Consider the following 60,948-nt stretch of genomic DNA (forward strand, 5'->3'; position numbering starts at 1 on the left):
ACTTCTGGAATGACCATATCTGGGTCTTCCTTAGAAGGATTTTGCCTTAGAAAGTCAAGCAGTGACTTGAAGTCTCCAGTCAGAACTGGATACTTAGGTCTCTAGACCACAATATCCCTGCAAGGATTATCCAGCAACTCATCAACAAACATCTTATCCTCAAAGCAATATCTCCCTCCAAGACGACTGAACCAGAAGTCCTCATGATGCCTCAGAATTCCACAAGGTCGTGGAGCCAATTCTACACAAATTTCCTGAAGTTCTTCAAAATAAGCATCTGCTCTTCTTCGGAAGATTCTCCAGAATTTTCGCATAGCAACATCATTCAATCCAGCATGTTGAACTATTCTAAGAGTATCAAAGACTCTTCTGATATTCCTCTTTACCAATTCATAAATTACACCAATAGGGTATGCTCGGCGGGATTTGATTTTGGTTATGGGAGAGTCTGGTTTCAGAACAAGGTAGGGTTGAGGGTCTCTATCAAAACGGAAGGATGATTCTACTTCATTCTCAGAATCTAACACTACCACTTCAGGTTCAGGATGAGGCTTGGGAGTGTAATTGCAGTCACGGAGCAATTGCTCATGTGATGCAGAATCTGGAAGATCAGATACTGAGGGATTGTTTTGAGAGGTGGAAGGAATGGGTTCATAGTGTGCATGAGGTGGTGGTTGAGAAGTGGACATATTTGTGTGAGGTGGAAAGAGAGTTTGAAGAGGTTGTATATCAAGAACATAGGTTTCAAGGGCCTGGTCAGAAGCAATGTTGGTTGTGGGTGCAGATGAAGGAATGGGAACATTTTTTATGGGTGAATGAGGAGGGGTGAGAGTTTTGGTTATGGGAGATGAAGGAGGTGTGAGAACATGGATGTTTATGGGTGATTCTGATGGGGCTTTTTCTGGTTGATTTACTGGTTCAGGGGTTTGAGCAGCATTTATTGGTGCAACTTCTGAATGTAAAGCAGGAACATAATTAGGTTCAGAGAGATGTATACCTTTGGACACCTTTTGAACAGCTTCAAACACAACCTCCAGCTTCCTCTGCTTCTTACTCTTCTGCTCTTCCACAATCTTTGCCTTCCCAAGAGAAATTTCTCTTCTTCTGGCAGATTCCAGTTTCTCCTTCTCACTATCAACAACCTTCTGACCTTCAACTTCTTGAGTTGTTAGTCCTTGAATGATTTCTTCTTGCTGATTCACAGCTTCTGCTTGCTGATTCACAGCTTCCTGAACTTCCTCATCTTCATTTGAGGCTTCAATGATCAATTTTCTTTTTCTTATCTTCTTCTTCTCAACAGCCTTTTCAACTTCCACATTTATGTTATTTATCTTTCTCTTCTTCTTCTCAGCAGTTTCATTTTTACTCTTTTTATTTTCAACTAAGACTTCCTGAACATTTTCAACAACAACTTCTTTTTGAACGACTTTCTCAATAACAGTAGCAGCAGCTACACTCTGGACTACCTTCTCCTGGTTATCAGAAGGATGATCAAATTTTTGCTTTGTCCTTCTTTCCTTCTTGACAACAGCTTCAGGAGCAGCTTCTGAAACATCTTCTGAAGCAGCAGGCCTGGAAGTAGAAGCTTTCTTGCGACCTCCTTTAGCAGGAGCACCTTTTTCTTTTTCTTTTTCTTCTTTTTCTTCCTTGAGTGAGTTCAGATATCTAGTTCTGACTCCTGGCAGCTCACTTTTGAAGAAGGATTCAAAGTCAGCAAGAATGGGATCTCTTCCGCTTCTTGCTCTAGGAAGAGGTTGAGGGGTTTGTCTGATAGCTTCAATAACATTCATCTTTCTCAAGGTGAGAGCATTCAAGCAGCTTCCAGTATCAACAACAAGATCTTTGATGATCCCTTGAGCTTCCAAGTCCTCAACAATCTTGGAATGAACCAAAAGGTTTGTAATGATTCTCCCAAAAGGAATAATAGTACACTTCTTTGTTCTGAAGGCATTTCTGGAATCCCTCACAGCAGTCCACATGTGGTTGAAGATTATGTAGATAACATCAACCTTCTTCTGAGTGGCAATGCAATACAGAATGTATTTCTGCTCATTGTTGACAAAATCTGCAGAGTGGGTTGATTTCCTGTGATAGAAACACCCCAGAAGAATCTAGGTCCAGATTTTGTAGAGGTCCCTCATGTCCTTGACACGCTTTGTCTTCTTTACGTCTGTATAAAGAGTAGCCAAAACCTCTTCCCAATCAGCCCTTTGATCAATTTCATGAGCACCCTCAGGGTTTCTTAGATCAAACATCATTCTCAGGATGTTTTCAGTAACAACCACAAACTTCCCATGGACAAAGGACAGAATAGATTTAGGGGCAACAAGAGCATGCACCCAAAATTCCTTTACTAGATCTGGGTAAACCGGTCCACAGAACTCAGCAAATAATGAAGTCCATCCTTGAAAAATGATATCTTCTTTAAGGTGAAATTCATGTTCTTCGAGACTATCAAAGTCTACCATGAGTTCACAGATAACTTCCAACTCCTTTTTGGGAATAGAGCAGGAGATAACCGGAACAATTTGCTGATCTTCTTCTTGAAGATGGAGAGGAACAGATGAGCCAGTGTTGAGAGACGACGAAGCAACCATTGAAACAGTACTGAGATTGCAAGAAATATTTCTGGGTTTGCGCTTAGGGTTTGAGAAAAGACCAAAAAGGTTGCAAAAATGCATGCAAGAAGAGAGAGAGAATGGGAGCGAAAAAGATAAACGTTATGATTTGAAATGTATTTATAGAGGCTGATTTGAAAAAGAATGCAATATATTTATGAGAATGAACAGTTACAGAATCAAATGAAATCAAATGCATTAAATGATGAGTGACGTTAGGTGAGAGAACATGGTAATTGAAATGATTTAACACAGTTACCTAGGGCGGCGTCCCATCAGATTCACTCACGCTTTTACCAACCGTACAGACACGTGTTCACCATCAGAATACACTTGATGACAGCTGTGTTGCACATAATAGAACTTTTCATCTTCTGATTCTTATCACTAATTCTGATTATTATTCTTTAGAAATGATCTAGTTCTGATAGGATCATCTTTCTTTCCAAGGATCACATCTTCTGAGTGAGCTGAGGTGAGTCTAGAAGATCTTCTGACTGTTGGCTCTTCAGAAATTTTGAGATTCTCTAAAGATGCAGCAACTTGATCTTCTAATCCTTTGATTCTGAGATTTTCAGCTTCTGAAACTTTGCTCCTTGGTTCTACAGCTTCTGATATATCAATATCTATATCTGCAAAATTCTCAACCTGCTTTGGCTTTTCAAGACCAAGCTTATCATCAAATCTGATATTGATTGATTCTTCTATAACCAATATTTCAGTATTGTATACTCTGTAGCCTTTAGAGCGTTCAGAATATCCAAGAAGGAAACATTTTTGTGCCTTAGAATCAAACTTACCAAGATGATCTTTAGTATTCAGAATAAAACACACACATCCAAAAGGATGAAAATATGAAATGTTGGGCTTTCTGTTCTTCCACACTTCATAAGGAGTCTTATTTAGAATAAGTCTTATAGAGATTCTATTCTGAATATAACATGCAGTGTTTATTGCTTCTGCCCAGAAGTGCTTAGCCATATTGGTTTCATTGATCATGGTTCTGGCCGTTTCTTGTAGAGTCCTATTCTTTCGCTCTACAACTCCATTTTGCTGTGGAGTTCTAGGGAAAGAGAAATCATGGGCAATACCATTTTCATTGAAGAACTTCTCAAAGAATCTGTTCTCAAATTCACCACCATGATCACTTCTGACCTTTATGATTTTACACTCCTTCTCAGATTGAATCTGAGTGCAGAATTCAAAGAACACTGAATGAGACTCATCCCTGTGTTTTAAGAACTTTACCCATGTCCAGTGGCTATAATCATCTACGATGACTAATCCATATTTCTTCCCTCTGACATATGCTGTTTTGACTGGGCCAAACAGAACAATGTGCAGAAGTTCTAACGGCCTTGAGGAAGAGACAACGTTCTTAGATTTGAATGCATGTTTGGAGAACTTGCCCTTCTGACATGCTTCACAAAGAGCATCTGATTTGTATTTCAGATTTGGGAGTCCTCTGACCAGATTTAGTTTGTTAATCTGAGAAATCTTTCTCAAACTAGCATGTCCTAATATTCTGTGCCAGACCCATTGCTCTTCAGAAACAGACATAAGACAAGTCACCTTCTGCTTCTCAAGATCAGAAAGATCAATCTTATAAATGTTGTTCTTTCTCTTGCCTGTAAATAGGATTGAGCCATCCTTATGACTTACAGCCTTGCAAGACTTTTGATTGAAGATTATATCATAACCATTGTCACTTAATTGACTTATGGACAATAAGTTATGCGTTAATCCTTCTACAAGAAGTACATTAGTTATGGAAGGAGAGTTACCAATACTTATGGTTCCAGAGCCAATAATCTTGCCCTTCTGATCTCCTCCAAACTTGACTTCTCCACCAGACTTAAGCACCAGGTCTTGGAACATAGACCTTCTTCCCGTCATGTGTCGCGAGCACCCAGAGTCCAGGTACCATGACATTTTGTGCTTTGTCTTCTTTGCTGCCAAGGATATCTGCAACATAAATTATCTTCTCCTTAGGTACCCACAATTTCTTGGGTCCTTTCTTGTTAGTTTTCCGCAAGTTCTGATTGAACTTGGGTTTAGCATAATAATTAACAGGAGGGACAGCATGATATTCTTTAGGTTTGGCAACATGATATCTTTTAGGTTGTGTCACATGCTTCTTGGTGTGTGTAGTATGAAAGCTTTGTGCATGTGAAGTGAGCCTAATATCATGTGAGTGGCCATATTTGAACTGCTCATACAATGGCTTGTATGTCATTTTCATATCATCAACAGGTTCAAATTTACGTTGGGTATCACCCTCATAGCCAACGCCAATCCTTTTGTTTCCAGAAACTCCATATATCATAGAAGCAAGGTGACTTCTACCAATACTTCTAGATAGAAACTTTCTGAAGCTCGAGTCATATTCTTTCAGAATATGATTGAGGCTATGAATGGATTTTTCTGATTCAGAAGGAGATCCAATGTCTTTGGATAATTTTAAAACTTTTTCCTTCAGTTCAGAATTTTCCACTTCCAGCTTCTTAGTTTCAGATTCAAATAGCTTTTTCAGCTTTTTGTATTTGATACTAAGACGAGCCTTGAGTTCCAGAAGTTCAGTTAAACTGGAAACTAACTCTTCTCTAGATAGTTCAGAAAATACCTCTTTAGAATCTGATTCTGATCCATCACCCACTGTGGCCATCAGTGCAAGGATTGCTTGCTCGCCTTTAGAGTCTGATTCTGATTCTTATTCAGAATCATCCCATGTTTCCATAAGACCCTTCTTCTTATGAAACTTCTTCTTAGGATTCTCCTTCTGAAGTTTTGGACATTCATTCTTGAAGTGTCCAGGCTCATTGCACTCATAGCAGATGACCTTCTTCTTGTCAGATCTTCTGCCTCCAAAAGATTCTCCTCTTTCAGGCTTCTTAGAACTTCTGAAGTTCTTGAACTTCCTTTGCTTGCTCTTTCAGAGTTGGTTAACCCTTCTGGAGATCATGGACAGTTCATCTTCTTCTTCTGATTCTGATTCTTCAGAATCTTCTTCTTCAGCCTGAAAAGCATTAGTGCATTTTTTATAATTAGATTTTAATGCAATAGACTTACCTTTCTTTTGAGGTTCATTTGCATCCAGCTCTATCTCATGGCTTCTCAAGGCACTGATTAGCTCTTCCAAAGAGACTTCATTCAAATTCTTTGCTATCTTAAATGCAGTCACCATTGGACCCCATCTTCTGGGCAAGCTTCTAATGATCTTCTTTACATGATCAGCCTTGGTGTAGCCTTTGTCCAGAACTCTTAATCCAGCAGTTAGCGTTTGAAATCTTGAGAACATCTTCTCAATATTTTCATCATCCTCCATCTTGAAGGCTTCATATTTCTGGATTAGGCAAGAGCTTTGGTCTCCTTGAGTTGAGCATTTCCTTCATGGGTTATTTTCAATGACTCATATATATCATAGGCAGTTTCCCTGTTAGACATCTTCTCATACTCAGCATGAGAGATAGCATTCAGCAAAACAGTCCTACATTTATGATGATTTTTGAATAGCTTCTTTTGATCATCATTCATTTCTTGTCTTGTAAGCCTTACGCCAGTAGCTTTCACTGGATGTTTGTAACCATCCATTAGAAGATCCCATAAGTCACCATCTAGACCAAGGAAGTAACTTTCAAGTTTAACTTTCCAGTATTCAAAGTTTTCACCATCAAATACTGGTGGTCTAGTATAACCATTGTTACCATTTCCATTGTGTTGCTCAGTAGAGCCAGATGTAGATGTATTTGTTGGATCTTCACCAGCCATCTTGACTTAAGCGTTTTTCTCTTCCTGAATCTTTTCTAAACTCGGTTAAGTGCTTGCACCTTAGAACCGGCGCTCTGATGCCAATTGAAGGATAGAAAAACACTTAGAAAGGGGGAGTTTGAATAAGTGTAGCTTTAAAACTTGTAAGATAAAAACAATTTGCACAATGATTTTTATCCTGGTTCGTTGTTAACTAAACTACTCCAGTCCACCCCCTTGGAGTGATTTACCTCACCTGAGGATTTAATCCACTAATCACACAAGATTACAATGGTTTTCCACTTAGACAACTTCTAAGTCTTCTAGAGTATACTGATCACAACCTGATCACTCTAGGAACAAACTGCTTAGATAACCTCTAAGACTTTCTAGAGTATACTGATCAACAACCTGATCACTCTAGTTCTTACAACTTAATGTAAACAAGTTCTTTTAAGAGTTACAAATGCTTCTTAATAAGCTATTATCACAACTGTGATTTTCTCTTAAGTTTAAGCTTAATCTCACTAATATATTACAACAGCAATGTAGTGAGGTTGAAGATGAAGTTTGAGAGCTTTTTGAATTTGACAGCGTTTCTGTATATTTGCGCAAGTGTTGTATTCAGCTTCTCATCAGAACTTCAATATATAGGCGTTTGAAAAGATGACCGTTGGGAGCATTTAATGCTTTGCGTAATCCGTACAACATTGCATTTAATGTTTCACTCTTTTGTCAACTACCTCGAGCCTTGCTTTTGCTGTGTCTACTGACGTTGCTTTTAATAGGTTCTAACGTTCCTTTTGTCAGTCAGCGTAGCCTGCCATCTTGTACTTGCTTCTGATCTGATGTTTGTGTAAACAACGTTTGAATATCATCAGAGTCAAACAGCTTGGTGCAGAGCATCTTCTTGTCTTCTGACCTTGAAGTGCTTCTTAGCGTGATACCATGAGAACTTCAGTGCTTCTGCTTTTGATCTCAAGTTCTTCTGATGCTTCCATAGACCATGTTCTGATTCTGCTTGACCATCTTCTGATGTCTTGCCAGACCATGTTCTGATGTTGCATGTTGAACCTTCTGAGTCAGTGCTTCTTGCGCTGATTTTGTGCATACTCTTTAAATAATTCCTGAAATGGAAATTGCATAGTATTAGAGTACCACATTATCTCATACAAAATTCATATAAATTGTTATCATCAAAACTAAGAATATTGATTAGAACAAATCTTGTTCTAACACATGACAACCACCTACAGTTCATCGCTGTACACTTGGATAGCCTCACAGGTTTGGTGAACCATGATGGTGAGGTTCATAGTATTTTATCTAGGTTGGTGGATGTTGCCAGTGGATGACCTATGTAGATTTATTTCATTATGATTATATCATTTGTATTATTTTTATATTTGTATATTTTGTACGAACATCTTTTTTATTGCATTATCTTTTTGGCTAGTACATGTTTCGAGTAGATAAAGAAAATAACATCAATAACAAATAAACATAGTTAACAAACATCAGATGAAAAACAACAAGCATAAACAATACTCTGAAAAATGGATTGTAAGTTTTAATATTAACATAAAAAACTTGAAAAATGACTCTCTGTTTATTTCGAGCTTTTAGAAGCTCAGGTATTTTTCGCGTTGCGACACATGGATGGTGTTAAAAGGATCGAACAACTTGCTAATCAATAGAATTTTGAAGTTCAAGTTCAGACCTAGTAACAATCAGACCGAATATCGAGCTCTCATTTCTGGCATGACATTCGCTCTTGAGGTGGGCGCGTCAAATTTGAAAGTTAAGAGCGAATCCTAATTGGTGGAAAGTCGAGTCACTTGGGAATATTAGACGAAATAGCACCAGCTTATAAAGTATCTAAAAAAGGTACGCGACTTGTTATAACGCTTCAAAACTTTCAAAATAATATATGTTCCCTGTGAGTAGAATTTTAGGGCGGACCTTCTATTTAAGCTCGCCAGCTCAAAGAAAACAGGGTACAACCGCACTATAATTTAGGAAACACTCGCTGCCTTAGCATCAAGATAGATGAGACCAACAATATCGACGTCACCCATACCACTAGTTGGATGATGCCCATAATACACTATTTGCAATAAGATGAACTACCACAAGATGATTTAGAAGCAAATAAGATTTACAAGCGTGCAACAAAATACAATTTGATGCCTGAAAGGCTTTACAAAATGGGAATACTCTTTGACATGCTAAGGTGCCTATGGAAATATGAAATTTCCCTATTCCTTGCTGAAGTACATTAAAGGGCTTATGGTAGTCTCATTTGTGGATGAGCCATGGCCCACAAGCTCCTAAGGGTGGGCTATTATTGGCCTACCCCATGATAAGGTGTATGTGGCAATATGAAATTTCCTTAGTCCTCGTTGAAGTACATTAAGGGGCTTATGGTAGTTTGATTGGTGGAAGATCCCTGACCCATAAGCTGCTAAGGGTGAGCTATTATTGGCCTACTCTAATGAAGGACAATATGGTGTTAGTTAGAAAATGCAAGAAATGCCAAAGACACGCTAATATAAAACATGAACTAGTTGAACTCCTGCATTCTGTCATGACGCCCTAACCATTTTACCAACGAGGCATGGACATTCCAGGTGTTACACGGTGGGAGAATTGACTTTAATTTCACAAACAATGTTGCGGTGAGCAAGAGTCGCCACCGACTTTTATTTTATCCAATTAGGAAAGGTATAAAAGAACAGGAAAGACATTAAAGAAAAGAGTTTGAGTTCGGGGGTAGGTTATACAAAGGGAAGGTGTAAGCACCATTTGCATCCATGGTTATCCACGGGCTCTTACTTGCTTAGCTCACTTGTTTGTTTGAAATGTTTGAAAGAGTGGTGTGTGTTTAGAAAAACATTTTGATTTTGAAAATGTCTAAAAAGACAATGTTAAAAAAGGGGTGTGAAAAGCATTTGATTTGTTGTGAGCAAGCACTTAAGAGTTATCTACCCTAATTTCATAAGGTCTTTCCTATTCTAAAGGCTTTCCTTGAGCGATAGTACTATCCCTACCATATGAGGGCAGGTAGTCCTATACATTGGATGTACGAGTCATCGAAGGGTCATCGAATCGTCATAGGGGCCATCCATACCATAAAGAGGGTAGGAAGTCCTATGAGATATGAATAGTCATAAAGGCAACCAGTAGAGATACCTTAGCATTCGAAGGGACGATCACCATTTAATCGAGGGACAAGATCATTTATACCAAAGGCGACATCGAAGGGACTATGATCTTTAAATCGGCGGGACATGGTGATTTTGAATCGAAGGCAACATGGGCTAAGGTATCCCTATGCTCGAAGGGACTTGACTATTATTCGAAGGCAACATAAGATGGGGAACCCTAGAGGTGAATGTGTGCAACAATCACGTGTTATGTTCAGATATTTAATCTTGATGTTAATGATCTAACGCTTGATTAATTATCTTGTCACTCCCTATTTTACTAACCACGCAGTTAATATACTTACAGGAAAATAAATTGCGGAAAATAAATACCCTACACTATTACAAAAATACCCATGCGAGCTATACATCGATTTCTAATATTTAAATATACATGAAATAATTTAAATAAATAAATACACAATCATGCGACAATCATTGAGAGTTTTGAGATTAGAAGAGAAACCAGGAGAGATTAGGGTTTAGTAAAAGACTTAAGTTAGTGATTAATTAACGTCTAATTACAAAATTATTTATTAAATGACCTAATTCTAAGTTAATTATCCTAAGTCTAAATAATTATTAAATCAAATTAAATTTAATCTAGCCTAATTAAATCTTGAATTGAAAATTAGTCTTAATTATTAAACTAAAAAAAAGGTTAATTATTAAATCAAATGGAATCAATTAGAATAAAATCTAAATATTTTTAGTGATTTTTTTATTAAAGTGAAATAAAAACCTAATTAACTAATTTAACCAAAAGTTAAAAAGAAAATTATTTTACTTGCCTAAACCTAATCCTAATGTTAATTAGATGTTAATTGATGAATGGTTGATTAAATGGTTAGTTTGTAAAGAAAAATATATAAAACAATATAAAAACAATAAGATAAAAAAATTAGAGAAAGAGGCGCTTGTTCCAATGTGACAGGGCTCTGAGACTCCATGGTAGACATGCACTATTGTGACCCTTGGATTAGGATCAAAGGAGATCCAGCCGCTGATAAGTGAGGGCGCATTATGAGTGCTTGTAGACCACAGGCATGGGATCTGTGAACAAAGTGTAACAAACAAATAAAATAAAAAGATAGACAATACCCAGGGATCGAACCCAGGTGCGTACGATTGCCAATATCCATGTGACGTCGTCCGTGCTACGCTTTTAACTTGTCAGTAAGTTAACCAAGAAAGAATAAATATGAAACGCGACACTTAAATATAAAAGTCAAACAAATTAGAAATTGGGGCCCACTATTGTGCATATCACCAATCGTGAATGGAGAGAGGAGAGAGACCCTTTGACCGACCAATCAGATTGTCACACGTGGGGAGAGAGGAAGCCCATGTTGACTGGCGAACAGATGCACGCCACGCACACAACCAAATGTTCCAGGTTCACTGTTCATCATCTTCTTCGCGTGGCCTGCGGATTTAGTTACGAAACTTGTTACGGATTTACCTGCGGATTTTTCCGCAGGTTTTGCGTCTTCATCCCTACAAAATTCAAACACGCAAAACACGATCCAAGCAATACTGCAAAGGACCCAAATCGACTAAAAAACATCTTTTGAACACGATAGTGGTATTGGTTTGGCCTGTAAGTGTCTGGAAATAGGAATACAAAGAACAAAGATAGCTTTTTCCTAACAATGGCAAAGCATTATATCTGCGCTAAAACTCAGAACAACCACGTCAATATGACTTTAAACACCAACATGATCATGAATGAATACTCAATAACATTTTATATCACATGAATCAAGAGTTTGAAGTCAGCAAATCATACCAAATTGGTGCAGTTGGATGGTGCGACTCATGGACGCTTTTGACTTGCCTTTGGGCCTGGGATCGATCCTTAACACCTCAGAAGTGAGTTGGGATTGTTGGAAAGCTTTGATACTTGCTGCAGGAAAAAATCTCACTTGCCCTAGTTTTTGAAGATTTTTCTCTTTTGGAACCCTTGTCTTTTAGCCATTTTTTTCGTCCTCCTTTGATGCTAAATAACTGAGCATATATATGGGAGTGAACTAGAGTTGAAAGATTTAGAAAGAAATCATGCCTTGATTAAAAAGAAATTTCATTTGATTTTTGCATACAAACTTTCCATTCTTGATTCCAATCTATTTCCATGCTCTTTTTCTCACGTGATCTTGGCCTTGTGGATTGATTTGGATCTAAAATATTTAAGGAATGATTCATCATAATCTTTTCCATTCAAGTTATAATTTTATTTGAATTAAAATTGAATAAATTCAAAAATAAAATAAATAAAACCAAAAAATAAAAAGGAGATGACTTATGGGCCTTTTAAGGGATCCTTATCACATTCATAAATAAAAAATATAGACCCGTTACCCAAAAAAATTAAAATTCCTTACTTAGGGTTTCATGCCTTTTCCAAAATTTATCCAACTTCTAACAATCATAACCCATTCAATTTTTATCACATGAGAGTGATCTTTTACTTTTTGAAAAGCCCAATATGTCCTCTACAACTCCCTTTGGAACATTTTTTGCATTTGGAGATTTTATTTTGAATATATGACTCATGACAAAAACCAGCTTTTTGCGAGCTTCTAGAAGGACCTGCAATGTTTTGGCTCATATCTCTCCAATGGTGAATTTCTTGACTTTGGACCCAACATCAAAGTTGTAAAGAATTGAATTTCCTTGAGAATGAGCTTTTGTTGGGGAATTTATGATAAAGTATGAGAGACTTATGGCCAGTCAAAGTTTAGTTGACTTTTAGTCCAAAACCCTAATTTAGAAACTTGAACATTTAGTGATTTTGGAGATTTCCTTGATGAATCATGATCAATCTTTGAAAAAATTATGAATTTAGATTCAAAATATTGATGTTGACCAAAAATCAGGAGTTTTGACTATGATTTGACCATGGTTGACTTTCAGGTCAAACTAGTCGACTATTGATCCTTTGAGTGGTTGAATGTGCAATCTTATGAATCAGGGCTTGAAATTTGGCATGAAGATCCTTTGAGGCATATGAGAAGCCATGAAGTCCATTTGAGGTATCAGAACCTGATTTTACATTGGAGAGAGAGAAAACCCTAGTTGAAGGTTTGTTGCTTAGGAGAAGTGTGAACATGCACAATTCTTGTGTAGCCTGGAGTATCTGATGATCATAGGAGCCAAATTATCTTGAATTATGATGGGAAATTTTTGGGGTATGACACCAGGCCTTTTCTCCTTGCACTCGACCAACTAAAATTTCTGATAGTTAGAACAGACTATTTCACAAAATGAATAAATGTTGAAGTCGTCGCCAAGATCACAACAAAAAAGGTCTGCCATTTTTATCGACATAAGATTATGTGTATGTTTGGCTTACCAGATATCTTCATTACGTATAATGGTTCTTAGTTCGCCAACACTACCATAGTTGATTTTTGTCACGACCTTGGATTGTAAACAAATTTTATTTATGTTGTTAATCCACGTGTGAATGGGCAAGCAGATTCAGCAAATAAGGTAATATTTAAGCGGATTAAGAAATAATTAGATGGTGCCAAGAGACTTTGGGATAAATAGCTTTACGAAGTGCTCTGGACATATCACACAACCCCACATTCGAATACTAGTGAGACTCCATTCACCATAGTATATGAATCAGATGCTATGTTGCATGTCGAAATCGACAAGCCTTCTTGGAGATGCTCACAATTTAATGCATAAGATAATTGGGCAGGGATAAGATGTTATGTTGACCTAATCGAAGAAGTAAAAGATGTTTCCCATATGCAAGAATTCACCACCAAGCAAAGGGATGCCAAAAGATATTACTCTAAAGTGGTTCGAAGGGAAATGCATAAGGGCTATTTAGTGCTGAGATGAGTCATCGTGACCACCCGACAGGGGAAACTATAACCCATTTGGGAGCCATTTGGGAAACTATAACCCATTTGCAAGTGTACTATTTTGCCTCTGTAGTAATAATAGGGAAATTCCCCGAATGTCGATCTCAAGGACTGCGTAGTAATATCGAGTTCAAATTATAGATCAATTAAACAAAAACTAATATTGGGGTTTTGTTTGCAAATTGTCACTAAACAATAATTAAAATAAGCAGAAAAGTAAATTGGCTTTTTGACAAATATGAGTATTATGCTAGGGGTATAGTGTGTGATTGTTCCTGTAATAACCTTGGATTTAGATCTCTTCAACAAGTTCATAACCTTTAATTACCGCCCTTTAGATTATTTTCCCCTAAGTCCTTAGTGGGAAAACCTTTGAACATTCATCCTAAATCCTAAGTCCTTAGAGAATTATGATGAAATCAAGCCTTTATGTTATCAAGAGTTAACCGGTAACTATAGGGTATCCCTAGTCCTAGGTGATATCTACTATAGTCTAATCGTACAAAAACCTTAACAACCGCTATCCAGCTGGTTGTTAACCGTAAATCAATCTTGTTGGTCCGACAAAGAAAGCATAAAAACCTTGTACAATTAAATCGAATAAGAAAACAAATCTATTGATGAACTCAGGAATTCAAAATCATTACAGAATCGAATCAGGGACACCCCCTAGCATTAGGGTTTAGTTACTCATATTGTTCAAAGAAAACAAAATATAAAATAGAGACATTACAAGAATTGAGATGAAAGTTGATCTTCAATCGCTTCCGATCTTGAAAACCTTCTTCTCTCCCAAACCCTTGTTTTCTCCAATCTTCAATAGTGTCTTCTCCTCACCAAAAAGTGCCTTCTCCTTGTCTCTCAAATCACTTTTAACTTCTCTAGGTTTTCAGATCCCAGCCAGAATACCAAAATTGCCCCTGGGTCTTTAAAATTGTAAAAACATCAAAATTCAGAAATTCTGTCCGCACAGGCTGACACGGCCGTGTCACTTGACACGGTCTGACCGTGTCTGTCTCTGCCTATTTTGGCTTTGACTTCAACATCAAAGTTGTAGCCCTTTTTGTTAGCGAAATTTTGCCACCGGAACCGCATCATTCCGAGTTACGAAGCTCCAGTTATGATCAAAATACTACACGCATGTCACGATTTTCAACTTCTTTTACACCAACACTTGTGCAATTTCCATCTGATCCAGAATTAACCTACAACCACCAAGTAGAGAGATCAAAAGCATCTAAAAAGACATGATAAAGGGCACAAAAACATAATGCAAGCAATTAACTAATATTAAAGGAATCAACGAAAAACTCTTGAAAACAACCACAAAGTGTTACCAAGTATGACGATCTTATGCCGAATTTATGACGAAATTAAGTAGAAATGGTGACCGATCACAACCCCAAACTTATCTCATTGCTTGTCCTCAAGTGATGCAAGAGATCAAACCGAGGTCACCTTAAACTTTTCTTTTCCACAACATAGTCGATGTCTATCGCAACTTACTTCCCTTTCTTGATTAAGCTTTTGGACTTATCGAACCTTGTTGTCCATCACACTTCACAACAGTGTATTTCACCTGCAAACTTTTCACACTTCTCACATTGTCTCTCGGGGTTAGAGTGCTTTTCGCTCAACATCACGATATGCAATATCAACCCTTGACTTTGCATACATCCTACTTTCACTACACAAAAAGAATTCACACACTTTTGAGGACTTTTTAGGTTGTAACGGGGCTGAGGTGGAAGGAAGGATAAACAAGAGATTGATATGCAAATGCTTTATGAACTAGCACTTATGTTATTTTTCTTGTCTTTGTGTTCGATTTTGTGTGAGGGGGTTTCTTCTTAGACTCTCCTTTTTACCTAATTACCGGGTAATCAACATCGTTCGAGTCTTTCAAATCTTTTTAGGCAAGTGTTTCAAACTATTTTTTTATTTTTTTTTTCTTGTGCTTTACACACTTTTTTTTTATATCACACTTGCCCTTTATTTTCTTAAGCACCACCCCAAACTTACAATTTCACACAAGTTCAAAAGAAACAATAATTACACAAGTGCCAAACAAAAATGATAGAATTATGGTTAAGGATGACATGTGTGGGTTTAACAAACAAGGGGGGATGGCTCAACGGGTTTAACGAGGTATAAAACAAAAATAAATGAAGGACGGAAAGGCTCTGGGGAGAACAAACAAGTGCCTCAGTGTGTGATTTCATAGTTGTACTGTGTCGGCAGGACAAACGCAAAATTAGAGAGATAAAGTCATACCTGATTTCACTCTCATGATGATCTTTACATGTGTTTGGATTTTTATGTTCCTCACCATGTAAGCTAAGTTTGCAGTTTCATCACACCCTTTATGTCGTGTGACTTCCTTTTCGGCTCGATTTCACCACTTACCTTCTCAGTCCAGTTCTTCAAGTTGCGTCCGACACTTTCGGCTATGTCCACTTCCAAAGTACCTCGAGAGATTAAGTTCGGGTTGCACCTTTCATCCACTAACTACCAATCATCATTCATTCGGCACCCATCACTCAATTTATAACACAATGTCAACACAACGCACAAACAAAAAACAAAAATGGAAAACAACTAAAAGCAAATGAAAAGAACCTCTCCCACACTTGAACTAAACATTGGCCTCAATGTTTTAGAACAAGCCTTGGAGAGGTTACTTACAGAGGGTATTGCACTCCAATGATCACTTCCGAGCTTTCACTAGAGATGCCCTCTTTTATTTCCTGAAAATAAAACAAACAAATAGAGAAATTAATTATTAAAACCGTGGGTTGCCTCCCACGGAGCGCTTCGTTTAACGTCGCATGGCTCGACGGTCCATTCCTCTTGTTAGGGTGGCATATATGACACAAAGAACACATCATCTTTTTTATTTCTTTTGTTTGGTAGCAATCCCATGAACTTAAAGTACTGATGATGTTGCTGCCAAATCCTTTTTAGCTGGACTTTATGAAACAGGGCACAAATGTCTTCCAATACTTTGTCAATTTCTTGTCTTTCATCTGCCTTGTTATAAAAATCGTTTTTGGGGATACTCTTTTGTTGAAGATTTTCTTGTGGGATGTCCACATCTTCAAAAATTGTTAAATTTGTGGTTTTATCCAAAACTCGATCATCTTCAAGTTTCCTTATTTCTTCTTCCACATATTTCTTTTTTACCTCAAATTCTTCTATTCTTACTGCATCCTCTTCATCTGATGTTATGCATTTTTCTCCTAGTTCAACATATTCTTCTTCAAACTCTAACTTTCTACAAATAAACCTATCTGGATAAAAGTTAGCTTCCTTACATTCATTCATAAGGATTCTTACCTCCTTCTTATATGCTTTAAAAATTTTAGTCGCCTCTTCCAAAGTGACTCCCGAATCAGGCGACCAACATGCAGGAGATATAGGTGGCAATGTATCAAAACAATACATAGCTACAAAACTCAGACAATTTGTTAGTAGCAAAGTATAGAAGAATTCATGAAGCAAAAATAATCAGATTTTTTTTCTTTTTTTTATTTTTTATAATAAAATCAAATTCAAATAAACAAAAACTGAAAACAAAATTTTAGTTGACGAGCAACAAAATTTTAATTGAACTAAAATTAAAACTCTATATTTTTGGCAGTCCCCGGCAACGGCGCCAAAAACTTGATCGGTAAAATAGCAAGTGTACTATTTTGCCTCTGTAGTAATAATAGGGAAATTCCCCGAATGTCGATCTCAAGGACTGCGTAGTAATATCGAGTTCAAATTATAGATCAATTAAACAAAAACTAATATTGGGGTTTTGTTTGCAAATTGTCACTAAACAATAATTAAAATAAGCAGAAAAGTAAATTGGCTTTTTGACAAATATGAGTATTATGCTAGGGGTATAGTGTGTGATTGTTCCTGTAATAACCTTGGATTTAGATCTCTTCAACAAGTTCATAACCTTTAATTACCGCCCTTTAGATTATTTTCCCCTAAGTCCTTAGTGGGAAAACCTTTGAACATTCATCCTAAATCCTAAGTCCTTAGAGAATTATGATGAAATCAAGCCTTTATGTTATCAAGAGTTAACCGGTAACTATAGGGTATCCCTAGTCCTAGGTGATATCTACTATAGTCTAATCGTACAAAAACCTTAACAACCGCTATCCAGCTGGTTGTTAACCGTAAATCAATCTTGTTGGTCCGACAAAGAAAGCATAAAAACCTTGTACAATTAAATCGAATAAGAAAACAAATCTATTGATGAACTCAGGAATTCAAAATCATTACAGAATCGAATCAGGGACACCCCCTAGCATTAGGGTTTAGTTACTCATATTGTTCAAAGAAAACAAAATATAAAATAGAGACATTACAAGAATTGAGATGAAAGTTGATCTTCAATCGCTTCCGATCTTGAAAACCTTCTTCTCTCCCAAACCCTTGTTTTCTCCAATCTTCAATAGTGTCTTCTCCTCACCAAAAAGTGCCTTCTCCTTGTCTCTCAAATCACTTTTAACTTCTCTAGGTTTTCAGATCCCAGCCAGAATACCAAAATTGCCCCTGGGTCTTTAAAATTGTAAAAACATCAAAATTCAGAAATTCTGTCCGCACAGGCTGACACGGCCGTGTCACTTGACACGGTCTGACCGTGTCTGTCTCTGCCTATTTTGGCTTTGACTTCAACATCAAAGTTGTAGCCCTTTTTGTTAGCGAAATTTTGCCACCGGAACCGCGTCATTCCGAGTTACGAAGCTCCAGTTATGATCAAAATACTACACGCATGTCACGATTTTCAACTTCTTTTACACCAACACTTGTGCAATTTCCATCTGATCCAGAATTAACCTACAACCACCAAGTAGAGAGATCAAAAGCATCTAAAAAGACATGATAAAGGGCACAAAAACATAATGCAAGCAATTAACTAATATTAAAGGAATCAACGAAAAACTCTTGAAAACAACCACAAAGTGTTACCAAGTATGACGATCTTATGCCGAATTTATGACGAAATTAAGTAGAAATGGTGACCGATCACATACACTAGAAGCTGCCTCACAGAGCCTACATGTTCGAAGAGTTAGATGGAAGATTCATTCCCAGAACTTAGAACCCAGTTGTCGCGGGGAAAAATCGTTATGTGGGACGAGACACCGGATGCCTTCTTTGGGCTCGAGTACTCAAGAAAAGGATTTTTCTTTGTTTTTGTCACGACCAAAATTTTTATTATTTCCAAAGTAGGAAAAGGAAAAAAGCTGCAATAACCTTAAAAGTGGGGGAGAGATCTTGGGTAAGAGGGTTGGTTATACGAAGGGAAGGTATTAGCACCTAACGTATCTATAGTACTCTATAGGCTTCTTTGTTATGTTTTTCATTCTATGCTATTGTGGAGGTTCTGTTGTGAAATAGGTGGGACCTAAGGTGTTTGTTTGATTATGCTCGCAAAGATCATCGCGATCCTCTGCATACATATCCCTTAGAGGGAATCAGAGCATCTGTAGCTCGGGGTCTATGGGTGCTAAGGTTTGAGTGGTTTGAGGGAGAAGTTTTGCTCGCCAAGGATACGACCTTGTGCCTACGTATTCTCAAAGGGATGTTGAGAAAGTCAGAGCAATCGTAGTTCCCACTTATGCTAGTGGGAGCAAAGGAAAAGAGACAAATGTCATCTCAATGTTCGATGTATCTAATCTATATCATCACATACATCTGTTTGTCTTTGTTTGAAATCTTTTCATTATAAGCCCTGGGCTGTGCCACTTATGGCGCTTAGAATGATAAAGATGATTTTTGTTTAGCCAGCCTTGTGGCAAAAACAAGTTTGATTAGCCAGCCTTGTGGCAAAAACTTTCAATGAAGTCAGCCTTGTGACAAAAAGTTTTGATTAATCAGCCAGCCTTGTGGCAAAAGTTTCGACGAAGCCAGCCTTGTGGCAAAAACTTTGATTAATCAGCCAGCCTGGTGGCAAAAGGTTTGATTGATTAGCCAGCCTTGTGGCAAAAGAGAAATTTGATTGATTGATTGTTTGTGATGATATAGATGAGATACTCCTATCTTAGAGATGATAAATGTCTAATCTCCTAGTTTTTTTTGATTTGGATATTGGGGATGCTTATAAGAAGCCCGTGGGTCCTTGTACGAAGCCCAAGAGGAGGCTATCCGAGGGTCCTTGCATTGTAAGCCCAAGAGGAGGCTATGGGAGGGACAATCGAGGGTCCTTGCATTGTAAGCCCAAGAGGAGGCTATGGGAGGGACAAGTCGTTTGTACGAAGCCCAAGAGGAGGCATGGTATAGTTGGTTTGAGCTCTTAGAGCGATTTCACCGGGAAACCATACTCTATGTCCTAACCTAAATTAAGGGAGATTCTTTGCACGAAGCCCAATAGGAGGCTATGGGGAACCTAGTGTTGTACTAAGTTGAACAAGTATATATAACACGATCACAAATATGAACAAGTACGAACAAATATGAATAAGTACATGAACAAATATGAACAAGTATGAACAGTTATGAACAATTATATATGACAAGGTGTGTGTATACAATGAAGTTTATGAAGGAAATATACTTGTAAGGATGATCCGTTTGTATACACGGGGCTCGGGACTTATACTCGGGGAGAGGCCCATTGAGTTTATTCAAAAGCTATGTAAACAAGTATTTACAAAAGGGCTCGGGACTTATACCTACATGGAGGCCCATGGTATTTTTGGGAAGATTTAAAGAAAACCTTCATTTTTGATTTGTTATTCGAGGTTAAAAATCAAATTGATCGAGGTATGTACAAAAAGTTGTATGTACAATGAAATACCTAATTTCATGTAAGGGAATGGGACTTATACCTATGTGGAGGCCCATGTTTCATTTTATAAAACATGGTTGATTGTTTTGTTAAAAGCGAGGTTTCGTCGTTTGAAAACAGTTTGAAAGTTTTGTTTTGAAAGAAGTTTTCTGTTTAAAGAAAAACTGTACAAAGAAAAAGGAATGGGACTTATACTCTCTAATATTCGAGAGGCCCACGAAGATTTTGAAGAAAACCCTAATTTTTGATTTGTTATTCGAGGGTTTAAATCAAATTGATCGTGGTATAAAAAGATAGGTGTATATACAATGAAAAAACCTAATTTTATACAAAGGAATGGGACTTATACTCTCTAATATTCGAGAGGCCCAATGTTTTGAAAATGAGTTGCATGATTTGAAAGTGAATTGATTACTGTTGTGAAAACAGTTGATTGAGTTTTAGGCTTACCTCGAAGAATGAGAAAATTGGATTTCTGAGTTTGAGGTGTTACCGTGATCCTCAAGTGATATGCTTGGAATAAATTAGGATTTCAACAGATATTAAGCATCCTCACCAGCTGAAAAGAATGTCGAATAAGCTCACAGCTTTCAGCATTCCATGATCATCCAGTAATTGTTTATGGAATTCTACAGCAAATGGAAGACCAAACAAAACAGACAAATCCAAAAGACAACAGAGAAATAATCTCGAAGTCTTGGATGAAGTTAGAAAATTCAAGTGATGTGTAACAGTAATCAAATAGAAATTTAAATGATTAACTACACAAAAATAACATGAAAATATCAAATTCAAATGAAATTTATCTAAGAAAAGATATTTTTTTTGTGTTTTTCCATGAAAGAAGAAAATAATTAGAAACATAAATAAAAATATGTATCTAATATATTTTTTGGGTATTTTAATAAAGATTAGCAAAAGAAACTAAAGATCCTATATTAAAATAAAATACTAAATCTCATGAAAATATTTATAGAAAAAGATTAAAAGAGAATTAGTTAAAAAAAACTTAATTGAATGGGCCAGGGGGTTTAAAACTCGGATGGAGGTGCAGGCCCAATTGCTGAAAACTGAATTAAAATTAAAAAGAAGCCGGGCCGGGCCGGGCCGGGCCGGGCCGGGTCGGGTCAGTGTGACCCGGATCCGCCTCTTAACAAGCAAGGATGGGTTGAAAGAAACCCTAAAAACAAAACATAGAGGCAGCGCCTCTTTCCCTTTCTTTTTCATCTTTCACGCTTCTGAAAAAGAAAAAAAACAAAAGGAGAACAACCAAGACCGATTTCTCAGCTCTCTCGATCGAACAACAACAACAAGCTTTAATCGGTTTCTTTCTCTCTCAGTAAAACAACAAAACAGCGAATCTCTCTCTCAAGCTCACAGTCTCTCTCGGTGAAACAGCAACAACAAAAGCGACCTTGCTCTCTGATTCGCGGTCTCTCTCTTCGCGAAGAACAACGATGAAGACAACTTCATCTTTCTCTCTATTGTCCTCTCTGTTCGTTCTGAACAACAGTGGAAGAGCACGAAATTCTTCCTCTCAAACACTCTCTTTGCTCTCGGTTCCTCATGACAACAACAACGGTTGAATAATCACAACTCTCGGATTTTCATGGCTTGAGGTAACACAATTTTGTTTCAATTTCGTTTTCCTCTTTTTACGACTTAGCAACAAATGTTATGCCCTCTGTATTTTCGTTTTTTCCAGATGATGTACAAGAAAGAAATATTTGTAGCAATGATTGAAGAGTAATATTGAGCGTGAGGTGCGAAGTATACTTACCTTCGGCGAGGAGATGTTCGCCGGATTTTGAATTTGAGGTAAGTTCTTGTTTACTCTGCTTCTGAAAGTTGCTGCAAGTTTGTTGTTATTGCAACTGAGTTGTGATTCTGAATTTTTGAACATGTATGTTGTTACTGCTACTTTGCTTTGAATTAGTTGATGTATGTATTGACTTCTTTTTGCTGGCTGCAAGTTATTATTGTTGCTTTGCTGAATTTTTGTTGCAAGTCTGAATTGTTGTTATGATGCTGAACCATGATTTTGTTGTTGCTGTCTCTGTGTTTTTTTACTTGCAGTTGCAGCAACAATAACTGCCTTCAAATTTTTTCCAGTGGCCTGATTTCTTTCATGAACAAAGGTAGAGACCCAAGTGTACTTTACTCAATTTTGTTCTTCATGACACAATTCTCTCTTATGATACAATAACATATGTTTTCTCTATTTTTTCTGGAAATTTCGTTTTAACAGGGAAATATGTTCATGGCAACCACAATATTGAGAGTAAGAGTGAAATTAGCTTACCTACGGCGAGGAGGTTTTCGCCGGATTATTGTTGAAGGTACGCCTTGAATTTCTTATTGTTACTAACAACCTTGAATTGTTACTAACAATTTCCCTAACAACTTTGCTTGTTGTTGTAGGATCCTTTGATGAAGATGACGTCACCTCTCTTTGGATTGTGGGAGACTTGAAGATGAACTTCAAGTGGTTGGAAGCTTGAAGATGAAGATCTTCAAGTGAGGTATGAAAAACTACCTCCTCCTTCTTTGTAACTAGAACACTCACAATATGAGCAATAGGGAGAAGAGAGAAAGCAAGTAGTTTTAAGTTGCTTTGGTGTGATTAATCCCAAGGAAAGAACTTCCTATTTATAGGCAAAATGAGGGATATGTTTGGAATTAATGAGCTTTGTTGGCAAGTTATAATCATTGCAAGAATAAGAATAAGAATAAGAATATTTTTTATGACATTATTTCTTATGACATAAGCCATGCAAGTGGACATAAAAAATATCTCTTTGATTCCTTTTTTGTCTTGACTTAGGCTTTTGAATTATTTTGTTGAACTTTTGCTAATCTCACCCCTTTTTGTTTCTTTTTTTTCATGTGACATGAGCATCATTGAGGAAAGCATGAAGAAAATTGAATTTGAAAAATGAAGACTTTGAAGATTGAAGAATTCAAGAAAGTCTTTGAAGCTTTTTTTTCTTTTTCTTGTGATTCCAATTCATTCCACTTTAGAATTGTATGAACTTGTATTCTTGAAAGTGAATAGAATTTGAAAGTTGTAATATCTTTGAACCTTGAATTAGACTTGAAATGTTGTAATCTTGAACTTTGGACAAAGTCTCTATTGTAATTCATTTGAAATTTGGAACTTGTTCATGTAAAGAAACTCCTCTTGAATTTCCTTTAGAATCTTGAATGAATTTGCTACTCAAAAATGAAGTTTGAATTTTTTTGAATGAACTTTGAATTTAAAAATTCAATTCCCTTTTATATAGAAAATGATGGGAAATCCTTGGAGTAGCATGAAACTTTAAGTCTTGAAACACATTCTTGCCATCATGAATTGTTTCAAACTTGTACCAACTTCCAAGTAATCAATATGAACCAACTTTCTTCAACATGATGAATCCATAAGCCAAGAGTCGCGAAATAAATTCCAAACAAATCTCTTGAATCACACAAATGGCAATGGCGCATAAAAAGTGGAAAACCGCCATGAACACAAAATTATCTTGCAAAGAATGAGTGAATGAATGAAGAATCCTAATTCAAAGCTTTTGAGCTTGTTGAAATGAATCTCTGAGGACCAAATATTGATTGTTGATGAAGATGGTTCTTTTGAGATGAAGGGAAAACAAAACCCTAATTGATTGTTACTTGTACTGATGAGTGATTTCTTGATTAAATCCTGCTGAGTCACAAGTAACAAACACAAGCTATGCAATTTGTTAGAAATGCAAATGATGCATGTGCAAATGATATGAGGTGGTATCTTAGGTCAAAAATTGGGGTATGACACCAGTTAATAAAAGATATTACTATAGTTGATTATAAAAAAGGAACGTTACCTACTAATGTATGAATCAACTAAAGTCTCTCTAGAGGAACTCAACTAAAGTCTCGTCTAAGGGACTCAATTGAAGTCTCGCCCTGAAGGGTTCAACTAAAGTCTCGTTAGAGGGACTCAAATTAAGTTTCACTAGAGAGACTCAAATAAAGTCTCACAAAGGGGACTAAATTAAAGTTTTTCTAGAGAGACTCAACTAAAGTCTCGCATGGGGGACTCAACTTAAGTCTCACCTGGGGATTTAGCTGAAGTCTCACCTGAGAGACTCAACTTAAGTCTCACATGAGAGACTCAACTTAAGTCTAGCAAGAGGGACCGAATTAATGTATCACAAGAGGGACTCAACTAAAGTCTCACCCAATACACTCAACTTGCGTATCTCTATATGGGCTTAACTAAGTCTCGCATAAGTTGCTCTATTTAAGGTTACATTTGAACAATTCCAAATGAAAGAAAGTGAAACTAAATCACTTTTCCCTTTACAAGCACTCGTGCTTGAGGGACTCTGTACTGGTATATTTGTAAAGGACCCATAAAGGCCAATGTGAGGGAAAAAGGTGAGACATCTCACCTCCCAACGAACCTTGTTTATCTATATCAATTAAATCCATCTCACCAACATGTATGAACCTTAAATTCTATAATTTTATTTTATCATGAAAGTTTTAACTAACTAATGAAGTAACGATGCATGACTTATAACAATAGAATCATTTAAAATATTCAAACCCTATATTTTGTACCTTAGAAATATAGTCAATGCACCCCCACAAAAGTCTTTAATATTATTGTCACTAACGTGTAAAGGTGGCAAACGGGCATACCCGTCCCGTTTAGACTCGGCCCATAAAAGCCCACAAAAAATGGGGCGGGGCGGGCATAGTTGAGTGTGTGGGCCTAAAATCTTACCCTGTCCCGCACAAAAGTGAGGGTAAAGCGGGGAATGCCCGCGGACACTATACCTTTTAGGCCTAAAAAATATAAAATTGTGTTAATTTCATGTCCGCAAAAGTCCACAAAAAAGGGGTTGGGCGAGACAGTCACATTAAAGAGCGAGTGCTTAAATCCTTGACCCTTCCCGCACTAAAATGACGGCAAATTGAACATGCTCAACGAGTCGGGCCCATTTTGCGACCCCTACTAACGCGCCTCGTATGGTTAGTTTGGTTGGTTAGAAGCCTTATTGGTGGTATTATTCAAGACATTGGTGGTAATTGGCTAAGGGTTTTGCAATATATCTTGGTATGTGTAGTGCATCAGTGACCGATTTATGAAGAATAATGGAAGGCTTTAAGAAGGCTAAAAGGTTGGGGTTTAGTGTCATCGAGTTGAAAGTGGACACGACGGTAGTCTACCAAGTGATTAAAAAAGGGATACTAAGAAGTGTTATGAGTTTTTTTCATAGGTGAATAACATCTGGAGATTATTGGATTTTGAACGGGAGGTGAAAGTTTCACATTCATATATGGAGGCGAATCAATGTGTATGAGTTTCTTTTCATTGTAATAAAAAAAATTTAAGACTTGTCTGGCTCAATTTACCGTGTGTTTGTTTAAGCTTTTTTCTACCGTTACCACGTGTTTGCCTACATTCCACTGTGATTTTGTGAAGCCATTATTTGTAGCTTCTCTTGCAACGTGATTTGTGACCGTGGTTTTCACTTTTTCCAAACATACTAATAAACATTTACTTTCTCATTTTCTTTTTCAGGTTGAGATCTTCGTTAATATAAAATTAAAAATTCTAGTATAAATGATGTTTTTAAAGTATTTTTTTTATTGTGTATACTTGTACTTGTTTTTCCACATAGTATCACGAAATATTTTAGGTTGATGCTTAGTAGATGTAAGAGTAGTTTTTCACCAATAATTAGTTAGTCTAGTGGTGATTGGTGCTAGATTTGGTAGGGATCGACTATGGTTCAATCCCCCACAACTTCGGGAGAGGGTTGTAACCACTTAATGTTAGAACTGACACTCAAACCGGACTAAACCAGTGGTGGAAAGAAAAAAAATTAATAGTTTTGTTACCCATTTTTTTAAGTCCCACACCGGTTTAACAAGAACAATTCCTCTTTTATCCAAAATAATAAATTAAATGTGTATCTACGATTTTGGATAAATATGTAGCGTCTCTCAATTGTTTGGGTGTGGTTTTGACCTTTAGGTAAGTGTTTGACCAAATATGAATGTTTTTCTCTTATGATGATTCAACAATAGTATTAGAGTCCGGTTCGAATAAGGGACCAACTCCTTATGTCCAAAATCTTTCTAACATAATGGTGAGACGGCGTGTCCCATTGAAGTGTTCATGACTAAATAAAAGTGTCTATATTTTATTGGAGAAATCATATATATATATATATATATATATATATATATATATATATATATATATATATATATATATATATATATGTATATATATATGTATATATATATCCTTCTTTTAGGGGATGAAGGGATCAACTCATTCACCGAGAGAAACATGAATAACTTCTTTATACTTTTTTTTAGCAAGGACAATCTCTCTTTTATCCAAAATAATAAATTAAATGTGCACATTAAATTTTTTTTTGTAAGCAAGTAATGTGTGGTTAGAGATCCTCTCCATTTCTTAAAAGAAATGGAAAACTCCATTAATATAGTTTTGGGTATATAAAATTAAATAAATGTGAAATAAATGTCACATGTCATGAAAATACGTAATGTGTACCTTAAGTAAATAAATATTTCAAAAAATTAAGTTCTTTATTGAGAGTCTCCGTCTTATTATTTAGTTGGTGAATTCTTATCTATCCAGCCCAAAAAGTTGGGTAAGGTTATCTCCTTTGTAAAATACTTTGAAAACAACAAACATTTGTTGTATTTTTATAAATTATTAAATATGTTAAATGAGATTGAATCATGTGATTGGTTAGAGGTACACTACCAAACTTTTTATGATGGGCAGAGAAATTGCCCCCCCTAATTAGTTTTACACTACTAAACATAATATACAAAATGGCTAATGATCAATCATGCATTAGCACATGGTAATTCCATTTTTTTACTTCTTTTTTTCCAGTTGGCTGTTAAAAGTAAACTAGAAATTACAATATGAATCACTCACATTCAAGATTAGATGCAACAAATATGAAACATCTAATGAATATAAAGTCGTCGAATTAATTAGGCTTTATTGGAACCTAGCTTCCCCCGTTAAGGATTAATTATTTTGTTTCAAGCTCACGAAGGTGGAATGTTTGAAATTCCTTGTCTTTGTAATTCACTCATTACGCTGTCATGTCCTGGAGGTTTAAGTCCAAGTGGTAGCGGCAACCATGGTTTTGATAAAACGTCTCCAATAGCTGCATCTATACTCTCATTTGACTGCAAAAGAAAACAATAATCATAAATACAAACAATGATCTAGGCCTTCAAATATTAGAGTCCTCTTAAGTTTTTAGAGGCCGGTTCGATAGCTATGGTTCAATCGTGACAAAACAAATATGATGAGGAGAAAGTTTACCGGCTGGAAGTCGAAGAAGGGACCGGGACCAGAAGCAGGACCAGTAGCGGCAATGCCGTGATCCGCTTTGTACATACCATGCGGTGGGTTGCTGGGGAGTTGACATCCAAATGATCTCTATTCATTCAAGAAAGATATCACATTATTTTAGTCAGACAAATCAATAATGTTTCAGTTTGATAAGAGAGGTAATTAATTACCTGTTGGTGTTGAGAAAGCCAAAATGAAGGGTCTTGAGGTGGCGTTGGGGGCCATGAGAGAGGCTGCGGCTGTGGCTGCGGCTTCGGCCACATATGCATAAATGATTGATCCATTGAAGGATGTCCCCATACATGTAAGGATCTAACATGGTGCAATGGAATAATGGGAGGAGGAGGAAAACCCATGGTGGGTGCTGCTACAGCAGTTGACCATGACACATTTCTTCTTTGATTCCAGTTTGCTGCTTCTGCTTCACGCGCTAACACATGTTTTCTATGGGACCTATATTTCTGCATTCATCATTCAAAAATTATGTTACCTAAAACATACTATAACATACAAAAATTAAAATTAGTTATTAGAAAATTAATGATTATATTAGAAATATATATGAACCTGAAGATGGCTGGCAATGTTATGGCGAGTGAGACAATCAATTCCCATTATCTCCAAAATCCTTGAAGGCACTGCCTTATCCAATCCTAATTGTTCCACAGCTTGCACAAATCTCCTGTGCAATTCTGGTGTCCAATCCACCTAGGTACACATAAAATAATTCTTTTTACACAAATATTACTTTAAAAAAACATTATCTTTTCTCAAGCACGATAAAACTAAAATGAACTACAAAACTCTCGCTTAAAACTACAATGAACTACAAAACTCTTGTTTAAAATAATTTACCATTTGCCAAAATTTTCAACAATCCCAATCTTGTAATTATGCTTCTATCTCTACAGTTAGGGTACCCGTGAGTTGTTCGACACACTTATCAGAAACTTTTTCAAGACTTGTAATTATTAAGACAGTGACAGAACCTTAATGATAAGCTAAAAAGTTACGTACTACACATGATGAACTCAACCTTCACTGAATTTAATTACCAAATTAAGATAAACCATCTTTCAAGAATAAAATTCTAAAGCTTTAATACCTTGACTTTTTTCTTCCCTTGAGGATTCTTAGATTGACTCGACGATTTTCTTCCTTTTCTTTCACCATTTTTCGGCAATGGATTCACAACAACAGATTCATCTCTCTTGCTTAATATCTCCTCCGAACCTTGACCACTCAGAGAAGAACCTATTTTATCTTCTTCTGTAGAATGATTCTTTTCATCCGCTTTCTTGAGAGCGGATGAGTTTATCTCTGATTCCTCTCCGTAACTGACGGAGAACTCAGCGAAAATCTCTGAATCCATATCCAAATCCGGCAAGATATCTCCTTCCATGTTGATGCCAACAAAGAAATCATCAAAGTTAACGCTTTCCAATAAATTTCCGTCACTAAATTCGCAGGTTCCAATTGAAGTACTCTCCATTCCTTCTTGGTTTTCATCTTTGTTGATGCTCCTCAATGGTGAAACCGCAAGCATCAATACTCTCAGATCCACACTCAACTACTCAACCTAGTGACAAATAATATAAATATATATTTTTCTACCAAACTAAGATTTGCTCAATTATGTGTTCGTGAAAATTGAGAGAAGCATAGCAATGATAGGGTTTATATTGTGAGGAGAAGGAGAACATGTAGTGAAATAATGGAGAAGAGTTTGGTTTGTAGCAATAATATGATTAACGTTACCACATTTGGAAATGGTGTCAGAGAGTATGTGGAGAAGGAGATTGGATGTGAACCACAATTTGGTGAAGTTTCAAAAGAGATTTTGTTTCTATGTGTTTCGTTTGGGAGTGTATGTGCTACTTGCAGTGTTGGTCTGTTTCCATTGCATAAGTATATAATTTTTTTATATTCTTGTTTGTGGATGACTTTTTTTGAACAGTCAAGGGCTTTTTTGAAAATAATTCATCACAAGTGCTCTCGTGAGCTAGCTAGCTTTTTGTAATTATTAGATGTATATAATTTTTTTTGTATAGATGAGCATAAATGGTTTATGAAGAGACTAGTGAGAGATTTAAGTCGGGTCGGATAAAGTATGTCTGATAATAACAGTGTAGTAGTACAGTGAAAGTGAAAGGGTATATGCCTTTTTTATTGTGGAGAAAGAAATGACTTTTGTTTTTGAAACGTGAATAGCATGTAGTAAAAGATAAAATAAAGTCGAAGAGAGAGAAGTTTTCGAGTTATTTTTGAGTTTTTCTGTAATAGAGTTAAAATTTGATTTTTAGGGGTAGAAATAATTTAATAGTTTTAGACACATAATTTAGAGATAATGTAGGTATTTTTGGATGTGTAAAACGGATGATTAAGCCGTCAAAGTGGGAGTTTTAAGCCCCTGGAACAGTATTAGGAAGATCCTAAAGTCCCACATTGGCTAGAGATAGAGCTTTCAAAGAATATATATAGAGGGACACTCCTCACCTTACCAACCGGTTTTGTAAGGATGAGTTAGGTCAAACTCTAATATGGTATCAGAGCCTATCGATCGGACCATGGGCCGCCCACCATTAATATCCACGCACCAAGCCCAAAAGAGTGCTGGGCGTGAGGGGGTGTATTAGGAAGATCCTAAAGTCCCACATTGGCTAGAGATAGAGCTTTCAAAGAATATATATAGAGGGACACTCCTCACCTTACCAACCGGTTTTGTAAGGATGAGTTAGGTCAAACTCTGTTAGGTCAAACTCTAATAAACAGTGACAGGCGTCAATGTCGCGTCCTTGGAGTTTCACTTGACGGTAGAGGGAGGCTAGCAAGCAGACGGCGTGGTGGACGCAGAGGCGCATGATGATGCCTGACACACACAATAGTGATGCCTGTGATTTTTTTATATCTGTATTTTAATTTCATTTATGTATGTTATTTTGATTATGTATACGATGATTTTGTATTCGACATTATGGTCGACGATTTTGATTATATATTTTTTGGTGTACTATTTACTATTGCATTACTTTAATTTACTATAATTTGATTTTTCATAGATGTTATAAAAATTGAGTTTTGGAGTGAAATGTATATGATTTGAAAATATAGGAAAATGTTCTGTAGGTACATCTACGGAACTCTGTTTTTAACTCGTTCCGTAGATGTAGCAACGGAAGAATTGCTGAACTGAAATAATTTGAATTTTTTCAACATTTACTATGATTTTAACGCTTCCGTAGATGCACCTATGGAAAAAACCATTTTTTTAATATAATGTTTCTGGAAATACATTTACAGAAGAAACAGGGGATATTATTGAAATTTCGTCAGGTACCTAAGATATTCAAGGGGTGTATTGAGATATTCTCTTAAATAATTATAAAATATAGACAGAATAATGGATGGATTAATTAAATAAATTAATTTAAAATTTCATCAATATAAATAATATAAGACATGTTTTTCATAGTAATTCAATAGATCGAGTATGATCATCATGACTTTGTTTTTAATATGTATACTTGATTATTTTATTATTCATAATATTTGTATATATATATATATATATATATATATATATATATATATATATATATATATATATATATATATATATATATATATTATTTTTATCATATAAATACAGAAATCACATGTATTTCTTTCACTATTACGAAAAACTCCTTTCAGAATGATTGAAAAAATGTACCATCACGCGGGTCATACCGTTGTTAAGTAGGGTGTGGTTGTAAGTTCGTTGTTTTTTTCACGTCCTAAAAACCGTTATTGAAAGGCAGGAAGCGCGCCACTTATTACAACGGTTATACTTATAAACCATTGTGATACTTACACATAGGTATTGTGTTCAAAACCCATCAACACAAATCATGTAAATCATAAATGATCACGGTTACAATATATAACCGTTGTGAAAAGTGTCCAGAATTTATTAAATAATAGGTAGATTGATTGTTTTCCATTCACCCCACTAAAAAAATACAAGTTTTCAAATGATGAAAAAGTATATAATTTAAAAATTAAGCTATTGTTGAAAATCAACTTAAACAAACAATTGTTTTTCTGATTACATGTCGTCTCATCGTGCATTTCATGCTCTTTTACATATATATTTTGATGACCACAACATTGTTCTTTACGCGTTTTGTAGTAGTGTTTATACCTACTTAGTTTTTCTTTTGTTTTAAATGGTCAGAAAAAAGATTTAATAAAATGAGTGGCGAATAAATAATTGAAAAAACATTAATATTTTTTATTTACGGTTTAGGGTTCATTTTAATTCTTTAACTTAAAAATATTATATTAATCTCATAACTCTTTAAAATTTGTTCCGGTAGTCTTATATTTTTGTATAATTAATAAAAAATTTAATGATAAATTTTTGAGTTGTTTATTGATTAAAAGAAAATGATTAATATAATATATTTTGAAGAGTTAAAAATTAATATAATATTTTTTTAAAATTAAAAAACCGATGTAAATTATAAGGTAACTAAAAGAAATATTAAACTCTAAAAATATTAAATTTTAAATTTTTTTCGAGCATAAAATATTGAACTTTAATATTTAATAAAATAAATAATCAAAATTTTTATAGCATTGCGTTTTCTTAAGTCTATAGGAGATAACACATCTGTTTTTTTAATAGGCAATGTCTTATCATTATTTTGAGGGTGGCCAGTATAAAAATTGACTAGTCTATAATGCTTATTAATAGCCGCAATTTATCTTGCTTCTTTTGTGAAAATATAATCACATAATTGAAATACAATTTCCACACTCCTTACTAGAAATGGAATTTGTTCAGGTGTTTATCTGTCGACCAATAAATATGCCCGTATGACGTGCTTCATTCTCTTCTTCCCATTTATTTTCTACTAGTGTCTTACCCGTGCGTTCGCACGGGTACCCGTCTGTCTCGCGCAGTGGGTTTTAGGGCACTTTAATAAAATAGGGAAAATATATATATATATATATATATATATATATATATATATATATATATATATATATATATATATATATATATATATATATATATATATATATATATATATATATATATATATATATATATATATATATATATAAGTTCATATTATAAGGTAAAATATTTTAAATAGGTTAAAAATACCTGTTGGACCTTATAGTTGGTTAATTTATCTAAGTTAATAGGACAATAAAGTTTATTGGGCCTTAGAATTCTAGCCTTGGTGCAGAAAACCTATTTTTATTGTTAGACCTAATTTGTTAATAGGCCCAAAAAAGAATCCTATTATTGGTATTGTTACATAACGCTGGAATTTAAAATGAAAGTAACGTTGGATTCATAAGCAATCAAAGAGTCTGTCTTTGGCATTGTTGGTGTAAGAAACGCAGGGTTGGGTGATAAGTGTGAAGAACAAAATGTCGCAGCCAAGAAGGTATGTGCATGTGTTACTGTTTATGTTGTTTGCAGAGTTTATCATAAGATATTCATCCATTTAGAGGTCGCAATGTTGTTTTGATTCCAGTTCACCCGATAGGTTGGAGTTGCAAACTCCATGGAAGCGGCTCACAGTTGAGAGGATACTGAGTGGGTCACAGGAGAATGATGATGTTATGGAGGAATGGAAGAAACAACATCAAAGATTGAATCGTGTCGACGATGCCGGTAAAGTTTCTGTAGAGGCTGCCAGGATTGTTGAAAATAAAGGGTAATCTTATAGTTTAATTTTGTTTCTTGTATTGAATTCCATTTAACCTCTACAAAATTGAATGTGTTTCCGGAATAATGAGTTACAACTTAGTTTAATAAATAGTTTGTATGTTATTGTGTTGAAGGGATGATGGAGATGGAATTGAATACATAATGATATCTTCTGATAGTGAGAGGTAAAGTTTATTTATAAGAGATAGGGAATATATTATCGTTATAGGTATATTGATGCTGTTGTGTTTGCATTGTGTTGTAAATGTGGTCTTAATTGCAGGGAAATGAGTCCTGTACAGGAAGAGTTCGAAGAAGCGTACTGGACACGTGAAGTTCATGATGTAAAGAAGTTTTGCTCAAATGTTATGGTAAGCAGTGTTCAAAGTCTATAGTTGTTGGCACACTGGTGTTATACAGAGATGTAATGTAACTGATATTGTATGTCAATGAGTGCAGTATATTCCTGCAGAAATAGTAGAGAAATGTGGGCTTGCTGGAATGTCAGAGATTACCCTCAATGATGTGGACAACGGGTACCCATATGAGTGCAATGTGAAGAAGAGGCCAAAAAAAAATGAAACATATTTGTATGGAGAATGGTTTGACTATGTAAGGGCAGCGGAACTGAAAGTAGGTGATAAAGTGCACTTTGTGATTTATTACCCGCCGGTGTTAGATATTATGGTAACAGTGGAGCGCAGTGGTGATCGTTGATAGAGCTGTTGGTTAGGCAATGTTTGTGGTGGATGTATAGGGCCGTTTTTTAGCAGTTTGGTTTGTATGGGATTTATGGTTTTGTTTTTTTTTGTAATGGTGGATGTGAACCAAGATTAACAATTATGGCACTATGTATGGTTTTAAATTAAATATTATCAATTTTGGCTGTAAGTTTCATGGACTGAGCCGAATCTGCCATGGTTTTTATGCAAAATTGATTACCACTCTGTTTTAAAATTAAGTATTGTTTATTATAAGTATTGAACAGGATATCTATCAAACTTGATCAGAATAGGGAACCTAATTTCATTATTGTTGGTATAAGTTTGGGTATGGCTCCTGTAAATGGTAGGCTATTAAATCTAATAGGTAAACACACAACAATGGACATATGAATAGTTGAAAATTCAATTTAATAGTATATGTTAAAGAGTAGTACGATAATATTAAATGGTTATAAAATAGTTGTAATGTGTTATATTATATTGGGATGTGAAAGATCAATTGGGTTATGGGCAGTTATTGTTTTTCGTGAGGCATATAAATAAAACGAAAACTGTTTTGAAGTGATGTAAATGCAAAGAAGACTAATTGAACAATTGCATTGATTTCTATTGGGCGGTGGAAAAGTAGCAGGTATGTGAAGAGTCCATTTAGAGTGTTATATAAGTAATGTGCAGATAGTTTGATAGCACTAAACACTAAAGCATTCATCATTACTCTGCAATCAACAGTGTAAGCTGCGAATTTCTGAAAAGATGGAAGGAAGAGTTGATCAAGCAGTGAGAGGTAAAGGTTAACACATCATTTGAAAGTTTGCTCTGTTACATATTGTATTTAAAAGTTATATATGGTTGCATGCAGGTGAAGAAAACTCGGTCAACCAAATGGCTGTGGGGAAAGCTGTCACCTCTGATAACTCTGTGTATGTTTGAATTAGCTTATGTTGAGTATACATTTTATGTTTTAATTTAGAATGTTTGATAACACATTTATTTATTGACCATGTTGTCTGTTTGTATAATGTTCCAGATGCCATGAACCTGTTGTTGACGATTTTAGTTGCCATGTAGAACAGCCTGCTAAGTTACAATATTGTATCTGGAAGCAAGATGTGTCCAACGGGAAGATGGCTCAGTCATGTCTTCTTGTAAGTTATTATTCGTTTTAAGCTTATTGTCTTTCCCTAACAGTTAATGGGATTATCTAATGTTGTTTTATATCAATATTGCAGGAAATTCCTGAGCATGTTGTGGCAAGTCGCTGGCTCCATGGAGCAAGGTTTGTAGATTTGGTTGACTGGGAAAGGGAAGTCAGGTATGAATGTGAAGTTCATCATACCGAAAAGGGTCAGATGTTCTTAGGGCGTGGTTGGTACAAATTTGCCAAGGAAAGGTGCCTGCTTGATGGAGACTCTATGGGCTTCAGCGTTAAGGATCCCATCAGCAAGGAGATACTTGTAACAATGTTGAAATATTGACAATGATGTCAAAGTTTGTTATAAATATCTAAGTGTTAAACTTTTTGTAATTTTCTGGTGGACTTAGGTCCACCTTTATATTAATATATAAGATTTTGGTTTTTAGATGTTATGCTATATATATATTATTTCTGTTACTTACATTGCTAATATGCTATTAGTAATATATATTACAGCAGTTACTTGCAATACTAATATGCTGTTATTAATATAGATTACTGCTGTTACAGATTTACTCTGATCAATTCTAAAAACTTAGACATTGTTAAAAACTTCTTTATAGACAACATTTGTAGTTTTCTCCCTGAATTTCTTTTCTTCATCATGTATCAGTATTTTGATTCCCTTTTTTGTTGTTACTCTTGACAATGCGACATAAATCTGGCCATGTGTGAATACATCTTTCGGTAAGTACAAACCAATGTTATCCAAGGACTGTCCCTGTGATTTGTTAATTGTCATAGAATAGGAAACTATAATAGGGAACTGTCTCCTATTCAGTTTGAATGGCCATGGTGATTGGGATGGTGACATGTCCATTCGAGGTATGTAAACCAAATTTCCCATACCTTTACCACCCATTATTGAAGCCTCCAGTACATGGGCTGCCATCTTTGTTATACACAGCCTTGTGCCGTTACATAAACCTTCAGCCTGATCTATATTTCTCATGAGCATTATAGGTGTCCCAACCTTTAGTTTTAAGTGATGGTTTGACAATCCTGATGTTCGGAGGGAACTTAGAAATTCTGGTGTGAGGATATCAACTACTGCTGGGTCATGAATCTCAGACTTGTCAACTGAATTTGCGCTGTAGTAGTCACGAATCTCTCCTACATTGTTGACCAAACAGAATTAGTAAAAGCAAAAATTAGATTAATATAATCCATTAAATTATATATTTTTGTTGCTTAACCTGGCATCAAGCTAAGTATATGGTCATTGATCTGATCAACAATCTGCAGTGTAGAGGCAAGTATCGCTCGACTTTTAAGGTAATCTACACATTGGAAATTATTTATGAAATCAGGGTATGTGCTATTGACAATGGCCACGATTGGATCATCAAATTCTGTTATCAGAATATCAGGTGGTATGTTGATTTCGGCGGTGCCGTCATTAGGCTCAGATATTCGGCCCTCTCCTATTCTTAAAAGCCAATCTGAAAACTGTGCTATCTCATTTTTGTCAGTCTGTGTCGATCCTGTTCGTAGCCGCATGTTTCTTGTCAATGTTAATACCTCAACTGAATGCCATATGTAAGATGCATTTATGGCACAGTGTACAATATCGGAACGACTACCTCTGGGGACGACAGGTAAAATCTGTCTGAAATCACCCCCGAAAACAACAACCTTTCCACCGAATACATCAGTTGAATTTTTGTCTGCACTCATAACATCTTTCAAAGTTCTGTCAAGCGATTCTATTGCATACTTATGCGCCATTGGTGCCTCATCCCATATTATAAGCTTTGTCTGTCGTAACATGTCTGCGACATCATCGTTGAATTCAACCTTGCAAGTAGAATTGTCCATAGTTGGTACCGGTATCCTGAACTTTGAATGTGCAGTTCTACCTCCTGGAAGTAACAATGATGCTATACCGCTAGTTGCAACAGTTAAACATATATCGTGTTTTGATCTTAATGCAGCTGCGAGTGTTCTCCACATATATGTTTTTCCGGTACCACCATAACCATGAAGGAAGAAAACCGCAGGTTTTTGAGACTCCACAGCGTGGATGATTTTTTCATAAATACTTCTTTGCTCATCTTAGGAACATAATATTGATTGTAGAACGGTGTTAGAATAATTGATTCATAGAATTTCAAAGCGTAAAATAAAATGAATTTAATTGACGCAATAGTTACCTGTAAGAGCAGCAAACAGATTTTCAAATTCTGAGTTCATTGATGCTGTATCATAATTACGCTCATCATATATGAGCCTGTTTCCCAACTGTTCAAGAACATAAGCATCCGGATATGGAATAGGACTAAAATCCTTTAGTGTCCTTCTATTTGCCTGAAGCAGTTTCTCAATTTCTATTAAAGTCAAATTTTACAACTCTTCTTGTGTGAGGTCCAATTCTGCATTGATATGAGAAATTGAGTTATAATGTTGTTGGTAAGTCATCTGTAGCTTGTTATTAACAAATTGTTTTGTTTGCTATTTTATTATGTCTAACAAACCTGGATTAGCAGCCAATGCTCTTTGTGTATGTAAGACACCATCAGATAATAGGAGCCAAGTTTGTTCCCAAACATGTGCAGGGCGATTAACAGCACCAGACAAAAGCATGATAACAAACAGTTTTCGAAGAAAATGACCAGTCCCCCAATGACTTGCCTCCTTTATAGCAGCTATGTATTCTTTGTCGTCTTCAAGAAATCCCATTGCAAAGCATGCATCTCTGAATGTATCATACTGAATGTTATCCACGGTCCTGATTTCCTCATATGTTGTTGGTCCTTTTGCCACCGTCAACATCATGCGCAGGTAAAACAGTTCACCAGTTGTTGGCGGAACCCATATGAGACGTCCAATGGTGAAGCCTTTTTTCCGCGGTTTCCATTCTCTCTTTTTTTTGTGGTAAACAAACTTTGAGACAAACTGACCATAAGTTAATGTTTGTGCCTCTTCATATTTAGCATTTGCTACCAGCCATGCAGTAAACATTGATTCAGTCACACTTGCAGTTTCCAGCACATTTTCCATGCGTGCATAATCTGTATAGTATATAGGTTTCTCCCCAACCAAATGATAGAACATACGTTCCACAGCTGGTTTTCTGCCATGAATATTGTAAGAGTAAATGCGCCAGCATGCTTCACTGGGTGAGACATACCTGCAGTCGAGATATTGTTGGATCTCATCAACAGGTTGATTGCTATTTGTTGAAACTGCTGCTGTTATTCTGTCATAGCCTTTATTGATATATTTGAAAAGATATTTTATTGAAGTACTCTGATTACACCATTCCATGTTTATATGTGCCTGGTATTTCATAAGAAATCTGGTATTATATGGAACCACATGTCTGTTGTCCAAGGTGATACCATTTTTTTCAATAGTGAAGGTTTTTGATCTTCTCCTATACAGCGGATATCCCTCTACATCAACAATAGTGTCTTCAATAAACTTTTTGGGGTAGTATTTAGAACATCGTCCATTCTTCATACATTGTGAGGTCACGCGAGCAAGCCCACAGGGTCCATGCATCATATGTGCCCTAACCAATTTGTATAAATTGGGATGAACAGTCGGGTCGGAAATTTCAGCAGAAATGATCTTGTCTATGTCGGATGGTGTTGGGTATTTGCTCTTAGGGTGTAGGAATATCAAGATGTGAGCATGTGGCAATCCGCGCTTTTGGAATTCGATGGTGTACATATCTATTAAATTGAAAGTTAGTTCGATGTAATATTTTGGTACTACACAGACACATGATTGAAAAGTAGTATAATTAAATGAAACAACTTACATGCAATCACTTTTCCCACGACATGGTGTTTTGTAATATCATCCATGAGGGTATCAAACTTTATTTTGAAAACTTTTGAAATGATATCTGGCCTATCATGGGGTTGTAGACCTGTGCCTGACAATGCTCTTTTAATTTCAGGCCAATTTGGGTTGCAGGTAAAAGTAACAAATAAATCAGGGAATCCCAATTGACTTGAAATGGCCATACCGTCAAAATATAATTGATCCATATATCTCTTGCTACCAACAAATGTTGATGGCAGAACAACTCGTTTTCCTCGCTTTTGGTGTTCATTTCTTGTATCGCAATCAGTTTGAGCGGCCAAATTATTATATTTGCCCACTCTTAATTTCGACTGATTATCTCTCAACCAATTCAGTCGTTCGGATTCCATCATAGCATAGCCGTCGACTAAGAATTGTTGAAATAGGCGTCTTGAGTAAAGTAGTGTTTTTGCCTCTTTGCGACGTTGTTGTAACCGGTAAGAAAACCAATCCTTAATGCTTTGACGGTTTCTCTTAGTGACCTCAGTTTCATGGCGATATCTGTGCATTATATTTTTCCTGTAACCATCTTCCCCATAAGGAAATATAAGAGGATACTGATAAGCCAAATATGCTGGGTGAAACTCATCTATTCGTTGCAAACCACCATTGCGGCGCTGAATTAAGATGTCCCTTTTATCAGCAGAATCAATGTCTCCCACAATGAGTGCAGCCACTTCTGAGACAGTAGGTTTGTTGTAAACACGGCCATCTTCGGATCTATCAGAAATAAGCCTGAGTTTTAAATCTGTGAAAGAATTTGTCCTTAAAACATCCCTTGCCATTCTAAAAGCTTTGGCATGAACATTGTGCTGATCTAACATCATCTTGAGCTTTTTGACAACCGGTCGCTCGATGCCTTTGTTGTCCCTGTTTATTTTTCGCAGCCATGAATAAATAGTTTAACATAATTTTTGTATAAAACAATTGTGTAATTATGTCTGAGCATGCTTACTTGAAACATTTTATTCTGTGTTCAACTTCATTGTCCGTGTCATAGATGTATAATTGAGCATATTGCGGAGGTTGCCCTGTTTCTGGCAGCAGTGTACCAAATCGATGACAGGTCTGAACCTGCAGTCTCAAAGTAGGGGGTCCACCTCTTTTAGAATATGTTGTGTCGAACTTCATTCCAGGGGAAGTGAATGAGAACATTGCGTTGTATGTTCGTATGTTAGCCTGGTAGTTTTTACTATCTGAATATGTGTTATTAAATAGAAGATCTTCCAACACCTGTGGAGGTTGCTCAAGGAACGGAAGAACAATTTTTCCTCCACGGCAACAACGATAAAAGCGAGGAGTTGCTGTAATTTTGTGTCTATTCACTTTTTCTTGGTACCACATACATGCTTGGCAGTGTGCGCATTCATAACTTTGGTCGCCAATATCGTAATATTCTGAAAAAAGAAACCACAATACTGAATATGTCTATCAACAGAAGAAGTGTACATCATTTGGTTATCAGTGTATGATATGGAAATACCTTGAAGATGGGCCTCCTGTAATTGTGCCGGGTCTGAATCTTCGTCAGAACTGGAACTATTAGAAGAATTTAAATTATTGTCATAGTTGGAGTCATCATTGTCTTCATAATGAGATTCAACAGACACATTATGATTTGAGGTAGATGGATGATCCATGGACTGACTTGACATATTATAATTTGAAGTAGATGCATGATCCATGTTCTGACTTTGACTAACAATGTTGTTCGTATTTTGAACCCTACTAACTTCAGTATTGAACAAATTTCTCAATCTTTTTCTGTTATCCAAGATTATTTTCCTTCTCTTTCTAGCCATAGCCGTTTCAATAGTGGTTTCATATGTTACAGAAGATGTAAAATTATGATTTAAATGGGAAGTGAGGTTGCTTGATCTGACACGGTTTCGATAATCCCTCTTTGCTTTAAGAATAAGCTTTCTCCTCTTTCTTGCAATGGATGTTTGAGGAGCAGTGTTTTTAACAACATCTGTTTCCATCACAAACACAAAAGTAGGATGAATAATAATACTACAAATAAGATTGATTTGTATAGATTTATGCACACAATATGAGATGTATAGCATGCTACTTCATGATTTTGAATACTAAAAGTTTACAGTTTCTAATTGAAGGGGAATTGGTGGGTTCAAATGTCATGAATGCAGTATTGATTTTAATTTTTCTTTGATACTTGAATATATATGAAATTGGAACTGAATATGAATAGAATGATGGTTATAGATTTAAATTACTACTTATCCCTCCCTTATAACTGTTGTGTGTGTTAAATGTATTTAATTTAATCTATACAGGTTATTTATAATATTTTATTTGATGGATGTGTTACTCTTTTAAAAAGACTTTAAGTCAAAACTAATATTATAAGTAAATAGAAACTGAACAGTTAACCCACTTTCTGCATGTACCTAGTACTTGTTTCCTATTGCACTGAATAGAAGTTTAGCATTGCAACTGCCTGCGGTTAGGGTTCCGACAATGGCATCTTCACACGGTGGTCCTTCTGTGCGTATTCCCTCTGATGATGAAAATGATTTCAGGTATGAGTAGATAATTTTATTTCACCATTGCTTTGCGGTAGAAAATAGGGTATACCGGTATACAAAATATGGTAGTGTGGTAATAACACTTAACAACATTTAATGATGGGTGTAGTATCAATATAGCACAATGTTGTATTATGTGTGGTATTGTCAAGAAATCAAATGTGACTGAATGACTATTGTTGGTTTTTATTGTTGGATTTCATATCCCGTCGTTGCTCGGCATATGACTATTGCTTAGTAAAGAATGCTTCATATGCGGTTTGTTTTTAATCCATATTTGATGTTGGAACAGCAATGATCAGGCAATGGAAATCATAGAAGATTTGGTAAAGGAAACAGGGTACGATCCTAAGGTGGAAAGAAAACGCAGGAATAAACAGCGCAAAGTCACTGCTGATCGTGTTGTGACGAATGTTAATGTTGTCGCACAAAATAGCGCAATGGTTAACAGCAATCCCAATGCAGGACCTGTAAAGATAAAAGAGGAATCAACAGACATTGACACAAATGAAATCAAAGTTTCTGAAGTTGGTGAACCAAGTGGATCAAAACAGGGTAAGAAACAAAAGGGTAAAGTGGTGAAAAAAGCAAAGGTCGGTACAGACATTACTGTAGACAGTTCTACAGGGGCTCAAAAATTTTTCTGGAACACCCATGTTACAAATGCTAAATCTACACAGCAGAATGTAATGGTAAGGAGATATTTGAATATTTGCAGCATGTTATTGAAAATGTAAATAGTATATATCGTTAATAGTTACCTTATTTCTTGTATGCAGCATTTCCCTAAGGAAATCGCCAAAAGATGCCTCCGTCGCTTTCAAGATGAAATCAACCTGCTGGATGTGAGGACGAAGAACATTGTTACCTGTCAGGTTCACAAAGCTAACAGAAAAGGAATACCCCAGCCATATGAAAAGTACATGGCCCTGGGATGGTACGAATTCGCCAAATCTCTTAACCTGCGTAATGGGGATACAATAGCATGGAGTATGCTGCGATTCTCTCCGTATATCTATGTGAAGGTTGAAAGACAATGAAGAAACTGCTGCTATTTGCAAACCGCGTACTATACCCGAATTTTAATGGTTACATTATATGTTGGGAATGTTATTTTGGTACATTGTGTTATATATATTCTGCTACATGTTATTTTGTAAGCACTTTATCCAAAATGTGAACACAGTAATATTGTGACCACTGGAAGATCTAATCTATAATCGTTTTCAGGACAAATTTTTTAAGTTCTCCTATTATATTCTATTAATCCACTCTGATATGCTGTTAGTTAAAATGAAATCTGTCCCATAATATTGTATCAACATTATAGTAAGATCAGACATAAAATTATTTATTGATAGTTAACATAGTCAAATGTTAAAAGTCCTGGTGTTTGTTTGTGAGACACAATCCATGTTTTAGTTTACAATGCAATAACAGAAAACTTAAATTCTGCTAAACCAAACAAACTGTTCTTTGCAACATCATTATTGTAACTAACATTAAAAATAATAAAAAAGGAGCACCGCGTTATAAGAGGTATAGTTAAAATGGAATGTTTGATATATGATCAAAAAGAATCAAAATAATTAATAATAGTATATATAATATGTAGTTCAATTTGAATCATTTGAATATAATAAGACAAAGAAACCATTGATAATTCTTAAATCAAATTGAACATAACAGAAGCACATAGCCAGTATTCATGCACTAATTATTACAGAAAATGAAATCACACACATGATTAAAAGCAAAGGAAACTAACATTCAGTTTTTGTAACAAACACCTAAGCAAAACACACACAAAATAAAAATATTCCTAATCAATCTTCTCCATTTTAATTATCTTCTTCAGCTTGTTTGATGACAGTTCCCCATCAATAGATTCACTTGATGCAGCAGGAAGATGTCTCTTACCACCAGGTGTAACAGCATCCGGCTTGTGTTCAGATGTAATTTCCAGGTCCTACAATGCCACGATGAAGACTATTAGTTAGGAATAGTGATATAAATGTAAGTCGATAAGTGTTAGTAATATTGATCTAAATGTAAGTAGGTAAGTGGGTTGCAGTGAGACTTACTGTAACCAATTCACAGTCTTCATTGGCATCTGTTTTAGCTTCATCAACACTCTCTTTAATCTATATATTGTTAAACACAGTTTTCAATATAACATAATCACAGGAAAAGCAAAAAAATGCATACACAGTTTAAAATTTCTACCTCCAGAGTATCAGGTACGACAGTTTGGATTGGAATAGGTTCCTTGAGAATTTACCAAAGAAAAACAAAATCAGGCCAAAAATTGTTATAATATGAAGTCCTCTTTTATAAAACAAATGTCAGTTTATTAGAGCTGACCTCATCTGTTCCCCATTTTTCCTTAAGTTGCTGGATAATAGGATCATTTTTTATAATCATAACGACGGAACAGTTCTTCCAGCGTGGATGCCACTTAACCTTCATAGCCATTTCCAACTTCAACAACTGATCAAGTGCTAACGGAAAGTCCAATGGATCAGTAATTCCAGCCTATTTAAACAACTGGCCATATTAGTGTACACAGAGTATTGAAAAGTACATTCTAATTCGTATGCACAATAAAAATATAACCTGAATCATAGTGTTACGAAGTTGCGATGCAGATAAACCCAACATCATTTCACATTCTCTGTTCCAGAAGACAAAATTGCAGCTTTGGCCCCCGTGAGTAACCTCAATTTCAATCTTATACCTGAACATCATAAGAAGTCGTTCCGTTAAAAAAGCCGACAACATAGAAACATCAAAAACATGACAGAAACAACATCTATTAGGTGAGAACAACTAAAACCTAAGGACTTCGGCCATGGTTTCATGACCAGATTCACACTCAAAGGGGGGGCTGTCCCCGCGCACTATAGATTGACACATATGGCAGGCACGATAGAACCATCCAAACGGAGATGCTACTAATAATTTTGTTGTAGCGACAGTAGCGCAAAATGTAACCTGGACAAATAGCCGCCAAAATCAGAAACATGTGACACACTAAACAATGAGGTTATAATTACGATAATATAGGAAAATAGAAAGACATACATCCGTAAGTTGAATAATCTCAGCAATAGGCAAAACAACAGCCTTTGAGAACAATTTTTGGACAGGAGTGAGCTGTTGATTTTCAGAACTTTGGGAGGAATATTGGGAATTCCCTCCAAGTTGGTCAGACAGGGTTACCTTGCTCTCCTCAGGCATTCTGCAGAGCATGGATCATTTTCAAATTCATACATGAAAAAATAATTGCATAAAATGGATGACACTATCAACATACCTATCAATAAAGTCTTTCATGATCGGAAAATCAGCATCAACACATAAAAGGCTCACATTGTAGGTGTTTGTCACAGACAGAGGATACTTTCCTGCAAATACAACATAACCTTGTCAATATATTTATCACAGATTTTTTTGATTTAGTATTAATTTATAAAATAAGTCATGGAATAACCTTCTTCCTTCACTTTGGCATACTGAAGCAACACAACTGTAGGTAGTGATGCAGCAACCCTAACTTTGTTAAACTTGATGAACTGATCCGCGTATGATTCCCACAGAGTACAGTTCAACATGTTGTTGCTAAACCATGATCACAACACATTAAGATATATAACATGATTCATATATGAGGCAGTTTAATGTATAAAAAAACAAACCTGTGATCACGCAACATCATGCTAATTTGCTGCTTCTTTGCACCTGACTCAGTCTGCGCATAACCAATACTATCCACCATTCCAATGACATCTGAAATAAATTTATTAATTTCACACGGCTATAATGCATCAAAACATGAGACAATAAAAAAACCAAAAACCATACTCACGAATCAGAACATGTTTGTCAAACCTCCCTGTTATGATGTCTGAAAAACTTGTAAATAAAATCGATTTCGCGGGTATCTCATGTTTGTCTTCATCAAGAACAGACGTTCCAGCAGTAAACTTTATCATATATCTGTGTCCCGATGCCCTGAAGGCCAGAACATAAGGCACCACCTTAAAATTAGATACAGTATAAGTATGGCCTAATAAGCATTTTTCGGTGAAAACCGACACATGCGGTGCTGGAACAACAGCATGAATATCATCTCCCTGCAGCAGAAACCAACAAATGATTCAAACTATACAAACATAGGTAAATGATAAACATACTGAAACATAAACAGGGTAATCACCAATTTGTCAACAAAGATCATTTCAAAATGTTCCTTGCTGTTGGAGACAACTTTCCATCGGTGGTGAATCCTAACAACAATCTTCCAAAGCTCTTTTCCATCATTGATCTCTGCTATTCTCTCAACAGGCCTTGACATGATAATGCAAATTCACACTGCACTGAATGATTACCGCAGAAGTTAGCAAGCATGGAAAGAGAAGAATGAAATCACTGATAAATAGGCAAGCCATTTAAACACATAATTACTGCAATTGTGCAGTTTGGAACGTGGAGAGGCACAGAGTAATGGTCCTTACATAACTGCAGCAACATGAGAAGCTGTGAGGGTGAAACTTCCACAGCCATAACTGCCGCAGCCCACCATGCAGTTGAAGGATCAAAAATTCTGTAGTAACCACCAAAGCTGATGTGGATCATTGAGAGAAGAGTTGCTGATGTGGACAGCCTAAGAAAGTCCCAAATGGTAGACTTTTCTTATATGATAGATTTGAGAGTTGGAAAGAAACAAGGGTTTTGAAAGACGAAAAAAGATTAAAAATAAAAAATAATAAAAAAAGAGAGAAAAAAAGTGTTTTAATCGACTTTTTTATTTATAATTTTTTTTAAATCCATAATGGAATATATCATAAAAATGATCTGTCTAATACAAGATGCACCACAAAGGCCTCAAACAATTACATCAAGACTATAGTAACAATAACAAAATTCAAACAATCAAAGAGATTTTTCCACCACCTAAGCAACCCAGTAAGCGTAACAGACTTGACCTCAATCCACCAGAAAGTAAGCAATATAACTCTATCTAATAATTGAACGATAGATCTAGCTTTGAATTAAAACACCTTATTATTCCTCTCGGACCACATAATCCAAACTGTAGCAAGTCATAGTAACCGTAAAAACTCACGGCTAGCACTATTTCCCACTCTATAGTGGATAAACTGAAAAAAAGTGGTCTCTGATAAAAAAAGGATCAACATCGACAATACCAATCCAAGACCAAACTTGCCGCTAAAGCGAGCTAAAGAATGGACAGTTAAGAAACAAATGCTAAGCAGATTCCACCATACCACACCCTGTAACACAAAGTTGATCTTGAGAAATAATACCTGACCGAGTTAAACTTAGTCGGTAACCTGTCACACAACAGCCTCCACGCACAGATAGAAACCTTCGAAGGAACTTGTTTATGCCAAACATCTTCCAAAAAAGAATCTACATCATGATCTCCCCGCTTAGTAAGCATATGATAAACATCACTAACAGCGTAGGTCGTGTCTTTAGAAAGCACCCACCTCCACTCATCCCGAATAATATTCTGCAAAGAGACATTAAGTAAAAGCACTCTACACTCTTCCACCAGTTCCTCCTCCCATGCTAACAATCATCGCCGCCACCTCCATGCACCACCCCTTCTCCCCACCTTAAGAAAAACATATTCGCTACTGACTCTCCTTTAAACTCAAACAACTGGTAAATATGACTATATCTATCACATAACTACACCTCACCTAACCATGCATCAATTCAAAAAAGAGTATGGACACTGTTTCCCACCTTCCTGCGTACATTCTCATTGAACCAGCTTCCTTCATCTAAGCCCCACCCGTCCCGAACCCGACACACCTCTCTCCACCAATTAGAGAAACACCGCCCTCCCTTTTTCACTCTCCCCGATTCCACACCATATCGAGCTTCCAACACCTTCACAACCATCCCTCTCGACTAACATCCTCCAACACCATTTTTCTAACAGAGTTATATTAAACTCCTTTAGCATCTTAACCCCCAACCCACCAACCTCCTTGTTTTTACATATAGACTTCTAATCAACCACGCAATTTTTCGATGATTGTCACTCCCACCCCAGAAAAAATTCATAAAAACACTAAAGTAGTGATTATACTTGCAGGAGCTTTGAAGAAAGAGAGAGCATAAATAGGCATAGAGGCAAAGGTATATTCATTTTTTTTTTAATTTATGAGAATTCTAAAATTATATTAAAAGATATTTTTGAGAATTTTTAAAAGTTTAGATTAATTCTCTAAATTCAATTTATTTTATTCTAATAATTTTAATATTAAAAATATATTAATAATAAATGTTTATTTATTATTCTATACAAAAAATTTCTTTAATTTTATTTTTATAATTTTTTTTCTCTCTATTCACACCCTCTCAAAGTCTTTTTATCTATTTCTTTTTAAACTTTTAAACAAAACTTTAACTTTTTTATAAAAAAATCAAGGGTCACAAATTAAATATCCAACCACTTGTTGCCTTGTTTTTTCTTAGCAATATGTTATTTTGAAACTTTGTTGAATATTTATCTATTATTCAAAGATTTAATGTCATGTAATTTGGAATATTAAATTATTTTAAATTTTGAGTTAATTTTATCTGATGGAAAAAGGAATTAATTATATTAAACTCTAGAGTATTCGTTTAATTTTATATTCACGAGGCTTTTGATGGGAAACAACTTATAAGGTGATGGAAAACTCTGGAAATGATACACATTTTAAAATTTAAATTAATGAAAACAAATTTTGATACTTTATTGATTTTAAAAAATACACACAATCGTTTATTTCAAAAATTTAGTATCTTCTTATTAACTAGTTAAAATAAAATAAATTATAAAAATAAAATAAAAGATATTTTCATATAATAAACTAGGATGTTAAGAATCTATACCAATGTTTCTAATTTGTTTCCCATGGCCATGGTCATCCAAAATCGATTTTCCTTTGTTCTTGAGTACTTTCTGCTTCAATAATGCAACTGAAGACATTTCTCTTTATCACAATTGTCATACAATTTTGTTCAATCATTTTTCCACCTTGATTGCGACTAGTTGTTTTAATAGATTTCAGACAGGTCAATTTATCACTTAAACCAAATATATTTTAAAAGTGTTTGATTCGGACTCAACCTACTGAAGCAATATATATTTTTATTTTTTTAATGAGTTCTAAGTTTTCTTTACTCAATAAAATAAACATTTAATTTATATATTTTAAATTATACACAATTCGGAATATATTTGAGAGGCACACCACATCGAAATTAGTACGGTGATACGTGGAAAGTAATGATATGTTATATTTTTTTTTTCAGAAGTTATTTTTAAGAGCGAACAAAGAAGATATCGCGAGTTTGAATTTATATTTTTGTATTTGATTTTTTTATATATTAATTGAGTTGATTTAACGAGATTAGTGATATATATTTTTTATTATTGTTAAAGATAAAAAATAAAATTTTAAATTATTAAACAAATAATCGGGTGTGTTGATGTGCATAAGGTATATCCTTATGCACGGTGCATAAATACTCAAATATTGTTTATATTACTCCAAGTAGTATAAATATTACTCAGAACAATGAATATATTACTCAAAATAGTTAAATTTCAATATTACTCAGAATGGTGTAAATATTACTATAATGTACTCATTACTCACCATTAATAAATACTCATAATTAATAGATGTGTACAAATAATGCATATATTATTCATGGATTATGGATTATGATATTATTATTTGTTTCTAACTAAAATGTTACTCGGAATAATTTAAATATTATTCGTACCAGACTTATGCACCGTGCATAAGGATATACCTTATGCACATCAACATGACTCCAAATAATATATCTTATTTATATAAATTAAATATATGAATTGTTGAATAAATTTTAAAAAACTGACTTTATTTATAATAGTGAAAGAGCGAGTATACATTTTCTGAATCAAAAATAATATAGATTTAGAAAATCTACAAGTAAAAAATATTTAAAAATCTATATGTGGAGAAGAACATTTTGTCTCAATTAGTGGAAGTACTCGACGGAGTTCTGGGTTGACAAGAAATTTGTTTGGATTTTGGATACCTACAACCCATTTGTCTACATGTATATGATTCTACAGTAAGAAAACAATTATTTTTGGGGAAATGCTTATTTCACCTTTATGAGTTATTCAACACCACCATAAAAGTCTTCAAATGTTTTTAGCTTATAAGATATATTTTTAGAAGCATTTTTTTATACACATTACACAAATTTTGTAAAATATTGAGTGTGTTCGAAGATGTATCTTCAAATATTTTAGTGTAATTTTGAAAGTGTTCGGAGATGCATTGTCTCGAGATGCATCTTCGAACTGATTATTTTTAGCAATATATAGCGCATCTCAGAATAATGCATGTTAGTGTAATTTTAGGAATTTTTTTTTAGAATAACCAAATTTTTCAAAAAAAATTCTGAAATAACCAAGATTTCAAAAATATTACATAAATGACCACAAATTGTCACAAATTACACATTGTCGCCAGGCCCATTGGCGAATCCTCTTAAAGTTAGGCCCAAGTCACCACTCTGGGTAGCGACAACTCTCTATTTGTTTTTTTCCTTCATTTTTTAGTTACATTATTTTAACTATTAAATTTAACAATTTTGGCCATTATTTTTCTTTAGAAAAATAATATAAATAAAAGAAACTACCATTTTATATTAATAAAAAAAAATTATAATTACATTAATCATAATAGGGTCTACAATTAAATTTTGTAGGACCTAGTGCGGGTGACCCGGGTACAATCCGCACGGCGGATGTCTAATAATTCGTCTAGATGGCTCATGAGTTGGTAGTACTCTCCTATTCCTACGACGCCCCCTCTTTCTGGTTCCTGTTGTGTTTGGGTCAATGGCCCTTCAATGCACTCCGGGTCTACAAAATCTGCCAGCCGACCTTGACCTCTAGAATTCTCGCTATATGATAGGTGGGTGCCCGCGGCGCCTTCAAAGCTTTGTCTTGGTGGGACAAGATGGCTCCTGGTGGGTGCGGCCTCAAAGTGTGGTCTTTGGTAGTTGGTGGTCGAATTGGGTTGGTTAAAATACAACGGTTGTGGTGGTGTGTTGAAGTCCAATGGTCGTTGGTTGTGGTATTGTGATGTTTGATGGATGAATGAGTTGTATGGATGGTATTCTTCATTTATGTTTGTGTCGGGGGTAAGTGGTGGTGATCTAGAGGAGCCCGCAACATCGGTCTCTTGGAAGCGTTGGTGGTGGGGTTGAGTTTGTGGTTGGGGTTGAGTTTGTGGTTGGTGTTGGTAGTGTTGGAATTGTTGTTGTTGTTGTTGGTAAATTGGTTGTTGTTGGTAATTTGGTTGTCGTTGTTGTTGGTAATATTGTGGTTGTTGTTGTTGTTGGAAATATTGTGGTTGTTGTTGTTGGAAATACGGTTGTTGTGCTCGCGGGTCTTCCAAATAGAAAGGGTCAGACACAATCATTTCAGGATTTGTAACCGATCTGTACCAATTGACATATTCAGTTGTTGGTTTTATTTCGGTCGGCGCCACCAGGAATTGCAAGACATGGTTGGAACGACGGGCCCATATTTTACGGAAGTCCTTAGCGAATGACTTCCAATTTACTATGTACCACTGGTTGCTGACCTTTTGCAAATGCCAATGGTCCAAACACATAGGGGGTCCGGGATATTTTGATGCATACTGAATTGGAGTTTGACACGGTCATTGTGGTGCATCTCCACAGTGGTGAACCGTACGGTAGGCATTTTTGCTGTCCAAACAGCTGCATCTCCTTCGTCGGATTCATGGCCAAATTCCAAGTATGGTCTCCAAATAAACTGCAAAGTAAAAAAATATATTACAAATTAGAGAAGATGATTTATTTTACAAATTTAGTTAGAAAATGGAAAATTTAGTGGTAATACATCTTGTGGTCGAAGTCGATCCAAGAGTTGGCGATAAAAAATTATTTTGTTTTTGGACGTTAGGCTGTAATCCAATTCAGTTGCATTAAACCTAAACACTAAAAAAATATAAATCAAATTAGTTACACTTATTAATAGAATAAATATATTAAAGGAAATAATGTCATTAACTCACCTTGACGCGTACGGGAAGATGAAGATGTGCGGATTTTTAGGGGCTAGTCTTGGCATTCTCCACCATCCCCATGCTTGTAGTAAGAATGCACATCCATAAAATGTAAAACTTTCTTTTTTTGCATTTTTACACAAGGAGCTGTAGGGGTAAGCCAATACCGCAGAACCCCAACTATACGTCTTGATGGTATCAATGTCCTCAAGAAAAGACAAGTACATAAAATTTATACTATTCCCCGTGCCATCAGGAAATAGTAAGTTACCAAATAATAACATAATATAAAATCTGGTTTTCATTATTTTTTCCTCTTCGGTCGAAAACTCGTTCATTCTCAAGTTGTCGTAATGAACTTTAAGGGCCGATAGTTTAATACCTTGGCCCCTCGCTTTGTCTCGTCTGTCACCCTCGACCAAATCTACGCCCAACATTTGCTCGCATAGAGCATTGGGTTGTTGAACGTTTCCATACACTACTTTTTCATTAATTGGGAGACCCAATAACATGTACACATCCTCTAGCATGACGATACATTCACCTGTTGGAAGGTGAAAAGTGTGAGTCTCGGGCCTCCAACGCTCATACAATGCCAATATGAATTTAGTATCAATTGTAGTATTTACCAAATTCATTACGTACCCGAACCCCGCACGCTCAATGTAAGGCACAATCCAAGGGTCGGGAGCATCCATCGAATGTGAACGGGTCCGAAATCTATTGAAATCCTATTAAAAAATAATTGAATTGAGTAAATATAAACAATAGAGTAAGAAATACCTTAATAAAAAAATAATTGAATAAACTTATGTATGTTGCAATGTTAGCAATAGTTCTATGGTGTTCTTGACCTATAGTTAGAAGAGACGTGCTTGTGATTTTGAAGAGTTGTTGAGGTCATCTCATGTGTATTTGCTCTGGAGAAAATATTTGGTGATGATGAAAATGAACAAGAATTACCGACTATTTATAACCATTTGAATTACAACACGGTCATCTGATTCATGCATCATTTAAATGGAATCAATGTCGCCTTCCACTTCATCCCACCAACGTTCATTTTCTCCGGTCACAGAAGAGGTCCTTGTTCTAAGCCTCTGGATCCTTCTGATGACTTCGTCGGGTTTGTACTCCCCCTCTAAAAAAGACACGAGAGTCCTTTTGAGTTGGTCGAAGGAATGAATATTCCAAAACTTAACCGGCAAGGGGGATTTGACGGGAGAGAAAATGACATGCCCTTTCCTTATGCGATATTCTAGTTCAGGATCAAGACGCTTGGATGATGTTCGCTGCCATGATTTTGGCCTTATGCGAGACATGAACAATAATGTGCAGAGAAAATGAGAAAATTGGTGGAGAATTGATTGCATTTTCATGGAGGAATGGGCTGCTATTTATATGCAAAAAAAAATCTCAAATGAGCGTTGTCGACACCCAGGGTGGCGACTTGGCCCACACAGAAAGAGAGTTCGCCAGGCCCATTGGCGACATGGTCCAAAAATCATTGTTGTCGCCACCCCCACTGGCGACAATGTGTATTTTTTAAACTTTTTTGGTCATTTGTGTAATATTTTTGAAAACCTGGTTATTTCTGATTTTTTTTAAAAACTAGTTATTCAAAAAAAAAATCTAATTTTGGATACTTCGGAGATGCATCTCTATCTCTAGAAGCATGAAGACCATTTTCAGATTTTCGAGGGTCTAGAATACACACATAAGGGTGAAATGAACATCTCTCTTATTTTTGTTGCTCTACTACTCGCGTTGTGTTGAGTATCAACTAGGTTTTTAATACGTCAACCCAATTAACTTAAAAGCCCTGTTTTTATTTTTTTATAAGCTTAAATTAAAAAATAAATAATTATAATAATTAAAAATGACAAATTAAAAATATATAATTATATATTAATAAAAATAAATAATTATAATATTTAAAAAATGATAAATTAAAAATATAATTATATATTAATAAAAATAAAATAAATTATAATTATTTTAAATTTTGATCATTATTTTTTTTATGTATTGACTTTTTATCATTACATTTTATTTATTTATTGGGTCTTTATTTTAACATTTTATTATGTCTTAATATTAATGGAAAAATATACATAAAAATATTTTTTTATGTATTAACCTTTTATCATTACGTTTTATTTATTTATTGGATTTTTATTTTAACATTTTATTATGTCTTAATATTAATGAAAAAAATTGTACTTTCCAACATTTGGGGTGCTATGCTTTAGAGCTTGTTGCTCTTACAGAGAGCCGACTCTCTACTCTTTAACCTCTAGAATATGATATGCCTTTTGCTACGGCTGTGATAATTTGTTTTTTTACTATACTTCTTTGACTAATACCATTGAACCACAACATTTTTTTTCAATGAAAAAAAAAAAGGAAAGAACAGAAAATTAAAGATCTTGGAAATTGTACTTTCATACAGTCCATTAACCAGTTATTAACTGAAGGAGATGGACAAATAACAAATACTCTCAATCCACTAACCAATTATTAACTGAAGGAGATGGACAAATAACAAACACTCTCAGTTCTTAAACAAGCGAGACTCCTAATTTAACAAGTCAATTAAGCGTAAGGTGTGAACTAGGACAATTTGTCATTTTTTATAAATAAGAGATTGAATATAATTCATTAGAGGTGCATAAAGATTAGTAGATGACACACCCTCTTAAATAAACTTCATATTTGTTTGAGCGTCAAACTCGCAAACCAAATTTATGAAACCATGATTCTAAGTAATATCAAGATCTTGAAAAATGACTTGAAGCTCGACATTAATATTAGAGGTGACACCACAACTTCTTGCAAAACCCGTGATCCAACTTCCAGAAGAGTTTCGCAAAATACTACCAAATTTGGACGGCCCTGGATTACCAATAGAACTACCATCTACATTAACCTTTATCACATCTCCAGGGGAGGGTGCCATGACACAAGTCTAAGGACTAATACCTTATTAGAATCACCAAATACCTGTTTGATAGAGAGTAAAAGAGTAGTTATTTGACTAAGAATATTTTAGAGAGAACGACTGTTGTCTTTGAAAGATTTTCCGTTATTGTTGTTATATTTTACTTTGTTGTTGTATTTTTGCAGCACTATATTTATTGCTATTATTGTTGTGGCATTTTGTTTTGTTGTAGCACTTTAGTTGTTTGTTGATTGTTTCATAATTTAAGTTTATGATGTTGTATGATATTGCAGGAATATTTTTTTTAATAATGCGATTTTTTTATGTTGTTAGTTAGTAATGAATAAATTAAATATTTATATTACCACTACATTTTTATTATTTTTTGTAAAAGAAATTACTAAATACTTTTTAATTGCACTTTAGTGTTGTTAGTCAAACCAAAACAATATTTATACTACCATTTCTTTGTTTTAAATGACTAGATGTTTTTTAGAATTAGTTTTAAGAAATGCAAAATATTGCAATATGACCATTTAAAAAGTTTATTTTTTAACTAAATAATAAAAGTAAATTTTTCGGAAAAACCATTAGTTAGATGAACATTTATTTTAATCATTGAGTTTTTAAGACCTGCATTGCGATTATTTGAAAAAAATCGTTTTAATCCTCATATTATTCAAACACGAATTATACAATTTTTTTGTTCTAAAACTCGTTTTTATAATTAAAAAATTAAATCTTTCTTCAAAAAGATTAAACAGATGAACATGCTTTTCAGCTTTGAGTTTGTTAAGACGCAGGTTCTACAACGTGCTTGTTCTAAAAACTCATTGGATAAATATCTACTCCCTCTGTCCCAAAATAAATGTCTTTTTAGCCATAAAAAGTTGTCTTAAAATAATAGTGTCTTTACTTTTCCAATGCAACATTAACTAACTTTTACCAAATTTACCCCTTATTTACACGCTTTTCAAGTCATGACAATATATAACAACCAATAGTGATTAAGGGTAATTTTGTAAAAATGTTATCTTTATTGACTCAATCATTACTTTTCTTAATCTGTGTGTAACAACCTTAAACGACATTTATTTTGAGACGGAGGTAGTACTTTGTTTTTTAGTTTGTCGGGAAACAAGTTGTATTACTTGTTACTCCCTCCGTCTCATAATAAGTGTCCCATTTGCATTTTTTTCTTGTCTCAAATTAATTGTCCATTTACAATTCCAATGCATCAATCATTATTATTTTTCCACTATTATACCCCTATTTAGTAACTTTCACGTTATTCAACTACTATTAATAGGGGTATTATAGTAAATGACATTAACTTTTTTACTAAAACCAACACATCCAATCATTTTCTTAAAAACCGCGCATTGCTCAAATAGGACATTTATTATGAGACGGAGGGAGTAGATATTTTTTTCTTATCACCACTATCCGTATAGACCGGTTCGAGGATCAACTGTTGGGATCAAATTGTGGTCATTCCTACCAATTTCAGCGTCAATCATCACTAGACCAACTAACGATTGTTTGTTAAATTTATTTTAAAAGTAATTTAATATAATAAATCTATCATTTTAAAAAAGATTAATTAGAGGAATATCTTTTTAATCTTTAAATTTTGGAACACAAGTTGTACAACTAAATTATTCTAAAATTTATTTTTTATAATATATAGTTATAATAATCGATCAAAATTCAAACAAATTAGTCGTATTAAATTTTTTACAATAAACATTTTTTATTAATCAAACAAAAATGCCTCTTTTATTCGCATATTCCAAAAACTTCACAAGTATGAAGCACACTGATCGGTATACAAAGAAAAACCATAAGAGAATTAATCCACAACAAAACATTTCTTTAAAAAAATAAATCAACAAACAAATATTTTTTACCGAAGAACTATTTAGTTTTGAATTCTCTATCGTGTCGGAAGATACGGAGGAGTAAGATTAAACTTTTATCAAATATATATAATAATAAAAAGTGAGTTTTCTCTTTTCACTAAATATTTTATTTTATTTTTATTTTTATTTATTAATAAGGAGAAAAATAAATATATTAAAATTAACAATATTTTGAATGGTTCAGGAGTAATTAAGGGTTTTGAGAGCGGCGATTTCCGGCACGGTTTTTAGACGATTTCCGACGTGTGTATTAGGGTTCTTAATTTCCGATCCTTATCTATGTGGAGGAACTAGCGGCCAAGTTTAAAGTCCTAGCCTTCAGATTTACGGACCAACCGGTGGGAACAACACAGTAGGTACGAATCTTCATCATTTCCGGCAATGACTTGGGGGAGGGGAAGGCCGAAGAAAGCGGTGACTTCTTCTTCGAACAAACCATTGAACTCATGAAAACAAACGAATATAAATACTGCTGCAACAAGTGCGACACCTGCCCTAGGGGTGAAGCTTTTGATGAGAGCATTGAAGAAGAACTAATTTCACAAATTTTCGTGGAAAATCCGATGTTTGAGAACAAGGAAGAGAGTGGAGTAAAGAATAAATTATGGGTAGACATCATCAGTGGCAACTGTCTACCAACAAACGGAAAGGAAATCGAATTCATAGCTCCAAAGATTATTGATGGAAAGGTGGAATTCAAAATTGAAGCAGAGGATACTGATTCTGAAACTAAATTTTGAGGGTCAGCACTGATATTGCACGTTTTGGGTAAAAAGCTAAGTATGAATGTTGAAAGTATACATGAGCAAAATTTGGAACTTTGTACAGCTTTCGGACATGTTCTATCACGACGAGGGTTATTTCTTGCTAAAATTCACTCGTACAATGATAGGGATCAAGTGTTCAGGAGAGGCCCATACACTATACACGGAGTCCCGATGGTCTTGAAGGAATGGAACAAGGATTTTGATTTTAAAAGAGATATGCTGAGGACTCTCCCAGTTTGGATAAAGTTGTCCAATCTCCCTCTATACCTATGGGGTCCAAAAAGTCTTGGCAAAAAAGGAAGTGCAATTGGAACAACAATATGTATAGATGAATGCACGACCCAGAAGCTTCGTGTATCATATGTTAGGATTTTAGTTGAAGTAGACATAATAACTAAACAGAGAGAAAACATCAGGATAAAGAATGAAGAGGGGCAAACAATTATTCAACCAATTGAGATGGAATGGAAGTTGAAATATTGTGAAATATGTAAAAAAAAAAGTGGGCCATCAATGCTCAGAGGATAAACCTAAAATACATAAGCAATGGCAGATCAAAGTGGTACAATAAGGTACTAAGGAAGGCACAAAGGTGGAAGAGGAAAAGAAAAGAGAAGACATACCTGAATCATCATAAAATTGGACACAAGTACCTAACACTAACAGTGGTAAGAAAGGAAATTTAACTCATGGTAAGACTTGTTTTAATTTTGGGGATAGCTTCTATAGTAATGGCTTTGCTTCACTTAGGACATGGAATGAGTCTGAAGTGAACTTAGAACCCCCTATATGATAGTTTATTGAATGTTAGGGGCATTAATAAAGCTGGTAAATATAGAGAAGTTAGCTCCCGCCTCTCCAACCTGCATCCTGATTTGGTTATCCTTGTAGAAACTCGTGCTAAGGAGAATAAAGCTCTCATCATTAGAAAAAAAATTCCACCATTCTTGGTCTTATTTAGACAATTATAAGAACCATGCTAATGGTAAGATATGGATGATGTAAGACGAGAACAATATTAAAGTTAGGCCTGTACATAGTACAACTCAGATGATTCATGTGGAGTTTATAAGATTGATGGATCCCTGAAATTCTGGTGTACTGGTACATATGCTATGAATACTATGGTGGAGAGAAGAAGTTTGTTGAAAGACATTGAACACGTAAAACCTCAGGCTGATGAACCTTGGATCATTATGGGGGATTTCAATAACGTACTTAGAGCTGGTGATAGAATATGTGGCAATCAGGTTATGGCGATTGAATACTTTGATCTGGTCGATATGATGGAAACTTTGGATATGCATGAAAAAGATTGTAAGGGGATCATTTCACATGGACCAACAAACAGTCTAATGGAGTAATTTACTCAAGAATTGATTGATTGATTGGAAATCTGACATGGCATCAGCAAAACATGGATTCTACTCTGTACATCATGGAACCAATGGTTTCAGATCATGCTCTACTATATATTAAAGGATCTGATCTGATTATTCAAAGAAAAAGGTATTTCAAGTTTCCTAATTTGGTGACACAATCTGAAGGATTTTTGGAATGTGTGAAGAATAATTGGGAGCTCCCCCTTGATGGTAGAGACATGTTTAGGATGTGGAAGAATTTGCAAAGACTCCAAGCTATTGTAAAAAATCTGAGCTTACCTTTCAAAGGGATCAAAGAGCAAATTGTCACAACAAGAAGTTATCTCTAACAGGCCCAAAAGGATTTGATTAAGGACATAATGAATGCACAGCTGATTGAAAGAGTGAAAAACTACACTGAGAAAGTCATAAATTTGAATAATATAGAAGATGAGTTGTTACAAAAAAAGAGCTAAACTCGATTGAATAAGGACGGGGGATGGAAATAATGCCTTCTTCCATGCTATCCTCACGGCTAAGACGAAACAACCTCAAATCCGATCTTTGGTCAAAGAAGATGGTACAACTACTCATCTACAGCAGGAGATTAAAGAGGAGATCCTCAAATTTTGTGGAATTATTGTAGGGTCTTATGCTAGTAATCTTAAGGAGATTGATTTAGATGCCATGAAAAAAGGTACACAGTTGAGCAGAGAGCAAATGGAATCTTTGCCTACACCTATTATAGAGTAGAAAGTGTACCAAAGTCTCAAAGGGATCAGAGACTTTACTGCCCCTGGTTGTGATGGATATAGTGCAAAATTTTACAAGTCCACTTGGGAGATAATTAAACATGACTTGTTGAATGCTGTTAGGTATTTTTGAAAAGAAGAGAATCAACAAGGCTATCAACAATTCAATTGTCACACTAATCCCCAAAGGTTCCAATGCAACAATGGTGAAATATTATAGACTAATTTCTTGTTGTACCATTATCTACAAAATCATGTCAAATATCATGGCAAATAGACTTGGTAAAATCATTGGCAAAGTAGTGCATACTCCTTTCATCCCCGGAAACAGAATGCAGGATCATATTTTACTAGCTTGCGAATTGATCATAGGGTACAACAAAAAAAAGTGGGCCTCCAAGATGTATGTTACGAATTGATTTACAAAAATCAATGTTTTAAAAATTGAACCGAAGAAAGAACCATTAAAACATGCAGGTCATGGTTCAGTCGGGTCAACCGGTTCAACCGTGGTTGAATCGTATATTAAATTTAAACTAAAAAATAAATATATTGTTAAATATCCTAATAAAATTAATTTATATCATAATTTGTAAAATAAAATTCTCAACTAAATACGATACTAATAAACAAGCTTACAAAATAAGAAGAGTGCAATGTAAGATCCAATAACAAATTATAAAATTAGTTAAGGATCAATATGTATATATTTATCCTAATTTCTTAACTCAAAACCATAAGTTCTTCATCGGTATAATTTTTCACATCTCTTTAAAGACAAACATCAGTTATCCCGTGTCCACAAATATTACATTATTTCTTCTCTTTCTATTACATTTACATTGTCTTTTGTCTTTCAGTTTTATTCTTTATTTTCCATCTATACAATTTTAAATGTTTGCTATAATTAATTTTGTAGATTTAAACAAAGAAATAAAATGAAGTAAAACATAAAAAAATTATCTTTGATTTTTTAAACCGTCTGGTTCACCAAAACCGATTTTGATTTTACAATTATTTTAGTTTTTTGCGCTTGAAGCAATTTTATCCCAATTTTATAGACCTAACAGTTTATTGATCCAAACTGAACCGGATTAGACAACGGTTCAAGGTTGATCCGGTTCAACCGGCCAGTTCAATTCGGTTTTTAAAACATTGACAAAAAGCGTACGTTTCACTATAATGGAGAGTTGTTGAGGTCATTCTACATGAGATGAATTTCCCTCACAAATTCATAACTTGGGTCATGTTGTCCATAAAAATAGTATCCTACAAAGGTCTTAGACAAGGAGACCCTCTCTCCCCAGTGATATATTTTTTTTTTGTTATGGATTACCTACATAGAATTCTCCAAAAACTTCAGAGGAATCCCAACTTCAATTTCCATTCCAAATGCGAAAAGTTGGGCATCATCAACTTATGTTTTACAGACGACTTGTTGTTGTTTG

General features: G+C 35.1%; 6 protein-coding genes across 6 annotated transcripts; 2 read left to right on the forward strand and 4 right to left on the reverse strand.

Moving 5' to 3' along the window:
- Nucleotides 1-27,186: 27,186 nt before the first annotated feature.
- Nucleotides 27,187-29,543, reverse strand: LOC131602346 (transcription activator GLK1-like). Its single transcript, XM_058874431.1, has 5 exons — nucleotides 28,741-29,543; nucleotides 28,203-28,343; nucleotides 27,806-28,096; nucleotides 27,606-27,722; nucleotides 27,187-27,466 (listed from the first exon to the last, which is right to left on the reverse strand). Exons 1-5 carry the CDS (start codon nucleotides 29,179-29,181, stop codon nucleotides 27,323-27,325), a joined length of 1,134 nt encoding a protein of 377 aa, XP_058730414.1. The 5' UTR covers nucleotides 29,182-29,543; the 3' UTR covers nucleotides 27,187-27,322.
- Nucleotides 29,544-32,907: 3,364 nt separating this feature from the next.
- LOC131602347 (uncharacterized) lies at nucleotides 32,908-34,174 on the forward strand. The gene is made up of 5 exons (XM_058874433.1): nucleotides 32,908-33,079; nucleotides 33,170-33,352; nucleotides 33,480-33,530; nucleotides 33,629-33,716; nucleotides 33,805-34,174. Exons 1-5 carry the CDS (start codon nucleotides 33,063-33,065, stop codon nucleotides 34,060-34,062), a joined length of 597 nt encoding a protein of 198 aa, XP_058730416.1. The 5' UTR covers nucleotides 32,908-33,062; the 3' UTR covers nucleotides 34,063-34,174.
- Nucleotides 34,175-34,864: 690 nt separating this feature from the next.
- On the forward strand, nucleotides 34,865-35,786 carry LOC131605336 (uncharacterized). The gene is made up of 4 exons (XM_058877708.1): nucleotides 34,865-34,990; nucleotides 35,098-35,215; nucleotides 35,300-35,524; nucleotides 35,760-35,786. The coding sequence occupies exons 1-4, from the start codon at nucleotides 34,953-34,955 to the stop codon at nucleotides 35,784-35,786; spliced, it is 408 nt and encodes a 135-aa protein (XP_058733691.1). The 5' UTR covers nucleotides 34,865-34,952.
- A 14-nt stretch (nucleotides 35,787-35,800) lies between these two features.
- On the reverse strand, nucleotides 35,801-41,060 carry LOC131605338 (uncharacterized). Its single transcript, XM_058877709.1, has 7 exons — nucleotides 40,562-41,060; nucleotides 40,034-40,475; nucleotides 39,032-39,948; nucleotides 37,740-38,942; nucleotides 37,419-37,592; nucleotides 36,462-37,319; nucleotides 35,801-36,378 (listed from the first exon to the last, which is right to left on the reverse strand). The coding sequence occupies exons 1-7, from the start codon at nucleotides 41,058-41,060 to the stop codon at nucleotides 35,801-35,803; spliced, it is 4,671 nt and encodes a 1,556-aa protein (XP_058733692.1).
- A 2,271-nt stretch (nucleotides 41,061-43,331) lies between these two features.
- Nucleotides 43,332-44,158, reverse strand: LOC131607224 (uncharacterized). The gene is made up of 4 exons (XM_058879245.1): nucleotides 43,992-44,158; nucleotides 43,854-43,895; nucleotides 43,712-43,771; nucleotides 43,332-43,596 (listed from the first exon to the last, which is right to left on the reverse strand). Exons 1-4 carry the CDS (start codon nucleotides 44,100-44,102, stop codon nucleotides 43,450-43,452), a joined length of 360 nt encoding a protein of 119 aa, XP_058735228.1. The 5' UTR covers nucleotides 44,103-44,158; the 3' UTR covers nucleotides 43,332-43,449.
- Nucleotides 44,159-44,162: 4 nt separating this feature from the next.
- On the reverse strand, nucleotides 44,163-46,000 carry LOC131605339 (uncharacterized). The gene is made up of 9 exons (XM_058877710.1): nucleotides 45,847-46,000; nucleotides 45,496-45,763; nucleotides 45,326-45,416; nucleotides 45,121-45,248; nucleotides 44,944-45,034; nucleotides 44,712-44,868; nucleotides 44,464-44,621; nucleotides 44,244-44,364; nucleotides 44,163-44,174 (listed from the first exon to the last, which is right to left on the reverse strand). Exons 1-9 carry the CDS (start codon nucleotides 45,982-45,984, stop codon nucleotides 44,163-44,165), a joined length of 1,164 nt encoding a protein of 387 aa, XP_058733693.1. The 5' UTR covers nucleotides 45,985-46,000.
- Between the last annotated feature and the right edge of the window lie 14,948 nt (nucleotides 46,001-60,948).

The sequence above is a fragment of the Vicia villosa genome, linkage group LG5 (genome assembly GCF_029867415.1).
Source record: "Vicia villosa cultivar HV-30 ecotype Madison, WI linkage group LG5, Vvil1.0, whole genome shotgun sequence".
NCBI classification, from domain to species: Eukaryota; Viridiplantae; Streptophyta; class Magnoliopsida; order Fabales; family Fabaceae; genus Vicia; species Vicia villosa.

Bases quoted from the DNA above. Each gene is read 5' to 3' on its own strand.
- LOC131602346 (XM_058874431.1), bottom strand. From the start codon at position 29,181: ATGCTTGCGGTTTCACCATTGAGGAGCATCAACAAAGATGAAAACCAA. The intron at 27,723-27,805 runs GTAATTAATTAC...TTGAATGAATAG, and splicing joins GGCTTTCTCAACACCAACAG to AGATCATTTGGATGTCAACT. The intron at 27,467-27,605 runs GTAAACTTTCTC...TTTCTTTTGCAG, and splicing joins CCTTCTTCGACTTCCAGCCG to TCAAATGAGAGTATAGATGC.
- LOC131602347 (XM_058874433.1), top strand. The intron at 33,353-33,479 runs GTAATCTTATAG...ATTGTGTTGAAG, and splicing joins AGGATTGTTGAAAATAAAGG to GGATGATGGAGATGGAATTG. The intron at 33,531-33,628 runs GTAAAGTTTATT...TCTTAATTGCAG, and splicing joins ATATCTTCTGATAGTGAGAG to GGAAATGAGTCCTGTACAGG.
- LOC131605336 (XM_058877708.1), top strand. From the start codon at position 34,953: ATGGCTGTGGGGAAAGCTGTCACCTCTGATAACTCTGT. The intron at 35,216-35,299 runs GTAAGTTATTAT...TCAATATTGCAG, and splicing joins TGGCTCAGTCATGTCTTCTT to GAAATTCCTGAGCATGTTGT. The intron at 35,525-35,759 runs GTAACAATGTTG...TTATTAATATAG, and splicing joins CCATCAGCAAGGAGATACTT to ATTACTGCTGTTACAGATTT.
- LOC131605338 (XM_058877709.1), bottom strand. From the start codon at position 41,060: ATGGAAACAGATGTTGTTAAAAACACTGCTCCTCAAACATCCATTGCA. The intron at 40,476-40,561 runs GTATTTCCATAT...TTCTTTTTTCAG, and splicing joins ACAGGAGGCCCATCTTCAAG to AATATTACGATATTGGCGAC. The intron at 38,943-39,031 runs GTAAGTTGTTTC...TCAATTTAATAG, and splicing joins CGTGGGAAAAGTGATTGCAT to ATATGTACACCATCGAATTC.
- LOC131607224 (XM_058879245.1), bottom strand. From the start codon at position 44,102: ATGGCTATGAAGGTTAAGTGGCATCCACGCTGGAAGAACTGTTCCGTC. The intron at 43,896-43,991 runs GTCAGCTCTAAT...TAAATTCTCAAG, and splicing joins AAAAATGGGGAACAGATGAG to GAACCTATTCCAATCCAAAC. The intron at 43,772-43,853 runs GTAGAAATTTTA...AACAATATATAG, and splicing joins TCGTACCTGATACTCTGGAG to ATTAAAGAGAGTGTTGATGA.
- LOC131605339 (XM_058877710.1), bottom strand. From the start codon at position 45,984: ATGTCAAGGCCTGTTGAGAGAATAGCAGAGATCAATGATGGAAAAGAG. The intron at 45,417-45,495 runs GTGAGTATGGTT...AATTTATTTCAG, and splicing joins TGACAAACATGTTCTGATTC to ATGTCATTGGAATGGTGGAT. The intron at 45,035-45,120 runs GTTATTCCATGA...TTGTATTTGCAG, and splicing joins TGCCAAAGTGAAGGAAGAAG to GAAAGTATCCTCTGTCTGTG.